General features: G+C 37.2%; 2 protein-coding genes across 3 annotated transcripts; both read left to right on the plus strand.

Annotated features, from left to right (window-relative positions):
* The first annotated feature begins 926 nt into the window (after positions 1–926).
* On the plus strand, positions 927–10073 carry LOC129244687 (phosphatidylinositol 4-phosphate 5-kinase type-1 alpha). Of its 2 annotated transcripts, none has more exons than XM_054882463.1 (2): positions 927–1427; positions 5601–10073. In XM_054882463.1, exon 2 carries the CDS (start codon positions 5687–5689, stop codon positions 8051–8053), a length of 2367 nt encoding a protein of 788 aa, XP_054738438.1. In that variant the 5' UTR covers positions 927–1427; positions 5601–5686; the 3' UTR covers positions 8054–10073. The 2 variants fall into 2 exon arrangements, with proteins under 2 accessions (XP_054738438.1, XP_054738439.1); XM_054882464.1 differs by having other exon boundaries at positions 5632–10073.
* A 9185-nt stretch (positions 10074–19258) lies between these two features.
* On the plus strand, positions 19259–59143 carry LOC129245990 (uncharacterized). The gene is made up of 4 exons (XM_054884465.1): positions 19259–19419; positions 51458–51889; positions 52030–54090; positions 58168–59143. Exons 2-4 carry the CDS (start codon positions 51533–51535, stop codon positions 58753–58755), a joined length of 3006 nt encoding a protein of 1001 aa, XP_054740440.1. The 5' UTR covers positions 19259–19419; positions 51458–51532; the 3' UTR covers positions 58756–59143.
* The last annotated feature ends 12946 nt before the right edge of the window (positions 59144–72089 follow it).

Genomic DNA, 72089 nt, shown 5'->3' on the forward strand with positions numbered 1-72089 from the left:
ATTTAATTCCGAATACAATCAATGTTGTCTCGTTTCGATAGGACGTTTAACTTTTCCCTATCTTTCACGCCAATTAGTAAAAATCGTAAAAATAAAAACCCGAGAAATCGCACTTTGAGCGATCCGGCCGCTCGTATACCTGCTCGACGCTTGCTCACAATTTCTTCTGTAACTCCGAAAATATTTTGAATTTGCTTCTGAAATTTTGAGGACACATTCTTGGATAGTTTGGGAAGACATTTATGAAAAAAAAAATCGATTTTTTGAAGCCTCTAAAGCAGGCTCCCCCCTAAAAGCGACTAGGAGCAAAGGTTGTTGGCCCTATATAATATAATATGGTATAATAAATAATACAATTTAAATAATTACTATCTTAAAATTAACGAACTAAATGTTTGACAAATTAAAAAAAATGCACAAAATTTAAAATAATAATTTAATTTTAACAATTAATAATGACAAATTTTTTAGTCCCTTGAGCCCAGATGCCATTGATTTACCACTGCATTCGATTTATTATGGACGTTCAGTTGATCCATGTAAGAAAATTTGCTATAAGAAAAAGAAAATAATTTTTCTTGCACTTTAACAAATACCCACTTTGCGTATCTATTTTCATATATAATTTAATACGCTTAACTAAACATAAAATAATTTACATAGAATAAGTCACTAATTGGTTTAAGGAATTACCAAGTATCAAAAAAAAAAGTCCCGCAACTAATTGGCAATACCAATTACAGCGCTCATATATTACTACCAGCAGAGGCCGCGCTGTGCAGTAGTGAGTTATGTGAGTCATTGCGCGTAGTGCGCTTGCTTTTGCTCTTTCATTAGCACAGCGCTTTGCCTGTATAGCTATACAATTTTTTGTTGTTTGATGGCGCATGCTATTTCACTTACACATCTATAGATAACCGTTCGCGTTGACATTTCAATGAAAATTCAGCAACTCAAACGACTTTTGAATAGAATAAGTAGTGTGATAAAGTGGTGTAGCGTTTTCACGGAGATATTTTGTACTCAAAGCGAGTGTGGAAACGATTTTCTGTTATTTTTTGGGTTTTATAAAAATTAATATGAAAATTGTTGCGTGCAAGCGAATTATCAAACAAGCTAAGAATGTGGTAAAATAGGCTTACTACTGGAGTTCACCATCAACCAAAAACGCTGCGTACGTGTCGGAACAGCTGGTTCTTAAACTACCATGCAGAGATTTTCATCGTTTGCCTCCATAGTTAACGCAAACGTAATTCTAATTAGCCGAAAATCTATTGAATATTAATCTACAGTTCGTGCGCTCAATATGGCTGATTTGTAGGCGTACAACTTTATTTGTGTGCTGCTATTTACTACAAAATATATATATATTGCTGCGTTAATATCACTAAAATTTGTCGTATATGCACTGAGTGCGCTCATCATTCGTAAGTATTCGACGCAAAGAAGATGCTAAAAGTTGCAATATTTACTCATCTTGGCAAATAATAATTTTTTCTCGTGTTATGATTAATCTAAATTCCAATTGGCTTTTATATTGAAGTGGAACAAAGTACAATTGCCAATTACTTGCGAGAGAACATATCAGCTGTTTGTTTCGTTATTTTGACAGCTACATGCATACATATCTATGCGCTATTCAAGGTGATCACTTGAGAATTCCATACAAAAATAAAACGGAATGACGGCATGCTTCCAATGCCAATGTACTCTAATTTTAAAATTTAAATGCTCAAAACGAGTTCTCCGAGAGCTTAGCCAATAATTACTGCACAAAAGCATAGATAGAAGCACGGCTACGAGGTTTTCTATGTAGTAGTATATGTGTGGGGGTTTTTTTTTGTAAGAAACTAATTATTTTAAATTTAACTTAAAAAGCATGCAAGTATAAGTGCTCATAAACACATTTCGCTATTATTGATATGATGCTTTGACGACGCATGCCATATGCCGAGATAAGCATCAGTTAATAGAGATAAGACGGCATTCAGCGTAGTAGTCGGCATAACACACTAACCAAGCCGGGAGCAAGATAAATTATAGTTGTGAGTTTGACGAATGTATGTATGTAGCCACATTACGCTGCGGTTTGAGTTGATAAGAATTTGCACTATAATTACAGTACTAGCACAAAAGTGTGTACTTTTTTTTTAGTTATGTAGGGAAGAAAATTTCCATGCGATATATTCAGAACTGTAGCGCTAATTGCCGGCAATGAATTTTCTACTTTAATTGATAATGACCTTAGCATGTGTATTAAATACATAAATATCTGCCAGCTAGCCAATTTACAATAATTGCTTTGCTTTATTAATTTATATAATATCATAAAATTCTCCATCTGAGATACACAGGAAATCTACGTAGATGCCAGTCGCTTTACTTTGCACATTGTTTTTTTTTTTGGCAACTTGCGTAAAAATAGCTACAGGCAAATATATAATATGTATGTAGCGACGAGTGTTTGTGATTGTATTGTCGGCGTTTTTGCTTTTGCCTACACATTTTAAATTCATATTTAAAATACTTTTGTACTCTCCAAAACCAAACATGTTTGGTGCTGATGAGCGCGCGCCTGCATAGAAAAAATGCCATTGGTGCGCTCATTTACATATTTGCATACACTTTTTTTTTGCTGTAGTATAGCCGAAAAATATGAATGTGTGTGCATACATATGTATATCATCGCTAGTAGAAAAACGCCTGCGATTACTTTATGCTTTCGCTTTTTTACGCTCTATTGTACATCTATGAGCGCGCTCAGTTTTATATACACACGTACATATCGACAAGTATGCATATTCGCAAGTAGATGTGGTTATAAAATGCGTGGAAGTGTTTGGTACGCCGCCTATGCTTGGTTCCACCGAGATCAATTTTAAATTTAACATACTTCAAATACCAAGTCGTACAAGTAGTCGTTTATTGAAGTACAAAAGTCCAATTCTATGAAGTTGTATAACTTTAAATTTTAACAGTCCGATAAATTTTCAAATTGATCCGTCAAACTGAGCTCTCAAGTTATAATTTTTGTTTTAACAAAATCGCCGCTGCATTATTTTCATTTTGCGTTCTCAAATGTTTGTTGTTGTTTTTCATCAAACATGAAGGCAAAGCGCCGCTCTGCTTTCCTTTAAATTTGCCGTTGTTACTCAATTTTTAGTTTGCGCTCTTTCATGGAATTTTTTCGTTGTATTTACCTAAGAACTTAGTACACTAATAAAATATGCGCAGCCATATGTAATTAAAAAGCTCGCAGCATTGTGCGAATAATTGTTTAGGAGAACAAAGTCTACACAAGATATAATAATTTTCTATTAAATAGCTGGATAGCTAAAAAATATGTGTAAATAAATATGTTGCTAATTGAGTGTGCTCTTTGCAAAGCTAAACTAGTTTGAGCTTCACTTTCTCCCGAGTTGCCTTGCTGCATACGTCCACAGTGAACCCTTGTCAAGCGATTTCACTTCAGTGTCATTATAATGGCGACTTCGTTGTTTTGTATGTAATTTGTTTTTGTAAACAGCTTTAGTTGAAGCTGCATCCATTTGCTTGCTTATAAATTAAATATAAATCTTTCATGCGATCTTATTCATTGTTAAAAAGGTGCATACATAGATATGTTTACCTCGCAGATTATGAGTAATGCCAAGTGCTGGCATGAGTACTCATCAACCTGCTGTCTGTGTACATACACACACACACATACATATATTGAGCTGCCTTATTTAATCTTTTTTATTATCTGTCATGACACATTCTCGATTTCCATTGCTAACTTATACAGCGGCTCATCCGTCAGCGGTATCGTCGCCAGTAGTGGGTGAATGTATTTACAGTGGCCGACATAACTATGAATACCCCTTGAAGAAATATTTTGTTATAGAAATAAGTCTGTAAGCTGCTCGTCGAATTTAAGATTGTACACATTATTTTTCTAAGTGAGCTAGCAAACCAGCGCCGTTAAAAATGTGCCGTTATCTTTTCACATGGCAGAACAATTTTCACTAGTTGCGTCTCAGTTGCTTTTCGGATTCGACAAAAGTGTGCATACCACTAAACTATCCGCGTGTGTTGTCCTTCGTTTTAAATATTTCGCAAATTCGTATTGAAAAGGTAATGGAGACAATCTTTTGGTGTTTTTTTTACCTTGTATTTTACAACAAATATACTTTTAGCATTTTGTAATGCCTAGGTCGAAGGAAATAAGCATTGATTTAAGAAAACTAATTGTTCAGGACCACAAAAATGGAATGGGGTATGGCAAAATTGCTGAAAAATATAATAGATGCAAGTCACAATCCAGAAAGTTATAAAAAGTTAAAAAAAATGGCGGCTTTGCAAGCGCTCGAAGAACAGGTCGGCCAAGGGTAACCAATTCTCGCGATGACTCGCAAATTCATCATTACATGATCAGGAAACCTTTCTTCAGCAATAAAAACATGAAAGCGCGACTAGCATTTGCCAAAAAGTACTTCAATATGCCATTTAGTTTCTGGGAGAGGGTTATATGGAGCAATGAGAGTAAGTTTGAGTTTAAAAATACAAAAAGAAGAGAAAAAGTGTGGCGAAAAAGTATTCAAAGTGCGTGCAAAGCACAATTAAGTTTGGCAGGGGAAGTGTGCTTATCTGTGGCTGTTTTTCCTATAGCGGTATATCAGATCTGGTACATATTGAAGGAAAATGGACCGGGAAGGTCCTACGTCAATATGCTAGGCACATTCCTAGAGCGCTCGGCACGAAGAATGGGTCTTGAACACAATTGCATCTATCAACAAGACAACGACCCCAAACATACCAGTCGCGTAGCAAAGGAATACTTTAGACAAAACTCTATAGAGCTTTTAGAATGGTCCGCTCAAAGCCACGACTTAAATCCTATCGAGCACTTATGGCAATTTATTTAGACGAAAAAATCGATCGATCAAGTCGCCGCTCAAAGAAAGCACAATTTTTTCTGAAACTGAATGAATTTTGAATTGAAGGAATTGAATTTTCGCTTAGGTAGGGTATGCATAGTTATGTCGGCCACTGTATGTATATGATGAGCTTGACAGCGCTGCGACCACACCTTGGCATACACCCATAGACGGTGCATTGACAATGCACTTGTACGCGTCTGGCATTTCAATTGGCTGTAGCAAGCAAGCTTGGTTTCGCAATTTTCGTTGATTCCTCCACACCATGCAATTCAATATAGAATTGAAGGAGGAATGCGCAACAAATGATTGCTTTCGCTGCAACAATACCCCATTCGCTAGCGGCAGCCGCTACAGCTGCTTGCACTTCCACTTGGCTGCGTACGTGACCTTTCCGTTAGCTATTGCTGCTGCTAAAGCTATGAGGCTTCTGGGCCAGTAGTTCCGCCATTGCAGTAAAAGTTGAAAAGGAGGCGGAATTAGTAGAACTTTCTGTGGAAATTCGAAATTTGCTACGTAAATATGCGCGCCGAATTGAACTACTGCACGACAGTCTACAACTGAAATTGAAAATGTTTAAAAGTATAATAATTTAATTTCAATATTGCAACTTTTAGCTTGTTTTAGTATTTATTGCAAAATAGGTTTGCCAATTTTGTATTTTCTTTTGCAAATTTCCAGACTTTTTATTGACACTCTGCTCCGCTTGCAGTTACTAGCTACAGGCACAGCTGACAGTGTGTTAACATAAACGCATCTGCCTCAACATGGCTACGGGTGAAGTAGCTGACTCCATAGAGCTGGAAGCGGTTAATCGGCAATCATCTTCGTCCACATCGGCGCCTGCAGCAGGTGATCTGACTAAAGTTACTACGTCAACGACATCGAAGCCAATAACACCGCCGCCGTCGCCGTCGCCGCAGACGCTCGTCAATACCGTTACCATAGCGCCACTTGTGACTACCGACAAAAATTTGTCCGCTGACGAAACTTTGACACAATTAAAAGATGTCCACCAGAGCACAAATGCGGTGAATAGTATTTTAACGGCTATGCCTTCGACATCGCGCAGCATTTACAGCGAAGCAGCAGCGGCGCATGGTGGTAGTGAGTCGGCGCGCCTGATGCAGGCTGAAATGGCAGTGAATGCAGCACAGCAGCAGCAGCGTCTGCGCAGCGCCAGTTCGACGCTGGATGCCAGTGTCTCGCGTACGGCGTCTTCGGTGGGCAAGCATGAGAAGAAAATTGGCCATCGGCGCGTTGACGAAGGTGGCGAAGTGACATACAAACGCATTCAATCCAAACAAATAATGGGCTCCATACAGCTGGGCATTCAGCATACGGTGGGCAGTTTGGCTAGCAAACCTAAGCGCGATTTGCTCATGAAAGATTTCTGGGAAATGGAAACGATTGCATTTCCACCGGATGGCTCATCGATTACACCGGCGCATCATTATAGTGAATTTCGTTTCAAAGTTTACGCTCCAATTGCATTTCGTTATTTTCGCGATTTGTTTGGCATTGCACCCGACGATTTCCTCATGTCGATGTGTGCATCACCATTGCGTCAACTTTCCAATCCCGGCGCATCTGGCTCGATTTTCTACTTGACCGACGATGATGAGTTCATAATAAAGACAGTGCAAAAGAAAGAATGCGAGTTCTTGCAGAAGCTGTTGCCGGGCTACTACATGAATTTATCCCAAAATCCTCGCACTTTACTGCCAAAATTCTTCGGACTGTATTGTTTTCATTACAATGCAAAAAATGTACGTCTGGTGGCGATGAACAATCTGCTGCCATCCGATATTAAGATGCACGCCAAGTACGATCTGAAAGGCTCCACCTTTCGCCGGAAAGCGTCCAAAGCTGAACGCCAAAAAGCCAGCCCCACCTACAAGGATTTAGACTTCATGGATCACCATCCGAATGGTATATTTCTTGAAACGGACAAATATAATGCGCTGATCAAGACAATCCAGCGAGACTGCATGGTGTTGGAAAGTTTTCAGATAATGGACTACTCTCTGCTAGTAGGCATACACAATCTGGACTTGGCGCAGAAGGAGAAACGTGAGGAACGTATACGGAATGCGCGCGCAAAGCTGCAACGTTCCGAAGAAGTACGCGAGTCTCAGGAACCACCCGAATTCGAGCAGTCGATGAACGCTGGCTCAACCACAGCACTGCAATCAGCAGGCGCCGCACTGAATCGCTCGCGCAGCATGAATCGTCAGCGACTGGTGGCGCATTCGACCGCACTGGAATCGATTACCGCCGACATGGATATACCCATGGAAGAGGACGAAGATGTGCCGGCCGGCGGCATACCGGCGCGTTCCGAAAACGATGAACGTCTAATATTGTACATTGGCATAATCGATATATTGCAATCGTATCGCTTGGAGAAGAAGCTCGAACACACATTCAAGAGCATCATCTACAATGGTGACACTGTATCGGTGTGTCGGCCATCTTTCTATGCGCAGCGCTTCCAAAATTTCATGGGAAAAACTGTGTTCAAAAAGACGCCAACCTTTCCGCTGAAACATTCCCCGTCGAAGCGAAAGAGCTCGACAACGTTGCGCACACCACAGCGCACGCCATCACAGAATTTAGCCTCGCACACACGTCCGCCCCTGTTGTCTGGCTACTCGACGCCACCACCTGCCTTCGATGACATCTCCGAAGAGGACATTACCGCCACACCATCCACCACGAGCGCCATGTATCGCAGCTCGGCCTTGAGTGGCGAACAACGAGCACATTTAGCGCCACAACGCTCCTATCTGAGTTCGAATCGCAGCGCAATTAGTAGCGCCACCGATGACTACAGCGACGATGATGAGATAACGTCCAGTAGTGGTGGTGCACGCTCGCCAACGCGTCGAGCACGCTCGCCACGACTCTCCAAGAGCGATGTGCAGTTGACAACCATCGGCGGTGTGGCAGATGCGCCCGCGAACGTATACGACAATGGCGACAAAAGTGGCAGCTTGGTCAATAGTAAGATGGGCGTATTGGTGAGTAGCAGCGAGGAGATCAATGCAAATGGCACGCGAAAAACGACTGTCGTTAAGGCGGTACAATCACAAACCTACACAACCACATTGGTGCTGAACGATGTGAGATGAAGTGGACGCACCCGGCCGAGCGCTATAGGCGGCGGAAGTGTGAAAAGCTGGCGCGCGGGATGTGGTTATAAAAATACGCATAAGTATGTGAAAAGTTGAACGAACAGGCAGTTAGTTGGCACAATTAGTTGTATTCGTATTAACAAAAAAAGTCAACGCATTAAAAGCAAAAGGGAAAGCCTATGCCATTTGTATACAAAGTGCGCTTATTACTACTTTATATATTCGCTTATTTATTAGAATTAATGATAGCTAATAAACAGAACGCGCTCACTAAGGAGTAGCTGCACATTGGACCACGCGCATTTTTTTTTGATGTTTTTCATTTTTTTTTTTTTTTGCCAATTCATGTAAAGCGTGCGGCTTTTGTTGGGGGGACTTAATGATATGCAGTTTGCCGAGACGTATTGGTTGGTGTGATGCAACGAAAGTATTGATGTGGCTTGGCCACTGCTTTAAAAATAAAGAATTTTAATTTAAAGGTTACATGGGTTTTGTGGCTTTAAAAAATCGATTTTTTTTTGGCTTATTAATTTCTACAACATCTCAAGAATATTATCCTAAATTTTCAAGTCGATGTGAATAATAGTTTCGGAGATACAGCCTTTGGAATGTGTGCGCTCCAAGCCACTTTTATTGTTACTCAAAACTTTAAACGCGTTTTTCTCGGAACCGCGTTTTCAAAGTCGGTTGTCAAATTTTCTCGAAAACTACTCAACCGATCTTGATGAAATTTTACACAGCTGTTCGAGATACGATTTACTCGTGCTTGAACGAAGGATTTTTTTTTCAATTACAACAATTTAAAAATAAACAAAATGTCAAGCAAATTTTACCGAAATTCTCATTTTTTTGGAAAAATGTCTGCCAAAATTCCAATCTTTACTTTTATTTTCTTTCCTTCGTTCAAGCACGAGTTCATGGTCTTAACTAAAGCACTTACACGTCACAATGGAGGAGTTTAAATTTTTTTTTTTTTTTGAAAATTTCAGAAATTATTCTTTAACACGTTCACGCCGGCGCGTACCACCGGTGGCTCGCACAAGTCTGCTTCATGGGGCGGCGCGTACCATCGGTGGCCCGCACAAGATTGCGTCTTTAGGCAGCGCGTACCACCAATGGTACTTTATTAAACGGTACCTATGAGATGAGATGCTATAAACGACTACCCTTATGAAAAAATTTCGTTTTATGACCTGCAATCGCTTCCGATAGAGCGAAAAGACTTAAACATTGCCGTCTGTGGGCGAAGACCATGAATAACAGCGCCGGCGGGAACGTGTTAAATATGTATCTATAAGACAGAAGAAAGTTTGAATTAAATAAAAAATTTTTTATACAGAAAAAAAATATTGAAAATAGGCCTTTTTTTACCCGACGAAACCCATGTAACCCCTTAACACTGTAAACTTTTTGTTTGCTTGAGTATTAATTTGCAATTCTGCTTTATTTAGTTTATAATTTTACTTAAAGCTATCATTTATAATTATTTAAAAGTTCCCTGTTTTGTTGAACCTCTTTATTTAATTGACCGAACCGATTGTGCGAACCGACTCTATTAATTATTGTTCTATTTTTGGGAGAAAGTCGAAAATTGCTGAAAAGTGTAGTTAAACTGTGAGTAAAAAACTGTGCAAAGTTTGCAGTGATATACAAAAAACAAAAAAAAAATTAAAAAAAAAAACAAGAGAAAAAAACAAAAAAAAAAAAAACAAGAGAAAAAAAACGATAGGGTAGTTTGTTAAAAATTAACTGCTGATATTATAAATAAATTAAAAATTAAATTTAACTTTTATCGGCATAATTATTTATAAATGCGTGTGAGTATGCTAGCTTTACAATACACACACACACACAGAAGCACACACACACACACGTATCCTACTGATTGTAAAAATATTAAGAGTCTACTATAAACATAGTATTAAATAGCAAATCAAAATAAGCAACAATCAACATTTATCGATATATTTTTATGTACCTACATATACAACAAATAAAACAAACTCTAATAAATGAATGTAATTTTTCCATACAAAAGCAAAAAAACGAAAAAAAAACAAGCAAATTAATCATCCTTTATGTGCTTATACTTCTTCTCTTTGCTGCTGTGTTTCCGTTACGTTTTCTCTTTGGCTGTTTGTGTGGCTGAGTTATCGACTCGATTGATTCCTCAATTGGGCTTTCAGCTGTTATTGTGCGCGGTAGTTTGTTTTCGCCAATTGTTTGTGTTAAAATTTTATTATCATTGCATTATTCCTTATGAAATTCACGCAGTAAATTTAAAAAATTATTAGCGCATGTCCGCAGGCCGGCATGTCGGAGTGTCCTGCAAAATCCCTATATTGGGAAGTGAAAGACTGCAGCTTTGCTGGCGTTTAATGGTTGTACGTTTTTTAATTATGCACTGCAATGAATGAAAGCTAGTAGTGCGGCGTGCGTTTTATAGTAGAAACCGCACGCCCAATAAACATTTCTGTGGCGGTTAAGGGGTATTCTGGTCTAGACGCCTTAATTTTAGGTATTTTTAAAACTAAGATTAAAAAAAAAATGAAAAACATTTTTACTATCTATTTTTTATGGTTTTTATGAATATTGTAAAAGTATAAAAAAAAAATTAATAAAAAAAAATAAATAATAAAAAAAAATAAATAATAAAAAATCGTGGAATCACAGGCCGGCGGAGTGGGGGCTACATAAAAAACGGTGCTCCATGGTTGACATGATTCCAACCCTTGTAGTGATCTAAAACAAAGAAATTAAAAAATTTCTTCATTAGTTAGGATGTCGCTATCGGATTACGCCAAATCAAAGGATAAAAAAAATTTCACAAATTTTTTTACCTTTACAAATTTTTTTAAAATACTTCAAACTTAATTTTTTTTTTCTTTTTGCTGTTCTTTTATTTTTTTTGTTGTTTTTTACTTTTTTGTTGTTTTTTTATTTTTTTGTTGTTTTTTATTTTTGTATTTTTCGGAAATTTTTTTATAAATGTTTTCTTGTTTTATTTGTTTTTTGTTGTTTTCTACTTTTTGTTGATTTTTTATTTAAACAATTTTTGGTTTTAATTTTCTTTTGCTGTTGTTTATTTATATTTTTGTTGTTTGTTTATTTTTTTTTGTTGATTTTTATTTTTTTGTTGTTTTTGAATTCTGTAATACATTTTTTGTTGTATTTTATTCCTTTTTTCTATTTTTTTGTTGTTTTTGAATTCTGTAATACATTTTTTGTTGTATTTTATTCCTTTTTTCTATTTTTTTGTTGCTTTTTTTGTTTAAAAATTTTTGTTTTTTTTATTTTCTTTTGTTGTACTTTATTTCTTTTTTTTTATTTTTATTTTTGTTGTTTTTTTATTGAACCGTTTTTATTTTTTCTACTTTAATTATTTATTTTTAAATTTTAATTTAATTTAATTTTTTTAATTTAATATTATTTTCTTTATTTTTTGTTTGTTTTTTGTGTGTACTACAGGCTTTGCTCATCCTATTTCGCATTTTCTCCATACAAAAAAGATAAAAAATATGCCTTCGTTTTGTGGAGTAACCCTAATTTAATGTTTTAAATTCTGATTTTTCGAATTTTTATACATTTTGTACAAAGCTTGAAATTATTATTTATAGGATATTTGTTGTAGAATCAACTATATTTTTATAAGAAATTTATCGCCAGATTTGGCTTCGATCGACTACTGACTGTTCGCAGACCTAAAAAAATGCTCGCCGGTAAGAAATTTCGCTCGAATGAAGAGGCTATCGTGGAAACTGAGGCCTATATTGAGGCAAAAGATAAATCGTTCTACAAAAGAGGTATTGAAATGTTAGAGCGGCGCTGGAATGATTGAGTTGTTCTTGATGGAAATTATGTTTTGAGTAAAGCTAATTTTGAACAAAAAAAAGTGTTTTCCTTCCGATTATCATTTGTTTGCATCGATGGGCCACGCACTTTCCGAGCAGCGCTTCAATTCTCACGAAGAAGCCAAAAAATGGCTCGATGATTGGTTTGCGGCCAAAGACGGCTAATTTTTTTGGCGTGGCATCCACAAATTGCCTGAGAGATGGGAAAAATGTGTCGCTAGCGATGGCTATTATTTTGAAGATTAAATTTGTAACCATTTTTTGTTAATAAACGTTTGAAATTGAAAAAAAGTTTCATTTCATAGGTATCTACCTGCTAGGCCGGGGCCTTTTCAAACCATGTGTTAGTATATATAAACTACGGAACTTGATATTAAATTAAATTATTGGGCACAAAAGACCTTAAGGTCGAAGTGCAGACCTCTTATAAAATCCAGTTTAAATTAAATTATTAATAAAATATTAAATTTCTCAATGGTTAAGAGGTAAATTTAATAAAGTTATCAGAAATCAACTAGAGAACTATCATTTTTCTGGGGTCTGAGTTCAAATAGAGAGTTAGAATTTTTTCAATAGCTCGAGGCAAAGTGGATAAAGATATTTGATAAATATCTCAAGGGCTTGAAATCAATTAATTGTGAGAGAGATTATGGAATAAAATGATTGGATGATATAGAATAAAATGAAAAGATTATAAAAAAAAGTGTGCGAATAAAATTAGATATGAAATTGAAAGTTGTTAATTTTTAAAAATATTGTGAAATACATTTTTCAAGTTTATTGGGTTGTATTATTGCAGAAATTACGCAAGTGAAGTTTATGTTGTTGTTGTAGAAGTTCACGCTGCAGCAGTGAGCGTACTTGCATATACATATGTGTGCGTGAATTGGGTCTCATTTATGCAACTACACTCATATTTAATTTTCCTTTTAACTCCTGCATTGAAATTTTTTTTGCATTTTTATTTACTTTGTATTAAATGAGAAAATTCAATAATATAAACTATTGTATTGGAATTCAAGGGAGAAGTGAAAAATGTTATGAAAATGTATGTACGAGTGTGGGCGCATGCTGTATGTGCATGCTTGCGTGTGTGTGTTGATGTAGGCCGGCGCATTACTTATTACATTACTCATACGCCCAGTTGAACGGCCCAATCGCGATACAATTTCAGCGAGTTGATACCGCGTGCTCGCACTGTTTATGCCACACATTTGCACACGCACCCATACATATGCACTCACTCACTCACATGTATGCGCATACCTACTCCATATCTTGCGGTGCATAATGTGTGCTGATTTCTGTAAGTAATCAACAAAATTAATGGGGTTTTCGACATTAACCGCCGCCACTGCTTGCACGTATGTGCGCATGTATGTGTGCACATATGTATTTATACATTAAGCTGGCGCGAGAGTCGATTGAAATTACTTTGGTATGACTGGTTGCTGCCGCGCCATAATCATTAAGCATAATAGAGCGGTAAATATTAATTGAAAAGCGCCAAAGTAGAAAGTAATGAAAGTGGCTGTGTTCTTGGCGATAAGAATTCGAGGTGGTATTGTTGCTTTTGGTTGTTATTGTTGTTGTTGTTACAGCGATAATATTAATGTTGGTGGTGCTGCTGCTGATGCTAGTCTTGCAACTGCACGAACGGCTACAACTACAGCAGCCATGCGCGCATAGTGGCTGTCTGTTGGCCTGGCTGACAGCTGGCCTTCTTTGGTAATACCTTTACTACTTTTCCGCTTCACTACTTTTCCGCTTCACTACTTTTCTCCTTCACTACTTTTATCCTTCCTTACTTTTCTTGTATAGGCGCAGCTTTTTTTCTCGCTTCAATTTTTCTCCGATAATAAAATCCGTAATAATTTGGTAGCGCAGCGTGTATCGACATGCTGATGTGGCTATTATGGCTATGCTTGCGCACTGTACAACAGTACGGGCTGGTGGGTGGAGGATGTTGATGGGTGGCTGTTGATGGGTGGCTTCGTGTATTGGCGTATTGAAAGTAGTGGTCAGAACTAATAGGCGCCATAGCCGCAACAAGCCCGATATCAATATCATTAACAACAACAACATCAATACCAATACCACTACCATTACCAATACCACTACTAGTAATAACAACTGCTGCTGTCAACCAATACAACCAGTTAACCAGCGCATAACAACAATATAACACACATTGATATCAATTTATGCCTTCCCACTCAAGTACATACCAATACATATACACACAGACACACACACACATGTACATGAATGCATATTTGTGGCTTGTGGTAGCAACAATGCGCTCACTGCCTTATTTATTGTACTTCAGCGCGAATAATAAGCGCGCCTACTGGCGCGTCCCTGCACTGCTGTACATCCATACATATTCATATTCACATACACACTTACGCCACATCCTTGTTCATACACACACACATATATGTATGCAGCTCTGTATTTTGGATACAATTTAACGTATGCCCATAAGGGTGTTGAAATCTTAATTAATCTTCCAACGTATGCCGCATTCTTGTTCAATAAAATGCTCCATTGACTACGCGCGCATTCAATATGCCTTCCCTTGGTTGTTGGTTGTTTTATTGCTTTTCGCTTTTTTCCATTTAGTTATTCTTCTTAGTACAACTAAAGGCTTTATGTTTGTGTTCCTTGGTAGGTTTAACAAAAAACAAAAAAAAAGACAAAAATTTAATTGATAAATTAAACAACTCCAAATCGATGCAATTCTTTCGATTTCCTTCAGTGCGAAAGGGATGGCACGAAAAGGGATGGAAAAAAATATGAAATGAGACTATGGAATAAACCTGAAAGAATTTGAATTCAATTAAAATTGTAGATAGCCAGAATTTTCCAAGTACTCAGGCTATATTGCGTATTGTCGATAAGGCCCAAAACCAACCGCGCTGTACTCGTATGCTCGGCATACTCCAGCTTAAGGGGGAAAACCGGTTTAGGAGGCCAAAATAGTGATGTTTTGCGAGAATTTTTTGAAAAAAGAAGGAATAATCAGAAATTTTTTAAGTTAAGTGGATAATTTATTTATATTTTTAGGTACACTTTTCAAGTTTTTTGAAGCTATTTCCGCAGGAGATAGTGGCAGAGCGTGCTGTCCATGGACGATCGCCATCCGAGTGTCTTGTTGGTGGCAATTCCTGAAGTTGCAATTTTTCTCTGAAATCAACAGCAATTTTTTTTATTAACAACATATTTCCTAAGAGTATGAACCTAATTGTGGTAAAAAAATATTGAAAACTGCATGCTTTTGAGGCGCTTGAACACAAAGTAGCCGTCGAGGCTCACCGTCACAATGTCTTCATTGTTAAGTTCCCTCCTGATGAGTATACAGGATCTTGGTTTACCTATCCTGCTATACGCCACCAGTTTGTAGTTTTTCGTGTTGAGCCCAGAAATGCCGTTGCTGCTCAGCCACGGCTCCTGGATCGGGACTATATCAACTCCACCTTACTCAAGGTGGATAAGTAGGTTGGCGGAGGCCGCCTTAGAGTGCTGAAGATTTATCTAAAGCATATTTATCCTCCAAGATCCTCTCCATCACCCCAAGGACCCAAGCGTCCTCACTCTCCGAGGCCAGGAGTCTCTCCGCCTCTGCCCTGTCGAAGAACGACCAGATGGTTATGACGGACCCCTCTAAAGAGCGGACGTCATCAGCATTGTTACCCTCCGACGTGACGGATTCTACTTCCATTCCCACAGGAGCTTCCTCTATTGTGGGCCTTACTTCTCCCAGCACTTCCGGATGTGCAGGGGCATCTCCTCTGGCATCGGGTTGGTAGACCTTAAGGACTACCATCTCGAAGCCATAGTTGATGACCCCCTTTGCTTCAGCGAGAGAACTGAGAGACTCTGCATTCAGCAGAATCAGCGCTTGACGGTAGGATTCCTCAGTCTTCTCCACCTTAACCACCCTCCAGTTGTGCGCGGGAAGTTTGGGATTGCATTAGCGAAGGATTTCCTCCATCTCCTTCGAAGCAGAGGGTTCGGAGGGGAGCCAGACACGTGCTCGCGGACATACAGGTAGATCCCTTCTGTCCACTGCCTTCAGCTTAGCTCCCTCCCATACCTCTCCCACCAAGGCCACTGCCGCCCTGTACATTGAGGCTGACCGTTCGTCAGCGCAGACGATTCTCTTGTAAGAACCGTAGTGCCATCCGGCACTTTCACAGCTTGGGGGTGGTCCAGGGTTTTCCCTCACTACCTTCATTGATACTGCGGAGCTGGCGGACGCTACCCTCTTGCACTCCTCCCTAAATCGTTAGTATAACTAACCTAAGGTTGGTCTTGTGGTGAAAGAGAGCAAAACAAAGTATCTGCTGGCAACACACAAGGAATCTTCTCATCTTGGACAATGTGTCAGTGTAAACAACCAGCAACTTGAAGTTGTGAAGGACTTTGTCGACCAGCACCAACTATAAAAACGTCACGTCAGCCTAGAGATCAAGCGGAGAATAGCTCTTGCCAACAGGTGTTACTTTGGCCTCAGCAGGCAATTGAGAAGTAGATCTTTTTCTCTCTCTCTCGATGGACCAAACTGACGCTCTGCAAAATGCCCGTCATTCTTGTCCTGCTATATGGCGCAGAAGCATGGACGATGTCAACAGCAGATGAGAAAGTTTTGGGAGCTTTCGAGCTTAAGCTGTAGCAGCTCTGCACACACCAAGTTTCAAAAAGATCGGCCAGACTTCTTTGTGTTTGGCCTTTGTTTGAATTGAGGAAGTCGAGTGATGTTTTTTTTCCATCATGACAATATACCAGCTCAGGTCTCAGTAGTTGTGGTCACAAAATTAATAGAGATAGTGTGCCAACTCATTTAACATCACCCCTATTCTTCAGGTTTTTCCAAGAAATGGCTGCCGAAAGGCTAAATATACCAACCTAAGTCGAACGAAGGTCGGACAGCGGTAAAGAAAATGTGCCATGCTATACTCATCTTCCCAAGAAGATATCCACAAGGGTCGTTGAGGAGAGCTATGGGGATCATAAGAGGTCCCCGTAGATTGTACCCCCTAAATAGTCATATCAGTGCTCGTAGTTCACTTTTTCTCGGTCTGAGATGGAATTTTGTTACGACCCAGTTAAGCCGTCTCAAGAAAAGCTTGGTTCTTTTGTAGGTGTGAGCACTGTATTATTAATGAAAACTTTGATGAACTCAACAGTTCCCACGATGCTTGGCTCTAGAATTGGCTCCTGTCTAATTGGACGCTTCAAAAAACGGCAGTTCGTCTATTCATCCGCCCACAGTGTCTCGGCACTCATATAAGCTCAATTTCATTCCACCTCGCAACAGAGTTGAGCCCCAGCATACATTCCTGAACCAGCGCTACGAGCCCAACTCTCATAGCAGCAATAGAAAGACTTCTCAACTGGCATACAATCAAATTAATAGTAAGAAACTCAGCCAAAGATCTGCACTAAGACTGAGGAAGACTGGGCAATTCTCACAAACACTTTTTGGTCACAGTAACATAAAGGACATGAACGGAAGGTCAGACTACGTTCTTCCACAAGTCAACTTTGGCAAGAGGCCTGGTTATGTAATAGAACAGTATGGCAGGCAGAGGGGTTTAGAATCCGATTACAGACGGACCCAAAATGACAGAAGGAGTCCGAGCGACTGTCTTCTGCCCGCAGTTCGATCTGTAAAAGTCTTTAAGGCTTCCTAATCACTGTAGCACATTTCCAGCTGAGATCTATGCTATAACCAAAGCAGCTGAATTAGCGATGAAAGGAACTCCACTCGAACCTCCACAAACATCTTCTTCGATAGTCAAGCTGCTATTAAAGCGAAAATGGCTGTAATGTCTAGCTGGGAATGCATGTAACACTGTAGGTCCAAAATGGACGAGCTCGGCGCGAATAAATAGGTCACAATTTACTAGGTATCAGAGCACAATCGAATAGTGGGAAATGAGAGAGAGAGATTGACGAGCTTGACACCACTAAGGTAGGCACCCGCTTGCGTCGAACTTATATCCCTCATTCTCAGTTTTGAAGACGGATCTAGACGAGGAACTAATTCTGGAATCACAGTATATATGGGAAGCCTCGACCACCTACAGGATTGCCAAAATAGTGCTACGAACTTGCAACACGGCAACAATCAACTTTATTTTATCACTCCCCAGGAGAGAATGTAAAATATTTGTTGGAGTACTGATGGGACATTGGCTCACTCCATATCACGTAGCTAAAATGGGATTGGTTCAGAGCGACGCGTGTAACTTATGCGAAGAAGTAAGGGGTACGTTAGAACACCTACTTTGCCACTGCTTTGATTTTAGCAGAACTAATTACAACAGCATGCGATCGGTATATCTTTTATCACTGAAGGATATTACTGACAAAAAATTAAACTGTTTAATAAGACTCATCAGGAAATGTATCACGGACTATGTTCAACACGACTGCAACAACACTAGTAACACTACGGACCCTTGTGGTCTATGTGAGATCTACTCAGATCAGCCAAATATACCTAAGCTAACCTTCCAGTGCTCTCCGATAGGGACAAAGGTACATACCAATTCAGCATATGGCTGGGTGCGGACCCTTGTGGTCTATGTGAGATCTACTCAGACCAGCCAATTATACCTAATCCAACCTTCCAGAGCTCTCCGATAGGGACAAAGGTACATACCAATTCCGCATACGGCTGGGTACGAGGTGGAGCTTAAGATATGAAGTCTTAGCTCAGCCGTTAACTTGAATTACTGATCTTTTTTGTATAAGACTGGTGACGATTAAAGCAAACTGAAACGTCAAGGAAATATATTTTGTTACATAACCTAATTTTTAACCTATATTTGAAGCTTTTCATTGAAAAGTAAATCACCAATTGCTGAAGAAAAGTATGATGCAAATTTATTTATTGTTAAAATACAGGAAATAGTGCCAGTCTAAACTATTACAAGACAAGAAAATCAAATAAAATTATACCATTTTTATGTTTAAATAAACGTTTGCGTAGTTTGGAGTGAAAACGTACTAAGTCCAATCACTCAAATTTAACGGCAGCCAAGACGAACTTAAGAAATAACTGGAAAAAATGTAGTAGAACAACTGAATATTGAGTGAATTCGCAATAAGAAAACATAAACGGTTAAGAGACACTTCTATTAAATGGTTATTTACATATATAATTGGCGCTTAAATCCTTTTTGGGTGTTTGGTCGAGCTTCAAGTGGTCTGATATCGATGACATTTGGAATACTTGCCCTAGCACCTAATAAATTAATGCATACCCCTAAACATTCTTCTCACATACACCCCGATACAAAATTCTAAAGTGTTTTTCTTTCACTTGCAGGACAAACTAAGGACTTCACGCTTTATCACGTATCTCGAATGCGAGTCACATTTTCGTGTGAGAGGAAATTTTCTCACAACTAATTATTGCGTACTTTTTGACGCTACATACATGCGTCTAATTCGAAGGCGTACAGAAAGACGGCTCGTGCTGGAATAAAACAAGCTAAGGTACTTACGCATTTAATCTTTTCCTAAAACATCGTATTTCTGCTGCTTCGTCGCACAGTGGCAGTAATGCGAGAATCCCCCTTTCTCTACTGCATAAATCCAGTTGAATTTGTGCAATGAACTGAGTTGTCTTTATTTTGAAGTCATCGGTTATTGTAGCCAAAAATTCCACAGAAAATGTCTAGCGAGGCAAATTCGCACGATTTGGGGGGCTAATTCACCATTGCCATTCAGCGCCTCTGACTTCCAGGCAATTTTATATCTGTATAATGCGCTGAAAACTCCGAGCGCTCGAGAAGATGCTATAGAGTTTTGGGCGATTACCATGCAGCGCTTTTGATTAAAAAAAAAAAACGAAAGTTGAATAAAACGTCGAGAAGAGAAAAGAATATGGAATTTTAGCTGTAGATTCAGTTCAGATTCTGAGTTATCCATTTAAAAAAAGTTCATGGCTGAATAAAGTGCTCAGAGGTGAAAATGTTGTCAAGTTTCAGTGCTAAATTCAGTGGTCATTCAGCCCCTGGGATTTGGGGATTTGTGATAGCTTTTACAAGGCGCGGAAAAGACAAAATGTTATGAAGTTATAGGTAAGGTTGAAGCGGTTTTCTACTGTGAGACATACTCAGGCTGTTGTGGAGTTATAGCTATTGACTTAATTCCCATGCAGCGCTTTTGATTGCATAAAAGTTTGTAAGCGGAATAAAGTGCTGAAAAAGAAAACGATTGTCGAGTTTTAGTCTTTGTTGTTTTGGGGTTTTTTTGTTTTGCGGATGAGGGGGCTTGAAATGCCTTATGCGGAATAAAGAGCTGAAAAGGATAAACATTGACGAGTTTTAGCCTTTGTTTTTTTGGTCTTTTTGTTTCGCGGATGAGGGAGTTTGAAATGCCTTATGCTTCATTAAAGCTGCCGTCGCAGCAATGGTATGTCCGGACACTAAAAAACTCCCCCTCGTTTGGAGTCGTCGCCCACCCTCGAACTACTTTCGCATTACATCAGGATGACTTTCGATTTTCTTCATTACAAGGTTTATGCTTGTGTGCCTGCGTCTAGGCCCCGCGTTTTTACCGTAGAAACCACTGATGATTTCCCACTTTTTTACGCTGTTTCGCATTTTGCGTTTACACTTTGAGTGGTAATGTGACCGATTGCATGGCCCAGCGTTCGACATTCTTGTTCTTAAGGTAAGCGTCGGAAGAAGATGTGTTCGGCGTTATCTTTGGCTGTATGTGGAGTGCTCGCACTTCTCTATTTTCTTATTTCTGGAAATACCCGTGACCCATCAGCATTTGAGTGGTATAAAAATTGACTTCACAGCTGGAACTGTAATGACGTGAAGTAAAGTTTTTTATTGGCCTGACCATCCACTTGCCATAGCCTTATCGTTTCGTCTTTTATTTCGCGCGCTGCAAGTTTGCTTACTCCTTTTTCCATACTTCTTCTTTTTCCCTCTCAAAAGCTAGTAAATCTATCGGTATTGAGCCCCGTTTATCACTAACAGCGGTAGGCAGCCACAACTGCACAGAACTGCCGTTCGTTGTACCGATGCTGATTCAAAACAAATTTGGTAGCTGAGTTAAGCGCGTAAAACGGAAACAGTTATGGCGCCGTAGCTATACAGGTACATATCTATGAAATACGAGTTTTTTTTTTTCAATTTCAAACGTTTATTAACAAAAAATGGTTACAAATTTAATCTTCAAAATAATAGCCATCGCTAGCGACACATTTTTCCCAACTCTCAGGCAATTTGTGGATGCCGCACCAAAAAAATTGGCCGTCTTTGGCCGCAAACCAATCATCGAACCATTTTTTGCCTTCTTCGTGAGAATTGAAGCGCCGCTCGGAAAGTGCGTGGCCCATCGATGGAAACAAATGATAATCGGAAGGCGTCAAATCTGGTGAGTAAGCCGCATGCACCAGCGGTTCCCAATCCTACGTGTCCACCAATTGCCTGGTCCTCTTGTTCGATTTGGCGGTGCATTGTCATCAAGAAAAATTACTTTGTGACGCCGATCGGCATATTCTGGGCGTTTTCGGTGTATAGCGCTGTTCAAATCGGCCAATTGTCGTTGGTACCGTACACCGTCAACAGTTTCACCTGGTTTTAAAGCTCGTACCAAGTCATACCACGCTGATCCCAGAAAACACACAGCATTGCCTTGCGGTCGAAGCGATTTGGTTTGGCCGTTGTTTTTGTCTTGTGGCCGGGCGGACCATACGATCGTTTCCGCTTGGGATTGGAGAAATACACCCATTTTTCATCACCCGTAACGATTCGATGCAAAAAAGACTTCCTTTTGAACCGGAAGAGCAGCATTTCACAAGTGGTTCTTCGGTTCTCTTGCTGCCTTTCAGTCAGTTCATGCGGCACCCATCTTCCGTCCTTTAAAATCATGCCCATGTCTTTCAAACGTTTGGAAATGGTTTTTTGGGTCACTCCCAACTACTCTGCCATCATTTCTTGCGTTTGACCATCATCTTCATCCAATAATGCTTGCAATTCGGCGTTCTCAAACTTTTTCGGTGGCCGGCCTCGGTTCTCGTTTTCCACGCTAAAATCACCACTTCTCAATTTTTCAAACCACCTGAAGCACTGTGCTCTACTTAGAGCATGCCCACCATAAGCTTCTATAAGCATTTGATGAGCTTGAGAAGCGTTTTTCTTCACTTGATAACAGAAAATCAACAATGTCCGCAAATCGTAGTTTGAAGGCACGAAATTCGGCATTTTTAAGAGCGACAAAAATGCATTGTTGTATGAAACGTAACAAACAATGAACTGAATATTGTTGATAGATGACAGACGAAAAAACAAGACATTTGTGAAGGTTTAAAAATAGCGACATCTATGAATTAATAGCTGAAAGTCTCATTTCATAGGTATATACCGTAGATTCAGCCTGCTTTCGAATTGATTGATTTCATACAATTGTTTTTAGCTGTATTCAGCGCTGAGTGCCAGAATGCGTTCTTTAGTTTGAGGTGCATCCCTTCCCTTTGCTTTACTTTACTTTGCGCTGCACTGTGAATTCCCTGATGTCGCATTTGATTTTTCTCAAAAGGTAAACAAGTCTAATTTTCCATAAAATATGGACTTAGCTCATTTTCAACAGAAACCAGCTCTTATGGCATATTTACCTATGGTTCATTGATTGCATTGTTATTGACTGCGGCTTGCCAAAAGAGAGTAAAAGCAACCAATACTTGAATAACTTGTATTTCTCTCCAACAATGCACATTGGAAAGCGCACTTTGTAGAAAATATTTATATTTTTGCAAAGTTGTAAACATTTATGAGTGCACGTGTTTGCTCACGCACACTGACATATGCACACAAAAAAAAATCGTATATGTGCAGAAATGAAAAATTCCGATATTCGTGCATACACTCAACTACATAACCTGCTATGCTATGCTATTTGCATTTATTTGTGCTGAAGTATGTCAGCAATTTTTGTTGAATGATGAAATAAAAAAGTAAACCAAGCGTTTCCTGCTCAAACTGGGTGAATAACACATATTCGTCATATTTATTTGATTGGCAAAAATAAGAATAAAAGCAAAAAAAATAAAAAAAAATAGGCACATAAATTTCAAATAAAAATTTTCACTGCTATAGTGATATTTTTTTATTTTTATTTTTATTTTGTTTTTTTTTTTTTTTATTAACTTATGCAATGTAAAAGAACAAATCTGAGTATTTCTTATTTCGTATTCAATATTGAAGTTTTGTGTTAAAAATATTTAGATTCCTATTTTGGAAACTCTTAAAGCATTTCGGAGAAATATTTATTTGCGAGACCTAAGTGAATAAAGCAAGCAAAGTAAATGCATTAAGTGGCCAATGCAATAGATTTACCAGTGCTTGGTGGTCTGTCTGTGCAAGAGATTTTTTGTCTTTTCCTTGTTCACTCCTCTCGGGTGCATAGGGCCTCGACAAGCCTCAGTCTTGCGTTGGTTTCGTTAATCTATTTGATTTCTGACAGAGTAGGTGATTAGCCTGCCGTTATCAAATAGTTATAATAATAGTTAGTTATAAATTACTTATAAAAAATTATTTAATTTTTAGTTTGTAAATATTTTTATTTTTATTTAAAAAAAGGACTAATTTTATTTCCTGTAAAGGATTTTTAGTAAATTAAAAAACCGAAAATTATGTTTTACTTACAAAATTTATTTACAAATTATTTATAAAAATAGTGTTATTATTATTTTGTTTTAATATTTTCCTTTTTTTGTAAGACTCCTGTCTCCCCTCCTAAAAAACAAAATGATTTTCATACTTTCAGACAAAATAAGGAATAATTTTATTTTACTCAAATTATGTTTTGTAAATAAGAAAGTTATCAAATTATTTCTATAAAAGAATATTGTTACTATTTTTTGGTTTTATTTATAGCTCTCTTCTCTTTAAAAAAGCATTTTACACACTTTTAGGAAGAATTTTATTTAATACAATAATATATATTTATAAGTATTATTTTCATAAATTACTTACAAACAATATTGCTATTATTAATTCGTTTAACATTTTTATTTATATTTTAAAGCCTGTTTCTGTTCTCTTAAAAAAAGTATTATACACGTTATTTAGTGCAAGAAAAAAAAAATACTTTTATCAATAAATTTTTTTTGATAAGCTACTTATAAAAACGTTTGAAGTATTTTTTTATTATTATTTTTATTTATTTTTTAAATTATTACATTTAAATTTTTTATATTACCATATTTGTATATGTATTTAATGCTGACTTCTCTCTCCATTAATAAAATGCTTTTAGGAAGAATTTTATCTCACAAAATAAATGTTTTTTTTTTTTTCAATTAAAAAAAAAAAACTTTTTGTAAAAACTATTTATAAGCCACCTAAAAAAAATATTTTAGTTATATTTTCTTAAAAAACGGAAGAAAGTTAAAAAAATTACTAAAAAAAATATTTCAGTTAAAAAAATATTTAAGTGTGTAAAACACTTTTTTTTAAAGAGATGAAAGCTATAAATAAAACCAAAAGTTAAACAACTACTAAAAAACTATAACTAAAATTTTTTTTAGTAATTTTTTAACTTTCTTAAGAAAAAATTTCATTTTTGAGGGAAGCATTTATTTCACACGATAACGGTGTTTTGTAAAACTAAAATACTAAAAAAAATATGATATAAAAACAAATTAAAAAAAAAATTATTTATAAACAATTTGTGAAAATATTATATATTCTTATTATTATTTTTAAGACTTGTATTTTTATATGAAGCTATATTCTATTCACTTAAAAACTATTATTATATACTAAATTTATTGATTATAAATTAGAAAAAATATACAAATTTACTGAAAAATAATAAATTTATTGTAATTACTAAATTTATTAATTATAAAAAAAATAGTTTTTTATATATTTTTTGTAACGTTCTTTTCTTAAAAAAAACATACTTGTTTATAGAAACTGTTGGTTTGATTTATTGAAATAGACTGAAAACATAAGCAAGCGCGTATATGAATTCAGGAATGTATACAGGAATGAATACAGGAAGAGAAAAAAGAGATGAGGATAAAGAAATAGTGATGGGAAGTGTTGCCACATTTATATATTTCCAACACTCCTTCTCAACACTTTACATAAACATAAATTATTTTTATATGTTATTTGTTTTAATTTTTAAAATTTTTTATAATTTTTATTAATTTTTAAATTTTTTTATTATATTTCTTTATCTTTTAAATTTTTCTGCATTTTTTTATATTTTCCTTATTTTTTTATTTTAAAATTTTTTTAAAATTGAATTTTTCCATTTTACAAAGCTCTGCATTCTCATTTTTTCAAAATTCTTTTTAAATTTCTTGTAATTCCTTTCAAACCCTTATCATTTCTGTGCCAGAAAATGTTTACGGAGAGGCATGCGCGGTGCCAATATTAACATTTTCTCTGATAGTCAAGCAGCTTTAAAATGCTGGATAACTTCTCATTCCAATCATGAGGGGCACGAAGGGAATGAAGTTGCGGACACTTTAGCAAAAAGGGGGCGGATACTCCCTTCATAGGTCATTTACCTTTCTGCGGGGTATTCAAAAGTGCTTTTCTGTCTAATCTATTACTGGAGCGCCGAATCGGGTATGCGGCAATCGAAAAGACTCATAGATCCTGAACGGATAAAGGCAGAAGCAATCATTAACATAAGCAGAAAGGACATAAAACTTTACACTGAACTACTAATGGGACACTGTAAACTTAATTATCACATGAAAAAGATAGGTGCGATAGAAAACGATTCTTGTAGACCCTGCAAAAAGGCACAAGAAGCAACAGAACATGTTCTTTGCGACAATCCAGCAGTGTGGCACGACGCTAACTAAATTACCTGGCAAATGGGGCTATAAATCCAAACCCGCTGGTAGAAATGAAGCCTACAGCAGTTTTACGATTTATTAACAGCCTAAAACTGTTCGAGTAGGCTACATCGCTGCACAATATAAAAAAATATATAATAATAATATCTTTTCTTAAAGAACATATTTTTCTAATTTTTTTTTAATATTTCTTTATTTTTTCTTTTTTTTCATATTTTTCTTAAATATATCTTTATTTCTTCTTCTTTATTTTTAAATTGTTTTTAATAGAATTTTTTAATTTTACAAAATTCTTTTTAAATTCCTTTCAAAAATAAAACGATTCTCTTTATGAAAACCATAAATTAAGAATAAGTTTTAATATCGATTACAAACACTTTAATTTTTGTTTAATTTTTTCTAATATTTCTTAATTTTTTTAAGCCTTTTTTATTTTAATTTATTTTTAATTTAGTTTTGCAATTTTGGAAAACTCTGTTTTCTCTTTTTTCCAAAATTTTTCTTTATTTTTTTAAATTAAAAAATGTTTTTTTTTTTGTAATTTCTATATTCTTTCACTTTTTTAATTCTATTTTTTATTACAATTAGAATTACTCGTAATTCCTTATTTGAATTGGTGGCCGTGACGACATGCGCTGCAACACCTCCAAATATTCGTACCTCTGTAGTTAACTTGATTATTCTCATAAAATAGCCCCGTTTTTCGCTACAATTTTGGCTACAAGATAAAGTTAAAAGAAAAGTAATGCTACATAAATGTCAAAAGCACGCAAAAAAAAAAAAATATACGAAAATCGATAGCTTACACACACACACTCACATGCAACTCAGAGTACGCAGTTACACACCAGCATTCACCTGTACGTGCGTATATCCTTACGAGCCGCTGATGCGACATCTGCCTATTTTCTCACAACAATTTACTTTATTGTCGTTATATGCGCCTCCATGGGTTAATAAATAACAAAAAATACCTGAATAAAAAAAAATATTCAAATACACGTCAAGCCTAAAAAAATTGATATCGCAGTGATTGGTCACAATTTTTTCCCCCACACACAATCGTTAGCTGGCTGGTTGTTGGCAATATTTTCAGCCTCAACTGTCAATTAAATGCGAATGTAGGCTGACATTTAGGCCGTAAAAAAATGTTTGCTGCGACTCTTGTGTGTGTGTGTGTATGTATGTATGAATATAATTGCGTATGTGTGTGCGCATGCACCTGCACAGCCGGTGAAGTCTCATAATATTGTAAATAAATATACAAACAAATGCATTTTTTACTTACTCTGTACTCAGCCGTAGCATAAATGTTTGCCTTTGTACAGGCGCAGCGTAATTTGATTGTTGTTTGTGTGTTGCTTTCTGATTTTTTCGGTGTGTCTCGCCAATTGCACGTAACGTTTAACTGTCTGCACACATGCAGATTTATTTATTGTACGAAGGTACATTTCGTTTTTCAATAATTCTTTTGCCCTCTTTGCTAGGCCGTATGAAACAATGTTACACAAATTTTTTTTCCAATAACGATTAACTGCTGCGGAATTCTGTATGCGAATTTTTTGTTTAAGTTGCCGAAAAAATTAATAAGTTTTTCGGCGTTGAAATCCCGAAAAAAAGATGCTATGTTAATTCTATATTGGCAGTGGCGCTGTTATCACATGTCAATGCTTTTCGCCGTTAATTGTGGCTCTCGCCATGGATACAATGTAATTTATTTAATTTTACTCCAAGAAAAAAAAAAACAAAAAATTGCTCACTCGACTCTTGAAATTTAAATTGCCACAAAAACCTTAAGGATATTTAAATGATTTTGCTCTGCAATTGAAATGTTGAATAATTTGGTAAGAGGTTAGGGGTAGTCAGAGGCCCGAAAAAACGATAATTTTCAATTTTTTTGGTAGTCAATTGCTTTCTTTTAAAAAAATAAAAACATATCATTAATGCATCTTCTTTCGACTTGACTTTAGCAAAATTTCAAACAAAAAAACTATTAATTGTAAAAGTTATCGCTGTTTGTGTGCAGCCTGTTTCGCCAGAAGTCCCTTGCGGTGATCATCACAAGACCTTGGAAATTCGCCTAAAATCAATCGGACAAGAGAAATAAGTTTTATTAATAGATAATCTGTGCCTGATAGAAGCTTTGTTTTTCAAAATTAAGAATATGGGGGCCTCAGGAAATATTTTTCCAATTTTCGAGAAAAACCCGACAATTAATTGTTAAAAAAAATTGAAATTTTGAAAAAAAATCCTTCTATCAGGCACGAGTGTTTTAGGTTTTCAAAAGCAGCATACATTTTATTGAAATCCACCAAGCGGTTTTCAAGTTACAGTGATCACCAGTTTAAAAAACATAGATCTGAGAAAAGCGCATTTAAAATTAGCTACTTTCTCTCGAACGCTCCGGAGCGCCCGAACGCCCTTTGTTAGTTGTTGAATAACTCGAAAGGTATTTGTCGGATTCACTTCACATTTTCTCATAATATTTTTAAGAAATTATATTTTAAGAAAATGTAAAAAAAATCAAGTTTTTTGAAAATTCTGACTACCCATAACCCCCTGAGGAGATAATAGCAAATACGCATATTTTGCCTTGCAATCTGTCGGCATTAGAAATCTGATATATCGATCTGCCAGCACATATTTCTTCTCATGGGAGGTAGATAATGGATAAATGGGATTCCTATGCATGAGTTTGCTTATCACATACTTTCCAACCAATCAGTGAGAGAATACGAGTACACCTCGGTTGACCTTTTATGACTGGGGCCGTTTTAAATTTTGTCCATGCGCACCCCTTTAAACACTGAGTGAAATATTATCGACTTTTCAGTTAATGGCTTCGATACCCGAAGGAGCTGTAACTGGTTGTGGTCAGTAGTCAACTTGGCTATAAAATTTATGATACTAATTTTCAGGTAATCCCTTGAAACCTCGCACGATATCTGAACTCTACGTTCTAACTTAAAGGGTTATTGAAAATACTTTATTATTTCAATCTCTGTCGTCAGTAGTTTCCACCTCTTCTCACAAAATATCCCACCAGTATCTATTCCTTTATATATTTTCTTCAATTATATACAGAAAAAGGAAAACTTTGCCAACATTTACGTAAGTAAATCTAAATAGCTATTTTAAAGGACCATTTTATTGAAGCGAATTCTTTTGTAAGGCAAAAAAAGTGAGAAAGAAGTTAGAAAAGAAATTTAAATATTGACTACTCCACTTATCTAAACCATTGAAATTGAAGTAAATATACACCAGTCGTGGAGGAGGGATTTCAGAAATCTTTTTAAACAACAAAAAACAAAAAAACAGCTCTATTGGCAGCTTTTAGCGATTAGAAAGTTAATGGAACTCATTAGAGCCGAATGCCACCTAATTTCTGCAGAGCCATCAGCTTTGATTGATTTTATACACTGACAAAAAGAAATTCAAACCTGGAAGACCCTGTACAGATAAGATGCTAAAGTGAAATTAACACTTGAAAGACCCTGTATAAATAAGATACTTTTATGTACAGAAAAGTTAAAAAAAAACAATTTTAGATGACTGAAAAAATAAAAATAAAACTATGCAGCTGCCAGAACAAAACAAAAAGAGAAATTCAAACTTGAAAGACCCTGTAAAGGAACGACCCTGTACAATTTTATGTACAGAGAAATTAAACAAAAATAAATTTCAGATGACTGAAAAAAAACAATGCTTAAGTAAGAATTTCGAACTTGACTGACCCTGTACAAATAAGATATTATTTTGCCAAGAGAAATTAAATCGATTTTGGATGACTGAAAAAATAAAAGATTTTTAACGATTAAAAAACAATGCAAAATTTGACACTTGACAGACCCTGTAAGAAAAAAAAATCAGATGATGCACGGTCTTTCAAGCTCTATTTTCTTTTCTGAGTTCAAACTGTTCAGGTGTTGGAACATAGACTTCAAAAAAAAAAATAACTTCAAACTTGAAAGACCCTGTACAAATAAGATACACTTATAGAAGTTAAAAAAAAACAATTTCAGATGACTGAAAAAAAATAAATAAAAATTATTAAAAAACAATGTTTAAGTATGAACTTCGAACTTGACAGACCCTGTAAGAAAAAAAATTAGATGACTAAAAAACACACTGCTTCTCAGCTCCAGTTTCTGAACTCAAACTGTTCAGCTATTAGAACAAAGCACTGCAAAAAAAAAGAAATTCAAACTCGAAAGACCTTGTACAAATAAGATACTTTTAAGGACAGAGAAATTAAAAAAAAAACAGTTTCAGATGACGGAAAGAATAAAAGATTTTAACTATCAGAAAAAAGCCTTAAGTAAATATTTCGAATTTGACACACCTTGTAAAAAAATATATTAATAATTCAGATGATACATGGTATTTCAAGCTCCAGTGTCTTTTCTGAGTTCAAACTGTGCAGCTGCCAGAACAAAGCACTGCCAAAAAGAGAAATCCAAGCTTGAAAGACCCTGTAAAAGAAATTTTAAATAAACGAAAAAAATACTTTACTTTTCAAATTCGAGTATATTTTTTAAATTAAATTTGTGACAGCTGTCCACACAAAATATTCCAAAAACAATATATTCGAACATGACAGACCCTGTACGAGCACAATATTTTCACTACTGCAAAGCTATTCCTTATAAATATTAACTTTTATGAGCTACGTAGGCATACTTTAAATGGAATAGTGACATCTAAACTGAAGAACAAAAACAAATTTTCGGACATTTGTTGTCTAGTGTGGTGTTGTAGTAATTATTAATATTTGCCTTTAGCTTGAAAAGACAACACCTTAAGTTGAATTGTGAAATATTAATACAAATCTAAATAAATAGTCGAATGAAAGCAAGAAACACAATTTTGCATGTAATTGTATGCATACACACACACGCACACACACACAAATGTACTAGTATTCCTTTTTCTGCATAATTAAAAGCCCTTACCGTAATTAAATTTTGTGCATGAGCTACAATTGTGTGCCTGTGGTAGAAATAATACACGTATGTACGTATGTGTGCGTATGTGTAGTTGTATGTTGATTGGTCACTGCTCACATTAATTATGAAGATTTCCCATTCGATTGGCCCAAATTACAAGTACACGACATAATTTATGTGTTAAGCCGCATTATGCCTAATCAAATATTAAAGAAACAATAAAACAACAACTAAATTTACATAGAAGCAAAGATCATCAGATTCCTATACATATATGTATGTATGTGTGTGTGTGTGTGTAAATGCTTATTCACTTAAATCACTTTCTTCGACCAATAAGTAGACTACAAATGGCCAGAAGTAAGCTTAAATTGAAAACGAAATTAAATTTGCTCACATTCCGACACACACACACACACACACACACACACCTACGCATAGACGCACACAAAATTTAACTACTTCATTCGTACAAAATTCAGATGTGTTTTCGAATATTGTAAGCAACTATTAAATGTTTTCGAATGGTTGGCGTTAATTTGATTTGCTCGAATCAAAATAAATCTGTTTGCATATTTTGCATTGTATGAAGTTGGCTACATTTGCCACATATAGCCGAGTATTTCATGCTACTTAATCGTACTAATCTGTGAACTCTCATATGAAATATAAAAACGAGGGTCAACTAATAAGTACTGCTGAACTGAGTAGATAAGGGATACCTTCAACAAATACAAATGAGCTTCTTCCAGCTGCTTCAAGATTATCGGTGGACGCAAATTATGATGAAGCAAGCAAGATTTCAAATGATATGGGGATGGTCTCATGCACAGAAAAGAGAAAATAAAATTAAAAAAGGTTTGGACTTTCATCTAAATATCTTTGGATCCCACTACCCATCACATAACCTCGTTCAAACCCAGTTCCCTCAATAAGCCGGGGATTGAGCTGGCCTGGACTGAGCGCATTTGCCTTTCCGCTGGCTGAATAATTTCATGCATAAAAATTACTTTGAGCTCCGAGTTGAAGAGGGAGAATTCAGCTCAATCTGTTGAGTTCAAGCGTTTGCTTAACCTTCGCTGTGTTCGCTAAAAATTGTTGATAATTAAAAAATAATAAAAAATTATCACAAGCCGAAAATTAGCTGCAGCGCAAATGAATGCAATTTAAGAAAGGAATTAGTAGTAATTTTTTGGCCGAGTTTTTAGTGGAATATGTAAAGAAAAAAAATTATTACTTATAATTGATTTTTCCTCCACTCATTTTCTTTGCTGAACCGCTAAAGATATGTAAGTTCCCACACCAAGCGTTCACGTCGAATTTCGTATAGCTTTAATTTCTTTACCTTCGTATATTCAACCGTTTTTACCTTTTTACCTGAAATTGGCTTAAGGGGGGAGCCTGCTTTAGAGGCTTCAAAAAATCGATTTTTTCGTGAATTATTTTGGGAAAAAAGGAAATATTCGATTAAAACGAGACTTTCAGGTTTTATTGTTATATATTTCAACAGTCTTTTCAAATTTTTTCATTAAAATATATGTCACATTATGCCTGATGCAAGCATTTTGCCGGGGCGCCTCGAGTGTGCATGTGTCGTGCGGCGGGCAAGGTGCAAATCGCAATTTTCATCTGAAACCAAAAACCCAAAAAAATGTTTATTTTAGTATAGTATAGCTTCTAGTTAAATCAAGAAAATCAAACAAAAAGTGAGAAATTCAACAATTTTTTGCTAATAAAACAAAAATTAATTTTTTTGGTAAAACAAATTCACTTCAGATTGTTTAAAAAGTGGGTTATTCATAACTTTCTTAAGGTCTTTTAGGTTCAACTAGAAGAGAATTTAGTTCCGAATACAATCATTGTTATCTCGTTTTGATAGGACGTTTAACTTTTTCCCTATCTTGCCCGCCGATTAGGAAAAATCGTAAAAATAAAAAACCGAGATATCGCATTTCGTGCGATCCGGCCGCTCGTATACCTGCTCGACACTTGCTCACAATTTCTTCTGTGACTCCGAAAATATATTTGAATTTGCTTCTTGAAGACACATTCTTGGATAGTTTGGGAAGACATTTATGCAAAAAAAAAAAAATCGATGTTTTGCAGCCTCTAAAGCAGGCTCCCCCCTTAAGAAATTAGAAAAAACATTTTCAGCAGCTTTACGTACACTTTGGTGATAACAGCTACGTAACTAAGTATCAACCCGACTTAAGTGCCTTACTTATGCCCTCATTTCCAGCACTTAGACTTATCGATCAGCCTTCGTGCTTTTATTTGCATATATTTAAATACGCAAATATTTGTTACACCTAAAATAGAGCACATTCTTATGCTAAAATTTCCCACTACTATGCCATATTGACTTTACCGACTATTGTTTTTTACACCGAGTTAGATTAAATTCATTGAGTGCCTCTCGAGTTTGTGGCTACTTTATACTTGTAATAAATAATAACATTGAATAAGATGTTTAGACAATATATCTTGCAGAATTCTACATGAAATTTTCTTCACAACAACATAAGTGTAGGCAAATACATAAATATTTAGGAAATTAAAACTTTATGTATTTTGTGCAAATGTTTTATTTAGAAATATGCCTACGTGTGTGTGTGTATAACGATGACTTATTTATGTAGATTTGCATAAGATGTGAAATAACATCGACTTGTCGATTTTTAATACAAACATCACAAATAATGCTAAATTGCATATTACCTAAATGTTACGTATACGCAGTGGCGCATCGTAGTTTCCTTGAGCTGGATAATATTTTACATTATTTTAGGCAGTGAAGGTATGCTGAATTCTTTGAATTTATGTGTTTGTTAAATTTGGTGTTAGAATGTTGAAGTGAAACCAAATTTTTGAAATATTTTGGGCAAGCGATTTTAGAATAGAATGAAAAGCTTTGGACACAACTGGTAAATATTAAAGTCGATTTTGTATAAAAAAACAACACCTTAAAAGTGATTGTAAAAAACAGAAATTTTTCCAAAAAAAAAATTTTTATACATAGTAAAAACAAAATCCTCTAAATTTTGCAGAAAAAAATTTTTTCAACTAAAAATTTAAATTTTTCCCAAAATTTTTTCTTAATAAATTTTTAAAAATAACCCAACGGCTGCTCACGTCAACTATTGGGCGTATGGATGCCAGGTTCAGAGCTTCACATAGCCATAGAGAGGTTGAAGAGGTAGGGTTCATTCAATGCTTCCTGTGCGAATGCCTCGCTTTTCAAGGGCAGTAGATCTTTGAAAATCTGCACAGTTTAGGCATAGTTTCGTGGAAGAGCTCATTGAATTTGCCATAGGAGTGAGATGGTGGAAAGACATATAGATCTTTCTATCTTTTTTGGACACCACAATAGGGATTGGTGGCCGCCGAATGACATTTTTAAGAGCAACTCACAAATCTTTACTTAATCTAATCTATAAGGGATCTAACTATCAGGAAGCATCTTATGATGAATACAAATTTTATATAATACAAGCATAAGCTTCGAATTTTGTTTGCCGACTTCAGTTTCGTCTTTACTTGTAGTGTTCATGACAAATTTGTTTTTTCTTCTTATAAAAGACCGTTACACGGAGAGTCATCGGGTTCCCGTTAAAGTGAGGCAGCGTATAAATAAAGGCAGTAATTTCAAGCTTTTAATTTCACCAACTGGGACACAATTAATCTAGTAGAAAACGCCTTCTATGCCTTCATCAAGTAGTGGCTTTCGCCCAGCTGTTTCAAATAGATGATATTTATTTATCAAACCGTATGCAGACTTGTTAGCTACTCCATATGTTGGCTCTACTGCCCATGCTCTGCTCACCTGTAGGCAGACGTTTGCTTAACGTAGAGGCTGTAAGATGATAGTTTCACACCCGCACTGTAAGAGGTACTATTGATAACGTACAGAATAGTTCTTTTTCTTATCAATTCACCCGCTATTTAATTTCCTGTGATATTTCTATGGCTCAATCCATAGTGGAGACAGCTGGATTGCTACTATCCATTATTCATTGATTTGGCTGAATAGGTTGAAGGGATCCCGCCAACCTATGATACCCATGGTGCAGAGTAGCAGGCTTCGAATCGAAGATGGTGATAAGACAAGAAGCAGTGAAAAATAATGCTCCTGGGAAATGCTAGCATTCGTACTCGCATATTACGTCGGTTTGCGAATCGATCGATATGCACATTTGTTGGCAGATTCACGGTATTTTTCGGTTGTTCGCTGCCCATATTTGTTGATAACTCGAAAAGTTATGGGAATACTACTATGAAACTTTCAGGGATTAATGAACATAGGATTTGCTGTTAATGCAAAGAGTAGGGGAAAATAAGAGAGGGATGCTCTTCAAAAATGAAAAATGAAAATATAACAAAAACACAATTTTTTTTTAACTACAAATGAAACAAAAAATTTGTTTTTGTTATAATTTTCAATTATCATTTTTGTATCATATATTGTATTTGAAATTACTTCACTTTAAAAAATGATCAAAAAGTATTTCTTAAAAAAAAATTTTGAACAAAAAAATAAATTTTTTCAAAAAAAAAATTTGAACAAAAAAATAAATTTGTTCCAAAAAAAAATTTTGAACAAAAAAATAAATTTTATTCCAAAAAAAAATTTTGAACAAAAAAATTATTTTTTTCCAAAAAAACATTTTGAACAAAAAATTAAATTAGAAAAAAATTATTTTGAACAAAAATATGAAATTTAAAAAAAAATTTTTTTTTTCATTTAAATTTTTTTCAAAGAAATTCAAAATTGCAATGAATACATTTTTTTCAAAAACAATTATTTTTTTTCAACATTTTTTTTAAATAAATATTATTATTATTAAAAGAAAATTTTAAAAATGTTAAAAAAATCCAAAGGTATTTCACGGTAAAAAATATCTTCAAAAAAATGAAAGTTTTAACAAAAAAAAAAAAAAAATAAATAAAAAAAAAGAATTTTTTTAGTATATTTTACAACAAATGAAAAAAAAGTATATATCTGAAGGTATTTCACTTTAAAAAGTGATAAGAAAGTATTTAAAAAAAAAAAAAATTCAATAAAAAAAATAAATTTTTTCCAAAACAAAATTTTAAACAAAAAAAATAAATAAAAAAAATAAAAATAATTTTTAACAAAAAAATTAAATATTTTCAAAAAAAATTAATTAAATTTTTTTTTTTTTAAGTAAAGTTTTTTCAAAAAGAATAAAATATTTAATAAATAAATTCTTTTTAATAACAACTAAATTTTTTCCAAAAAAAATTTTGAACATCAAAATTAAATTTTTTCCATGACTTTTTTTTTAAATAAATAGTATTATTATTTAAAGGAACTTTTAAAAATGAAAATTTTAACAAACAAAAAAAAAAGGAAATAAAAGACATTTTGTGTAAGTATACTTTACACTACAAATGAAAAAAAAAATACATATATCTGAAGGTATTTCACTTTAAAAAGTGATAAAAAAGTATTTTCTAAAAAAAAATTCAATAAAAAAATTAAATTTTTCCCAAAAAAAAAAACAAAATTCGAACAAAACAATTTGTTCAAATATATTTAAAATAGAATAAGCAAACATGTAAGCATCAAGCATACGTGTTTATGCAGCATTAAGAATATGAATTATATAAATAAAGCGAAGCTTGATCATTGCCAATGTAGACTTCAAGCAAGAAAGACGTATCAATTTATTTTCACTGCGAATACTTAGCACGCAATAGCTTTTTATTACAATTAAATAAAAAAAAAAATTTTTGTTTTAATTAAAGTTTTTTCAAAAAAATTAAAAATTTTAATAAACAAATATGTTTTCAAAAAAACTAAATTTTTTCCCAAAAAGTTTTTGAACAAAAAAATTTAATTTTTTTTTAATGTTTTTTGAATAAATAGTATTATTATTAAAAGAAAATTATAAAAACGTTAAATAATCCAAAGTTATTTCTCTTTAAAAAATTTTAAAAAATTTCCAAGAATTTTCCGCAGAAATATAATTTTTTCAAAAAGTATATTTTATACCACAAAATAGAAAAAACAATCAATATTTTCAAAAAAATTTAATCAAAAATTGATTTTTTCAAAAAAATTAAAAATTTCAATAAATAAATCTTTTTAAAAAAAAACTAAATTTTGCCCAAAAAAAAATTTGGAACAAAAAAATAAGTTTTTTCCAAAATGTGTTTTAAATAAGTAGTATTATTATTAACAGAAAATTCTAAAAACGTTAAAAAAATCCAAAGTTATTTCACTTTAAGAAATTAAAAAAAATTTCCAAAAATTTTCCGCAAAAATGTAATATTTTTTTTAAAAGCATATTTTATACCACAAAATAGAAGAAAAAATAATAAAAGAAAACACATTTTTCTTTTAAAAATGATAAGAAAATTTTTCCAAAAAAATTCAATTTTGTTAGTATAATTTATTATTAATTAAAATTACAAATAAAATAAATTTTAAATGTTAAAAAGTTTCGAAAGTACCAAAAAAAATTCCTAAAAATTTTCCACAGAAACTTAATTTATTTTAAAAAGGATATTTCATGGTATGGTATATAAGCGGTACTAGGACGTATCTGAAAATAGGTATAATTGGGATCCTACTAAACGAAACCAGAAGGTGTTAACCTTCTTAACAACGGGCGCTATACCGGTGTGAACTTGAGCAGCGCCCGAGTAATTTGACGTCTTAAATCGAGCGACGCTGTTTGGGCACTCTGGTCTTGGCCAAAAAAGTCCAAAAAGGGACTGCAAGGTTTGGTCTGGAGGTAATCGGGAAATTTTGAAATACTCTGTAATATGTATCTTGATAAGCCTAGGATGCATCTTGGCTGTTGTTTCGATAAATATCACACCAAATACAATTATTACAAACTTTTAATATTTATCAAAGTTCCTCGTTGTCGACATATAAATTAGATTTCCTTATTCGTATACGCTTGTTAGTTTATAAATGTTTTTAAAGTACCTGTTAAATGCTTACAAAATCAAAAGAATGGAAAATTGTAAAGCATTTCCTTTCTGGATGTTCTGCGTTATTCAAAACACGCGTAAAATATCTGTGGGCATCACAGTTTGATGGATTGGAAGATATCTCAGCAGTGGGTTGGAAATGTCCCCTTAAATTCGCAATAGAAACAGGCACCATGCGGATGGACTATTTCAAAACTCATAATAAATGAACTCCATTTGGTATCGCTATGGTCCGAATTGGTCTATGCGTGATTGCAAGTCAACCAGTTCAACTTAAACTAACCCTTCATTTCACTTCTTATTATCCTCGATTCTACAAATAAACAAATTTTCAGAAAAATTCACGACCATTTATTCATTCTATTCATAGCTATTCAGGATCCCTTGACATGGAAACGCTTCAGTATTTCTTAAGCACTGTTGATTATTTTTCCAAATTTCCACTTTTGTTTCCTTTGCGCTCGGCGACAGCGAAGAGCATCAGGCTTTCCATAAGTTTCCCCATAGAATCTGCAGATCATCAATGTAGAAAAAGTGTAGTAAGCTTTTTTCGTGACGTATGATAATTAAATATTTGTGATTGTATTGTATTTGCATGAAACATTTTCCTTAAATACAAATAAGCAAATCCTTGAAAAATATGTGCATATGCTGACTGAAAAAAAAGAAGCCTTAATGTAATAGTTGCCACACTAACGGCTAACTGCTGCGGCCGCGAGCTCTTAAATGCATGAGTGTATGTGTGTATGCTATTGTGACTGTAAATAAATAAATAACTACAAAAACCAAAAAAAAAAAAAACTGAACACGTGCAACCTTTTTAAAAAATATGAAATTATTATTCTCATTCACATAAAAGGGGCACGACGACGTCAACAAAAAAAAAAATAAATAATGCCCCAGCGCATTGTTCAATGCTTTCTCTCTATAACGCACACAATGCACTACTTTTCACATTTATTGCAATCACTTTAATTTTTTATTATTTATTCGCTTAATATCATATGTGTAGAAGGCACAAAAATGGCACCGACTATGCGGAAATTTAATTTTTTGTTGCGGAAATTAAAATTGTATCATATTTCAATATGGCAACGATCAGCGAGTTGTACAATACAACATAAATATTTGTGTTTTCACTTTATATTCAATTGCATGCTTGCCTATATGTATGTGGGTATGTATGTGTGCATGTATGTATGTGTATTTATGTATGTATGTGTGCATGTATGCTTGTGTGCTCTTTTGTGTTACGTTTGTGGGCTTTGTAGCCTATTAAAAGCGTGTAGACTATGAGATGCATGCGCATTGTATTTACAATTTGTATGTCATTGTGGAATAGGGTTTTCCAATAGCAAATACTAGCAGACCATAAAACCGAATTCGTTCTCAAGAAGTTCTCAGCGAAAAGTTGAAAACCTTTATATAAAGATTGATGGTGACACTAAAACGATAGCGGATGCCATAAAATACCTAGGCGTGATAAACGACAGGAGACTCAGTTTTAAAAAACCTCGGGTGTACAGATTATGCAACATTAGAACCACTAGCGGCTACAGGATCATTTCTGATAAAGCAGCTGGCGTAATAGCAGGCAGAGTCCCTCTCGATATAAAGCCAAAATGTATGAAACAAAAATACCAAAAATAAAAAATCCGCCGATATCTGATAGCAATGCCTTATTGAAGGACATCCTACAGCGGATCGACGCTATCTCTCTGCAATAATACAAGGTGAAGTTCCAAAAGAAACAATACTGAGCTAAAATATAAACGACAGGAGATTTGTTCTGATAACTTAGAGCTCCTCTGGCCTCAGTACACTGGTTTGCGCGATCTAAAAGGGAAAGAGTGTTTCAGGTCATTGACCGGAATGTCCTTCAGGATGTCGGTACAAACCTTTTGGATGGCCTCTATGGACGCAAAATATTTTCCTTTCATAATCAAATGAAATTTTCCGAATAAGTAAAGCCACAGGGAGCCATATTAGGTGAATACGGTGAGTGATTGATGGTTAACATGTAATTTCTAGTCAAAAAAACGGTCACAAAAATGGATCGATGGGATGGTGCATTCTCATGCAATAAGCGCCAGTTTCCTCCTTCGCGGTATTCAGAGAGAATTCGACGAATGCGATGCAACAAATGCTTCAAAACGCCAAGATAAAAAATTGCATGAACGGTTTGGCCCATTGGCACAAACTCCTCGTAAAATCAAATGAGAATCGACTTGATTTTTTACTTCTCCAAACGCGATTTTTTGGTTGCTGGCTAGTCTGGGGCCTTCCATTTGGCACTTTGACGCTCAGTATCAGATTCACAGTTACCATGTTGCAAAGGAAGTTCTCGTCTTTTCTCGCTTTTTAATGAGGTCTTTCGAATGTTAAATTCTGAGCAATTTTTGGTCCTCAGTTAACTTGTGCGGATGGGAATCCCCCGCCATTCAATTTCCAAACTCATTGCGGTGATTACTGGTCTTTGGGTGACCGGCACTCATGCGAAGAAGCTTGGAATTCCGTACAACCCCTATTGCAGAAGCTGTGGGGATCCTGCAGAGAAAGAGACTGTGGAACACTTTCTCTGCAAATGTCCGGCTCTAGCGGCTAGGCGCTTGAGATTCCTCAGCGTGCCCTTTGGGGATGACTTGATGAAATTCTCCAGCCTAGATCCCTTTTCTCTCCTCCGCTACATCACAGCACTGGATGGTTGTAGACGGTTTTTTCTCCTCCCTAAATCCTTTCACAGGTAGTGGTCCACATTATTGTATCAAAACGGCACGTAAGCGCTACTTCTAGTGTACCTGGGGTACTCTTGCCATCCTACCTACCTACCTAACTTGTGCGGAATGAAATGTGCACAGACCTTTCGTAAGCCCAAATAATCAGTTAAAATGTGACAAGTCGTAGTTTTTCAACAACGATTTCGGATCATTTTTGGTAAATTTACGAACGAATTCGATGAAGTTTTCGGTGATTACTGATTTTGGGTTGCCCGTATTTTCATTGTCATTTATGTCCTCACAATCATCTTTGAAGCGTGTCAACGACTCATGAACTCTGCACGAGATAGACAATCATCGCCATAAACTTTTTCCATCAATTCAAATGTTTCGATAAACGTTTTACCGATTTTAAAACAAAATTTGATATTAGCTCCTTGTTCGAAACTCATTTCTGTACCGATGACACAAGCATACACACATTTTAATCTAATTTTTTTGGTAAAGATTCAGTTGGTAGCAAACTAGTTCGCATTTCACCAAAATATTCACTTTTTCAGTCTACTACATCCCTTACGTACCCTACGTAGTTGAGTTATGCCGAGTAGCGTAGCGTATTTGTGTGCGCCTGTCTGTAGGCCAGTGTTTGTTTATGTGGTTGAGCATTTTTACATTGCTGCCTTCAATGTTGTTTAAACTACTACAAATTAAAAAGAATATTGATGGCACATGTAATGGAAGAGTTGTGAAAAAATGCGCTAAGCCCTTTGCCTAGATCCTTGGAAAATATGTAAATATTTATGTGCTTGGGTAAAAAAAACAAAATTTGATATTGTAATTGCTTGGTGTGAAGCATTATTATTTATTATTTTTAAATTTTTTTTTGCACTTTGCTTGAAACCTTAAATTGAATACACAAAAGTGTGCGGGCTTGCGGAAATTGAAACGTTTGCTAGAGTACAAAAATCATTCGGTGAATGGGGGAAATTTTGTGGACATGTTTATTATTTTATTTTTAACTTAAGCCAAAAGATTTCAAGCGGGATTATCGTTAATACTTGCATGAAACTTTTAAAACGTATTGGGGGGAAAAAATTTAACATTAGGGGACTTCTTGTTAAAATTTGTTAACAAAAAAGAGTATAATATTTAAAAACAAAAAAAAAAAAAAAAAAAAAAAAATATTAGAAAAAAATATATTATTATAAATTAAAGCAAACCAAGTTTCATTGAATCTGTGAAGGATTCTGCCAGGCTAAGCAAGATCCTTTCGAAAGCCCACTCCTGCAGAACTCTTCTAAAAAGAGAGGACGGGGAGTGGGCTGAATCTGCAGAAGAATCTTTGACTATCCTGGTGAATAATCACTTTCCGGAGAATTCTATTACCTCACGTGACATTGTCGACAAGGGTCGTAAATAGTTTTTCTCCTTTTAAATCTCCTGGTTCTGACGATATCTTGCCTGTGATGCTTCAGGAAACAAGTACCTCGGTGGTTTCTGTCCTACAAGAAATCTACTTGGCGTGTATCGCTCTTAATCACGTTCCCGTCAACTGGAAGAAAACGAGGGTTGTTTTCATACCCAAGACAGGGTGGAGGGGTCACGACTCGTCCAAGGACTTGTGAAGGCTGTGTTCATACTCAGGGCTGGTAAGGCTCCTTGACAGTAAACTAACGTGAAGGCCCAACATTGAGGAGGGAGTAAGAACAGCAACAATCGCCAAGGGCGCGATTGGCAAAAGATGGGGCCTTTCGCCTAGAGTTGTGTTTTGGCTCTATAATACCATAATAAAGCCAATCTTATTATATGGAGTCGTTGTCTGGTAGAACTCAGTGGAGAGGATGACATCGGTTAAAAAGCTAGAGAGAGTTCAAAGGTCTGCACTCATTGGAATCAGTGGGGCGCTTCTCACTACTCCTACTCTGGCGCTGAATGTAATGTTAAATGTGGTACCCGTAGACATCGCAGGCAGAATTGCTGCTGCAAGTAACGCAATCAGACTGAGGGGTTTGAGCTATAGGCTCAATCTCACATATGGGCACTCAAGCATACTCAGAAACTTAGAGTTCATCCCCCCGTCGACAGATCAGTGTGTACTCTCGCTTAGTCCAAGCGGAACTTTCTCCACCCATATTTCATCAAGGGAGGAGTGAACCGGGGGTAACATTTGCGGACAGGGCCTAGTTAACCTGTTCAAGGATGGCTCGAAGTTGGACGGTAGGGTTGGAGGAGGAGTATTCTGCAAAGAGCACCCCATCAAATTTAAAAGCAGGTTACCCGATCACTGCAGTGTGTTCCAAGTAGAGGTGGCCCCAATCAAAGACAGCTGACTGGCTAGTTACTTGCGTAATAACTGTTAAGAAGGTAAATATTTACGCCGATAGCCAAGCGGCAATTAGAGCCCCAGGCTCCTATGTGGTGCACTCGAAACTAGTCAGGGATTGCATGGTCTCGCTTTCGATTGTTGGTCACAGTGACATTGCTGGAAACTGCGGAGCCGACGAGCTCGCCAGACAAGGAACCTGTGCGCCCGCTAAAGGAAAGGATCGGGATCCCCTTAACAACCTGCGTTCTACTCCTGGACGGATGGGCTTTGCACCAATTCAGCGAGCGTTGGGCAAGTACACAAACGTGTAAGGTCGCAAAATCCTTCTGGCCACATTTGGATCAGAGGCGTTTGAGGGATATTCTGAAGATGACAAAATCTTAGCTCTCAAATTTTGTGGGCATCCCCACGAGGTACTATCCGCGGGGTATGCATGCCATGAGACTCGGAATTACTTCGAGTCCTTTTTCTCCTCCTCCTCTCGCGGGACGAAGATTTAAGCATCTTGGATCTCACTCCCTTTTCTGCGCATGCTGACATAGCAGGTCTTGATATCAAAAATCTGATGAACTTCATCATCAGCATAAAACGGCTAACACAACCGCAAATTAGTCACCGTTCATTGCCCACAAATACTCAACCATCCGCACCCCTCTCCTTTTCCTTCACTTCTTTTCCCCCCTTGCAATGGTATCACAAAGGATAAACCAAGCTTCTTTCGTCGAAGTGGGCCCACTCTCTGGGCAACCATTACAACCCAACCTAACTTATGTTGTTGGTACACTCTTCATCCGAACGTATGTGAAGTTTCACTTCAATCTGTCTATTCATTCTTTGTTGACACGCAATTTAGTATCGACGTGTCAGGGTATTTTCTACAATGGAAAAAATCAAGTATCGTACACTGACTGAATTGTTATTTTTGGAAGGTACAAAAGCAAAGAAAATTTATGGACGAATTTTGAAGTACTTTTCGCCATCAAATAGGACAGTAGAAAGATGGGTTGCTGAATATAAACGTGGTCGTACAAGTCTTGAAGACAAACCACGTCAAGGACGTTCAAAAAAGAGCAACAGCAACAGTACCAGAAATCGTAGAAAAAATACAGGATATCTTATTGAAAAATCATTGAGTGACTGAAATAGATTTAGTAGAAGCCGTAGACATCTCATTAGGCAGTGTGAGAAATATTTTGACTGAAGTATCAGAAAGCAGGGTACCTTCACTACCTATGGTACAAAAACGCATTCGAATGTGACTTTCTCAGCAGCATTTAGAGCATTAAGTGAAATTATAAGGTGGATTTTGTGCGTCGATTCATGACTATGGATAAGACTTGGATCCATCTCCGTGAACCTAAATCCAAACAAGAGGCGCAAGAGTGGTCTGAACCTGGTTTTTCGGCATCGAAACGAGTTCGTGTCCAGCAATCGGAAAAGAAGGGTTTAGCATCAGTTTTTGGGCTTGCGAAAGGAGTTTTGGTTGTGAATTGAACCTGCAAGCTGGTAAAATAATAAATTCGAAACCTTTTTTCCTGGAGCTGAAGGAAAAAATTCGTGGAAAAGGACCCAGTTTGCAAAAGAAAAAAAACACAATTTTCCATTGGCACAGGAGCATTTTGACAATGATTAAATTCCATGACTTTAAGGACGAATTTTTGGTGCACCCACCGTATTCATCAAATTTTGCCCCTGTTGTGTTTTTCTTATCGAACCGCAAAACTCGCTGAACAACCTAGTACATCACTTCCGCACTCCGCATGCCAGCTAACTTATATACATACTTGTAAAACGAAATATAAAACAAAATATAATTGCGAAGAAAAATGTACTTATATTTGTATTGGTCAATAAGAGCCCTCACGCCACTAGCATTCTACTGGAGAGTGCTCCAACTCTTTCAACTCCTGCATGCACTTGCAGGCATTCCTTCCATCATTAGAAGTCAAACACCTCATTTGACCCATTTTAGCTGCTCGTAAATGCCAGCAATCAATGTCGCTCGTCCGATTCGAAATAGCTCTTACGAACATACACACACACACATGCATACGCACACATACATAAACTCCAACACACTTATGTAGACGCTTGCCGCAGCCATTAGTGGTTATATTGGCGTTGCGCGATTGAAGGAGATCAACTTTTACTCACCCCATTTTCCGATTTTCCTATAGCCTCATCGCTCATACTCATACTGTGTATAGGGGGGAAACCAATAAAATACCAATATTTGCAGTAATACTCGACCAATAACTTTAATTGGCTTTGCTGCTGCAGCTGCTGCTGCTGCAGTTCGAGTAGAACTGAAGTTGAGTGCAGTGTGGAGTGCTTGTAAAACTGTTGCAACATCAAAAGTGGAAGTGGAAGCGGATGCGGACGTGGAAGTGGAGGCTCCACTTGTGGCTGGGGCATATACTCGTGCATACATACGTACATACTTGCATATATACCCATCGGCAGAGTTCAGCTCGTCATTCAGGTGGAATGACAGTATTTGTAAATACACTCAACGCACTCGCAATCACATATCTGCTTGTATGAGTAATTGTAAGTGTATGTGCATTTGGGTGTATATTTTTAAATACACTCTCATTGAGGGTAGTAAATTTTACACTTTACGTTTTACCTATTTCACATGCTTCAATTGAATTGCATTTGCTGCGAAGCACATTTGTAATCATTAATGAAGATTTTTTTTTTTAAATAAATATTCTGGAGTACTTCGTGAGCAATAGTAATAAAATAATAATTTCACAAACGACTTAAAAATTGATGCGATTTTTATTTGACTAGAATTTGTACTTACTCGTACATTCATCTTCTTTGCTTGTTGAAATCTCAATGGTGCACCACTGTACTATTTTTTTACAGCCAATCATTGAAAAGTAAATATAATAGTGGAAAGTGAATTTTCTTGATATTGGAACACACAACTGTGCGCTTTTGATAAATCAACAAATTTGGACTTTAGCAGGCTTTATGTTGCTTTATACCAATAAATTCTGATGTTTTATAAACAAATTTAAATTTTTCAATTTCACTTTTATTGAGATTGCTGCTTAGCTATGGATATTTAATAGCTTGAATATTATATTATAAAGGGTGGTTAAATTTCAAGGGCCGATGTTGAATGTGAACCACACCTAAGCGTCAACGACACCGTTGGACTTCTTTCTTTGGGGTTATTTGAAAGAAAAGGTGTACGTCGAGAAGCCAGCAACAATTTAAGAGCTAAAGGATGAGATAATTCGGCAGACTAACGGCATAGAACCTCAATTATGCCTCAGCGTCATCGAAAATTGGGACCATCGGATGGAGGTGTGCCGGCGGCTATTCGGCCAATATTTTATTTTATACGTAATTGAGCCATACCATTATTACCATAATACAGAAAAATGATAATAAAGTCCTAAAAAAAATTTATTTGATTCAAAATCAACACCGGCCCTTAAAACTTAACCACCATTTAGATAAGGAACTATTTGCATTTGGTGGTCTTTGGAGGTGTGACGCTGAGGCCGCGGCGGTCATTTGGCCAATATTTTGTTTTATACGTAATTGAGCTATACCAATATTATCATAATAAAGAGAAATGATAATAATTTCCTAAAAAAATGGTATGTTATTCAAAATCAACACCGGCCCTTAAACTTAACCACGCTTTATTAGAATCGTCAAATTTAGCGTTTAACAGGTAGAAGTGCTACTATAGTATCTAACATACACGCACACATTACAGCGCTGCCCACCTTCGAATCGCGTATGAGAGCGCACATCTGCTGTTAAGGGGTTATATACCTTGTGGTCCGGTGAAATTAGCGAAAGTTGGGTTTTTTTTAAAGATATGTAGCAATAATTTTATTGTATAAAAGTTTTTATTATTGGATATTACAATGTTTAAAGAAAAAAAAAAGGCTTTGTTTGTGTAAAAATATTTAAAAATGGCGGAGTTATGGCGTTTTCCCCCAAGACCCTTTTTTTGGAAGAGGCTTGCGGTGGATGCGATTCAAGTCCACCAAGTCAACTGAAATCAAAAAATCGAAAAGATTTCATTAGTATAGGGTTATATCTTCTTAGTGAACGATCAATATATTAAATATTTTGATTTTTGTGAAAATAGGAACATGTTTTTAAAAAACTCCACTTCTACAGTCCTAAAATTGGCATTAAAAAATTCATATCTGCAAAATAAAAATTTATACATAAAAAGTTGATCGTTTACTAAGAGGCGACATCAATTACGAACAATTTAAAAAAAAAATTATAAAAATCGGTTGAATACTTTTTTTGCAATCGCGTCCACCGCAAAAGCATTTTTGGAAAAACACGTTTTTGAGATAATCGCGTTTAAAGTTTCAAGCGCCGCATGAGGCCGTACGCTCAGGACGTGACGACGCACAATTTAAAACGCTGTAACTTTCGATCTATTGCTCAGATCTCTATGAAATTTTTGGAAAATGTTCTCAAGGGATTGTACTTTACGATAAAGAAATAAAATTTATTTTGATTTTTTTGAAAAACACAAGGTATATAACCCCTTAATGCATGCGGAATACAATACAAAGTTAACGTTAATGTTAGTGTTGCTTCTCATATTAAATAACTAATAAGTTGTTATTATAAATTATGTTGCGTTGTGGTTTTATGTTAATACAGGCGAATATTTACATACAACAACTCACATTGCTCTCAAAAATGTATTGTTGTTGAGTGTTAGGTTACTATAGATGAACGTGCACATACAACAACTCAAAATGCTGTTAGCACTTAGAGAATTTTTTTAGATAGATTTCTTGCATATTCAGCCTTTAATTTTTTTATCTATTACATTTTTTAAGGACTTTAAAGTTTCAAACGATAGCTTTATCAAAAAATTATTTTAAATATTTACACCCAGCCTATGATATTAATGCGAAAATCGATCGAGCTGGCCTATCCAGCTAACAAAAAACTCGTTGCTTTCTTTTCGCCTGAACAAATGTAGATTCTAGCCTTAGTAGCCCTAGTAGCCTTACTTTATGGGAAGTAAGTTCAACATTTTTTTTAAATTTTATTTTTCATAAAATATCAAGAAGAACGAACCTGCTATTCACTTGCGACTCTGAAAAGAAATCGTTTCGAAGCCCTAAAAATTACTCCATATTAACCAATATTTGTGCATATGTACATATGTAAGACATATGAATGTGTATGTGAGACATATGTATGTGTATGTGAGACATATGTATGTGTATGTGAGGCATATATTTATATCTACGTACTTACTTTGCTACCGCTGTCTGCTTTGCCTAGCGCTCTTCGAACATTCTCCTCACTTTCCTTTGATTCCTTTCTTCTGTCGTGCTCCTACTGATTCCGCCACTTCATGACTTGAAGGGGGCAACCATACAAAGAATTACTGCAAACTCTTCGCCTATTTAATGGGCTCAGACAGTCGGTAGCCATTCACAAAATTAGTTGCAGCAGAAAGGAAATTGCTTTGCGACAATTCGTGTAGCACATTTACATTAGGGTGCGCCTATAATTCAAATTTAATTGGATTACTAAAATCAGATACCGAATAGAGTTAATTTTCAGATTCACAAAGGTATATAGGATATGTATATATGTATGTGCATAAGTAGATGCCCCTATAATTATAATAAATGCTAGTATATAGTATAAAAAAAAATCTGTTAAAGACGCTGTTTAATTATTTTATTATTAATATTGGTATTTGTTTAGCGCTCATCTACTATTAGGTTAAAGGTCTGTAATTATCAGTGCTAACCATCGATAGTTCCCAGTTAGCCTATCGATAAACTACCGTAATTTATTCTAATGTATTTATTGAGTGGTGAGACTCCAAAAATAATCGGTTTTGATAATTCAGGATTCAAGTCTGGACAATCAGTATAACCGGTTCGGCTCGCCATGATTAATGTTGTACCCATCATCGAACTAACTATCGATAGTTAACCAGTGCAAAAAATATTCACTCCAACATCGAAAAAAATTCGCATTTATTTAGTAAGTCGCTATACTCCAAACAATATTCATTCCACCATCGAAAAAAATTCGAATTTATTTAGAAAGTCCTTACACAAATTATATAGAAACCTTATACAGCAAAACATATTCATTCCAACATCGAAAAAAATAGAGTTTATATAGAAAGTCCTTACACTGCAAAAAATATTCACTCCAACATCGAAAAAAATCGAATTTATTTATACCAACTTCGAAAAAAGTTCGAATTTACTTAGTAAGTCCTTATACTGCAAAAACTATTCACTCCAACTTCGAAAAAAATTCAAATTTATTTAAAAAGTCCTTACACTGCAAAAAATATTAACTTCAACTTCTAAAAAAAAAATCGAAAATATATAGATAGTCCTTATACTGCAAAAATTATTCACTCGAATACAAAAAAAAATCGAATTTATTTATACTATTTAACTTCGAAAAAAGTTCGAATTTACTTAGTAAATCCTTACACTGCAAAAAATATTCATTCCACCATCGAAAAAAATTCGAATTTATTTTGAAAGTCCTTATACTGCAAAAAATATTCACTCCAACTTCGAAAAAAATTCGAATTTATTTAAAAAGTTCTGAAAAAAATATTCACTTCAACTTCGAAAAACATTATAATTTATTTAGAAAGCCTTTATAATGAAAATATATTCACTCCAGCTTCGAAAAAAATTCGAATTCATTTATACCAACTTCGAAAAAATTCTAATTTACTTAGTAAGTCTTTACACTGCAAAAAATATTCACTCCAACTTCGAAAAAAAATCGAAATTATATAGAAACCTTATACAGCAAAACATATTCACTCCAACATCGAAAAAAAAAATCGAGTTTATTTATACCAACTTCGAAAAAAGTTCGAATTTACTTAGTAAATCCTTACACTGCAAAAAATTTTGACTCCACCATCGAAAAAAAATCGACTGCATTTGGAAAATCTTTATACTGCAAAAAATATTCACTCCAACTTCGAAAAACATTCGAATTTATTTAAAAAGTAAAAAAAATCGAGTTTATATAGAAAGTCATTATAGCGCAAAAAATATTCACTCCAACATCGAAAAAAAATCGAATCTATTTATATCAACTTCGAAAAAAATTTGAATTCGAGTTTATTTAGAAAGTCCTTACACTGCAAAAAATATTCACTTCAACTTCGAAAAAAATTCGAAATTATTTAAAAAGCCCTTATACTGCAAAAAATATTCATTTCAACTTGATGGGAATACAGGTTCGAAATATCTGTGTTTAAGGAGTCCCGGTGGTCTAGAGCCCGTAAATTTAGGGTATTTTCAGACATTTTTTTACAGCAAAAAAAATGGAAAACGATATTTTTTTAGGCTTTTTATTTAACTTATTTTTCATGCAAACAAAAAAATTATGTTTTTAATTTAAAAAATGGCGCAGAAGTTGACTCTCCCGAAAAATTGGACCTGGATGGTGTTGTCCAGTTTGGCTCTTCTATTTATCTGAAACACAAAAATCAAAAAAAAAAATATTAATCAGTATAACTGTAGCTACATATGTTCCGTTACTAGAACAAAAAAAAAAAAAACAAAAAAAATGAAAAAATGGCGCGGCTTTGAATTTGACACTCTAAAAATCGTGGTTTTTGTCAGTTTTTTTAATAAAAAAATACGAAATAATTGAAATAATAATATGATTCTTGAACGAGCGGTAGCCATTGCTGTTGTGAACAAAATATTAAAATTTCAAATAATTCGATTGAACATTTTTTTTTTGTTTTTTTTTTTGACAACACCAGACCGAAAAAAGTCGTTTCGAGATAAATGAGTTTAAAATTTGAGGTACACGAGCGCGCGGACCGCTCTCTACCTAGTTAATGGGCTGTAGAAGCTATAATAGTGGGAATTTCCGCATGAAGATTTCACAGTATATTCTTAAGATACTATACTTTCCAAATATCAAAAAAACAAAAAATCGATTTTTTTGAAATTTCTCGACCATCTAAGGGGACCCTTAATATCGATGCAGACTACCAGTTGTGAATCACCATTAATCAACTAGAATGAGTTATTTGAATGTATTTATTGATCAATGAGACTCCACGCAATATTTATTTGCGCTTGATAGCTTCGGTTAGAGGTCTAAAAATATCATTGATAATGGCCATTGTTAGTGGTCGACAGTCGACGACTCTCATCGTTAAACTATCGAAAAATATTAGAATTTTTTTATAATTTTTTTTTTTTTCTACTTGGCAGTCAGGAATGGGGGCCTGTATTGTCAATACCTACTATCGACACTGGCCGTCCATAAATTACCAGCCTACTGCGAGCTTACTGCTTTGTAGTTCACTCACATATTAACTCTTGAGGCTTAACTCAGAAGCTCAACACTTGAAATTAACTCTTTCCATCACTTTTGCATTTATGCTCTACATCTTCTAGTTTGTAGAAATAAAGAGCTTTGAAATCCTCACACCATAAAAAATATGCAGCTACCCTTTATATGATACTTGCACCTTCTTACTCGCTTGGTTCTGCGTGCACTCAGGTGTAAGAGCCTGATAGCAATTTATTCGACCTGTTTGCCTGTTCGAATAAAAGCAACGATTACTTCGTTTTACCTGTGTATTATTCGTTGAATCTGCATATGTATGTTAAGTATGCACGTAACTAATAAATTATATTGTAAGTGCATCTATTTTTCATGTTTACTAATCCTAAATTTCTCTCCTTTACTCGCTTACTTACAGGTTTCTCCCAGTCGCTACATGACGATTCACTAATTATCCAGCATTCATCTCGACTCAAACAATACCAAAGTAAAAATGGCTTTTCAACGCAGCTACAGCAAAGTGTGGTGGGGCTCCGATAATCAACAAATACCCTCATCACTGGCATTGTCCTCAGCGGCTGGTGGTGCATCCTCTATCGGCAACGGCACCAGTTTTACTAGCGGCGGATTCTATTACGGTTCTCACTTTTCACAGCAGACACAGCAGCAACTTAACGCGCAACGTTTTCACTACAAGAATCACAGTGGCGGCGGCTATCATTCACTCGATTCGGGCAGCTTTCGATCGCATGTCGGAAATTTGTCGCGCATTCAGGAAGTCGATGATGAGCACAACAATTCCAAATCGTTGTGGGGCAAACGTGATAGTCCTGGTAGTCTGCGTAGTCAGGTGAGTGTGGCGACAATGCAATGTGGCGACTGATAATAATTCTTTTGTTGTCTTGCGCTTCAGAGTGCTTATTCTTTCCGCAAAAGCTGTGAATATTGTTGCTAACTTTTGTGTGTGTACACCTTTTAATCAATTTGCAGGACTCCGGCTTCTCTGACAATGATGAGTCGCACAGTTGCCGCTCTTCGAAACCCAGCTCGCCCAGCGCAAAGTCGACAGGCAGTGCAGTTGGTTCACCGAATTCGGCGCGTTCGGTGACGGTGGCGACGCCACCCACAGTTATTCGACGCGTTGGAAAATCGGAATTCTATTCACCATTGGTGAGCGTATCGCGTCGCATATCATTTTCCGGTTCACCTGCCACAACGGTCGCACTAGATGCCGCGACAGCCGGCAGTCATTTAAAAAGTGACTCACCAACACAAATGCAGCAATGCTTGACTGCTGCTGACGAGCTGCTCATGAGTGAGGCAGTGAGCGCTGCGAAGAAATTGAATTTCGATGATTTGAATGCGGGTGGTGGGCAGGCAATTGCCGCACCGCAACAAGCGCAAAAGCAACAACCGAAACGTCGCCGTCGCATTATTCGTCAGCCAACCAAGCCATTGTCGCCCACAAAGCGGCGCACATTGCTGGAAGAGACTGACGACAATAGCGACCAAGAAGGCGACGCCGGTAGTGATGTGACAAGTAATTCATTTGTTGAGCTCGAGCGTTCAGCGGAGCGTAATCGCTCACGTACGCGTTTGCACATTGTGCCAGCCTACAATAACGAAACGGTCTATCTAGGCGTTACAACAACTCCCACCGCTGCCAGTGAGCCGTACAACAATGAAACAGTGATTTTGGGCGCCGGTGGTGAAATTACAAATGGTGTCATTGAGGACGACAACAATAACACGCTTAAGTTAGACGAATTGAATGAGACAATGTCGCCGTTGAAGACGGATGAGCAACGTTACTTGGCTAGTACGAGCACACCGAAAACTTCCACACGTGATGCGCGTCCCTGGACGCAAATATCCTTTCGCCACATCCACAGCACGCATGAGTACGATAATCCGCTATTGAACGGTCACGCGCCTGACTTGCAACGTTGGCTACACGACTTGCGTTCATCATACGAACATGAAGTCATGTCAACGCTGCAGACAAAGTCCATTGCACAGGAAGCCTTCAAGAATCTGACCATCACCACAAATACGGTGGCGAAATTGATACGCCAGCTGCAGCAGCGCGCGCTCTGTGCGCAATCGGATTTCGAACGCGTCGAGCGCATACTCTCGGGCACACAAGAAGCCACACTACACGAAGCGCTTTCTAGCGCCGAACAGTTGGTTGAGAATGTGATAGAATTTACGCAGGTGCTTGAGCGCCGCGCTGTTTTCTTCAACGACTCAAGGCTTGATCGTAAGCGCTTTCAAGAGAATATCGAGCAGATACGCATAATTACAAAGGATACGCGCTACTCGTTGGAACGCCAGCATTACATGAATTTGGAGTCACTATTGGATGATGTGCATGTGCTGAAGCGCTACCTACTGATTAGCGTGCGGCATGTATTTGAAAAAATGGTGCGCATTATTGTACAGAGCGTGGAGCAGGGTCAATGTGATTTGATGCTGCGCGCCAATATTAATATGATTGCCACGCTGATGAATATCGATTACGAAGGCTTCGCCTCACTCACTGACGCATTCGTGCAGAACGAAGCAGTGCGCGCCTTACTCGTCGTTTGTCTCGAGAATAAGTTATCATCTGTGCGCGCGCTGGCATTGCGTGCACTTGCGACCATTTGCTGCTCACCGGCAGCGATTGCGCAGTTGGCCGCTTGTGGTGGCATTGAGATTGTACGCGATATTGTGCAGGTTCCTGGCAAAGAGCGCACAGGCGAGCTGAAGCGAGGTGATATCGAGCGACGTGAGGCGGTCTCGTTGTTAACACAAATCACTGCCGCCTGGCACGGACCGGAGCATCGAGTGGACGGACTCAAGGCTTGCGCAGAGATCATAGTGGAGGGACTAACACAGCTGATCACGGGCACTTCTTGTGCGCAGACGTTGCTGTTATGTGCGGCAGCACTGAACAACCTCAGCCGGATCGAGGTGACATCACACTACTCGATAATGTCGAACGAAGCGATATTCAAGTTGATCGAAGTGGTGCAGGGCCGCGAAGCAGAGACATCAATTTTTCTATATGTGAGTATATTAAGATATAGATAGATTTTTATTTAGAAGTACGAGTGTAGGGTCTACAAAGAGGGTAGAATAGGTAGGTCGGTTGGTGAAGCATTCCTGAAGTAAGCAATAGAATAAAGAACGGACTTAGAATTATCCTTGATGATAACTCATGCTTCTCACAAAAAAAAAAAAAAAAAATCAGTGACTCGTTTATGCCAAATTAAATATTTAAGGTTATTCCAAGGCTGAGAATTCTCGCGGGGAAATAAGATTTCATAAAAGATTCAGTATAGTCGTATTTTATTTTTTTTCCTTGCTCTCTCCACTCGGGAGCCTCGACAGGACTCAGTCTTGCGTTGGTTTCGTTAATACGTTTTGCTTTCTGGCAGGGTAGGTGATTAGTCTGTCGTTGTTTTCTTTAGCTCGAAGTAAAATTTAGAAAGCAGTTCCTAGAGACTTTGGACGCATCTTACTTAAAATCATTCTGCAGCGCTCCGATGCTCGAGGAAACTTCTAAGGCTAACATGCCGCATGCTGCATACCGATAAATTCACTATCTGCGGATCATCGGTTACCCCACAGCAACCAGAGCCAATTATCGGAATCCACTGTAAAAGAATCATGAATGGGATCAGCAATTATGTGTGCAATTTACATAATTAGAACTACAAAGTGCTTTGTGGCAAACCCGAACAGAAAACTCTCCAACTTTCTTTGAAAACTTGGAAGAGACATGGAGACAGAGACATAGACAGGGAGAATAGGATAGAGACAGAGACATAGATAGAGAGCGAAAGACAGAGACAGAGAGAGATACAGAGACAGAGACAGCGACAGAGACAGAGATAGCTAGTCCTGTGAGAATTTTCCACATTCATTGGCAAATTTGAAAATATCGTCCAGTTCGACAGAACAAATATTACTCATTCTCATAACATCCGAACCCAAAATTTATAGCCTTGCTCTATCAAAGTCAGAACACTCACAGAGAAAATTATCAGTGCTAACCGCCTCCTCTAAGCAAGACAGGCAAACCGAGTCCTCAATGATTCCAATAGTAGTCCTATGCTGATCCCATGGGTTTTTTCCTGTGATAATACCGACCATCAACCGACGCTCTGTCTCTGTCTCTGTATCTCTCTCTGTCTCTGTCTCTGTCTCTGTCTTTCTATCTCTGTCTATGTCTCTGTCTCTATCCTATTCTCCCTGTCTATGTCTCTGTCTCTATCCTATTCTTTCTCTCTCTTTCTCTGCCTCTGTCTCTGTCTCTATCCTATCCTTTCTCTCTGTCATTTCTCTCCTTTCCTCTTTGACTAACTACGCTATCTACCGCTATCGGTGCTTCTTGGCTCGCTGTTTACAAATTTAAAACTTCAACAAAGCCGCAGCTCTCGAATTTTATGGATACCCTTATCGGGCATTGTCCGCTAGGTATCCATGCGGTGAGACTTGCGAATATTTGAAGTCCTTTCTCAACGCCTTCTTCTCAGTTGCCCTGCTCTTGTTGTACTAAGGTTCACACTTATCTCTCACTTTTTTGGTACACCTGCGGGTTTATATATCACACACCAGGTGCAATTCATCAGTTGCTTGAAACGGTTAATGCAAATGTCATTATTTGGTCGTCATCTTCTAATCCGATTCTTCTTCCTGCTTCTTCCTTTCTCCTCTTTGGCTCGATTCCCTCTGGTTTTCCCTCTGTATGGCATCACAATGGACGATTTTTGATTCTTTGTTCAAGTGAGCCCCTCACATGGGCTGCAATTTATTCTAAACATAATCGATCCTAGGTCTGCTATCAATAACGGGCTGGAGCAGAAAATTTGTTATGTCTGCCTAAGACCTTCACGTATACTTCGGCGGAAACGCCAGCAAACGGAAATAAGCGCCAAAGGTAGGCACAAAAAAGGGCCAAAAAATTTGGAAGAAAAAAACGCGCCAAATAGTAGGCCCCAAGGAAATATAACGCCAAGAAGTAGGCGCCAGGAATATATTTCCTATAAGTTTGCCTAATACGCAGTGTTATTTTTCACTTGGAATTAGCAACCACAAGAAAAAACTCAGGAAAAATAGCCTAAAGTGTATCTAAGATATATATATAAGGTATAGCTCTCTCTCTCCTTTTCCTCTACGTTATATCTTTTTTCTCTCTCGCGAAACGAAAATGCCTAAAGCGTTGCATGCCCTTGGAATTTTACTCTCCATTCACGCTCGTCCATCGACGCCTAAGAAGTTTAACTTCTTAGGACTTAGAGAAGTTTTAAAAAGAACCAAAAGCATTCGATTTCAAAAAAAGTCGATCTCAAAATGTTCAACATTGAATGAATTTCAAAATTATAATTTGTTTTTTAATTTTACATTTTTTCCCAAAATTTTTCAAGTTTACTTCTTATCAAGCCTATAAATATTTAAACCAATTTTCACAAAAATTTGCGACTATGTCCAAAATACCTGGACCGTTTGCTAGTCGTTCTCGAAAGTGTATGAGTGTATGTTCCAATGCCTCCCGTATGTTTCACCCACCTTACCAGAATGGATGCTCTTGTGACACTGCAAGTTGGATCGCCTGCTCTTATGACAGATTCCAGCCGATGGCGAGCTGAGTTTCCTCTCTATTTCGGGAAAGTTTTGCAAAGAATTCTCTATCACTTGCGTGCTTCTTGCGCAGCCACATGAGTCTTGTTATTCAATCGCCACACCCCGTATTTGTGTACTCATTTACAAAGAATGTTCAGCGAGCGAACAAATTTGTTGCAAAGCACTGAAGTTGTATGCTTCGCATTTACTTATATGCTTCCTTATCTAGTCTCGCAGTGTAGTCACCTCTTCCTCTTTGTACCACTACCGAGATTAGAAAAAAGTGCTTAAAAAGTTCGTCATTCATCAAGTTCTGAAGAGGTCTGCCAATTAAGCTCATTCCTCTTCTTTCTCATAAAACAATTTTTTGTTGTCCTTGGAAAAAAATCCTCTGTCCTTGCTCCATTCATCACTACGTGACCACTGTCCCCCAGTGGCTGTGTGAGGCCAGTGACGCAATACAACGTCCAATTCAACAGGAAATGTCGTCATACATACATAACTCAACACAACAACTCTAAGCAAGAAAATAAATAAAATTGCAGAAGGATGTCCATGAAATCAATTTCCTATTAGAGTGCATGTATTTTATAAGCCACTTAATAAGCGTAGGCTGAGCTAAGAGGCCCAAAATACGAATGACAACAAAATGTATGCAGAGGAAAGAAAATAACAGCTATGGCAATAAGGAACGACATGAGAGCAAAATTGAAAATCGTAGACCGACCAACCGTCGGAGCCAACTGAGTTGGGGGACATCCAACTGATGAATGAACTATTGAGCTGATTGTGAGCCCACATACATTCATGTGAAAATATGTAGTATATTGTGCGAGTATAGGAGTTGGTCGGCTTTCAATAGTTGGGAGCAGGCGACTCGAGCACATAAATCACTTGTCAGGCGCTACTAAAAATGCAATTTCTAATTTTATTGAAAGCTTTTCAAATAATATGAACTCAAACGGTATATCAAAGCAAAGCGGTTGGGCAAAGAAAATAACCGCAATTTTTATTTAGAGACAAGGACAGCGCTGACAGACAGACACCACGTGCGGGGCCGTAGGCAAACGAAACCATGAGCTACGCTGCGCGCGTGTGAAGATGCAAAACGACAAAATGCTTAAAAGCGTTGCGAAGGCGACGAATAACGGATGCGAGGGTGGCGGTAAGAAGCCTTGTTGACGGCTCTTTTCTTCCGGTTGCCAAGTCTGGAGTGAGCGTACAAAATTTATTTCTGCATTTGTAAGGCAATTTTTCTTCAATCTTCGGTGCGCTTTTAGCAGAACATAGAATTGTTCATCTTGTTTTGCGGCGCAGCTTATTTCGGCATGCTTTTAGCCGGCAGAGGCTTTAGGTTTTTTGCACTTACTTGCGCTTGTGTGTGCTTACTTATTCGCAACACTGTTATTATATACTATGCCCATTCTAATTTCACTTTATCTTTTCTTTGTTTTTATTCTATTCCATTCCATTTTATTTTTATAATATAATTTTTTTCCCCTCTCATCTTCTTTATAGGAACAAATCGTTGCGATGTTACACAATATGTCAGTGAACAAGAAGTGTCACAGTCACTTGGCCAACGGCAGCATCATAAATTTCATCACGTCCGCATACCAAACGGAATTCTATAAAAGTTACAATTCGCGCGCGGAGTGCGATGCCCAACGGCGTACCATCAAAGCGATTCTGCATACGTTGACACATTTGGTGCACGAGTCCAGCCTGGGCATTGAACTATTGGATCAGCATCGTGTGCCCGCCTTCTTCCGGCAGGCCATGCTTATTGGCGGCGGCGGCGGTGGGGGCGCAGGGGGCGAACAATGGTCTTTGGATGGTAGCCATAGCAGAGACATTTCGGCCTTGGCACGCCAATTGCTACAGGCGCAAAGGCAGGTACAACAAGCTAACGGAACGGGAATGACCCAGACAAACGAGCATGAGCAGGCGGCCGTTGGTGGAGGTGGTGAGGCGACAATGTTTACGGCCAATACTGCCGCTGGCAATGGTGGTGGTGGTGGTGGCGCTGCTGCTGCTGGGCGAGGTTTTGTCGGTAGCGGTGGTAATTTTAAATTCAATTTGACGCGTCACGAGAGTTTCGTCTGAGTGGCTGAATGCAACCGAATTGCAGCTGTGTGCCGTTTGCTAAGCGTCGAGCGCTGAAGCGCCTAAGGCTGCTTCTTGTTTTTTTTTTGCTTTTCGTTTTCTAAGGACTAACTAAGTTGTTGGCGCTTCGGTCGTTGGACGGCGGCGGTTAATATAATCACCCGTGGAGAGTTATTCACTCAGACATATTGTCGAGGCAATCGTGCGTGCCGCATCGATTTGCAGATGTAAGCGTACGCTTTGTAGTTGTAGTGTAAATGACGTGTCGCACGTGTTTGCGTCAATAGCAACGACCTAAACAGAAATTGTAAATAATCATTGAATTGGCGGTGGAGGGAAGTGATTTTGTTTTTGTACGCAGCCCGCGACAAATGATGGCATATCAAAATTTTGTGTAGTTTTCACTTTAGTGTTGTGTTTTTTTAATGTCCATAATTTTTTTTTTAGTTAGAGCTCATTGTATAAAAAAACCCATACAAATTTAAATTTCAAATTTAATACAAAAATTAGAAAAAATCCGGAAATTTTGCAACCCGTTCTCACGGTTTTTAGTAAGAATTTGTGAAAAAATGTGTGGTATGCACTTTTGTAGCTTGTTAAAATCAATTACAAGGTGGCGTAAAATTAATCACCCCAACGGAAGTTTTATAATTTTTGCAAATGGCGTCGTTTTTTTGTTTTTTTTCCTTGTTCACTCCTCGCCGGAGCATGGGGTCCCGACAAGACTCTTTCACCGTACACGGTTCTGTGCTTGTTGTTTTTGCACCGTCGCATGAGATATCGGCATCTGCTAGTTCGCGCAGCATCGACCATCTCCAAATGTTTTTTGGTCGACCGCGACCTCTGCTCACTTGTGGATTCCAGTCCCGTGCCATTCTCGTGATGCTACCTGGTGGTTTTCTCAACGTGTGAATGGCGTCATACGTCGTCCACATTCGACACTTGCGAAGTAGACAGTTGTGAGCAGACAAGCAGTCATTATCATCATCATGTAGCGATTACGGCTCAGGCTGAGCTTCAGCTTCGTTCACAATTCTCTTGCAATCTGCACGGTTCATAGCAATAGACTTGCAGCTTCTAGCTTGTAGCATTTGCCAGGTCAGCTATGTCTTGGTCAAGCCAGGTTAACCTTGGACGTCTTCGGGCGCGGGTCATTAGAGAGTCTGTTGTTATAAAGGGCCTTTTGAGGGCGTCTGTCCTTCATGCATACAGTGTGTCTGAACCATTGCAGACTTTGAGATTTTATATCTACAGCCAGCCAGAGCTGTCGATATAATGGAGAAGATTGATGGGATTTAGGTTGGCGCACAGCCTCACGTTGTCAAAGAAAGGGGCACCCAGTGATCTTAATCGTATAGCTGCCAAACCCGAACATTTACAGAGAAAGTGCTCAACAGTCTCCTTCTCTGAAAGGTCCCCACAGCTTCTGCAAAGGGGGTTAAATGGTAACCCTAGCTTTTCCGTGCGTGCGCCGATCGTTCAGTGATCGCTAAATACAGCTACGAGTTTGGAAATTGAATGACGAGGAGCCCAAGTCGGTATATTGTACTGAGGCCAAAGGGTTTTCGAAATAGCACATGAAGAAATGGAGCTCCATCTTTTCTGCGCTTTCCTTAGTAATAATTTGTGCAGTTCGCCTTTAACAAATGTCAGGGGGACGCCGATGCACGGGTAGGAGGTTTCTGAGGCCAATTCAGTCCTCTTTCTGGAAAGCTCATCAGCAATTTCATTTCCCTCTATGTTCCTATGTCCTGGCACCCAGATCAGAGGAATATTACCTGCATACCCAAGAGTTTTGATCTCCTCTTTACAGGAGTTTACTAATTTCGTCCAGATGGCGTCGTCAGAGCCTTAATCGCGGCTACCGGAGAAAATGTTAATATCCCCCACTCGTCCGCGTTCCCTAAGCATTTTGCATGCCTGCAGGATCGCAAAGAGTTCAGCTTGAAAAACACTAGCAGTGTTCGGCAGTTTAAAGAAGATAGATAAATTGGCTGATTTAGAGAAATTCCCTGCTCCGACTACCGATTTCAATTTGGAACCGTCAGTGAAGACAGAGGTGCAAGCTTCGGTGCAGATTTTCCTCTCGATCCAATCCTGTCAATTTGGAAAGATTGCCCTAGCATGACTCTCAAACTCTAGTTTGCGGATAGAGAGATCTGTTCAAAGTTCGGAGAAATACGGTGTTAATTGCCCGAAAATACTACCATGTCCCTTGAGAGATTATCTTCAGAGGCCAACCTCCTTGAACCAGATTTCACTTTGAGTTGCGATGGAAATGACGGAAAAGTCGATGGTAAGTAAGTGCAAAAGACATTCAGGGCAGCACTGGAGCAAGTTTTATATGATACGGTGATGCCAATGCATGCAGTCCTGTGCACTTTCCTCAGCTTAGTGATATCATAGACCTTCTGAAGAGTTTCCCCCCAAACCAGGCGTCCATACGTTAAAATTGGCAAAACCACTTCGTTGCACATCCACTGGACGACCTTTGCCTTGAGTCCCCATTTTTTAGCAAACATGGATTTGCAGGAGTAGAAGGCTATAGTGGCCTTCTTTACCCGATTTTCAATGTGTAGCTTCCAATGGAGTTTGGAGTCAAGTCACGCTCCAAAATACCTAACTTCCGATGAAAGTGGGAGAACGTGATTGTTGAATTTGGAAAGTCGAAAGTGTGGAGGTTTATGTTTTCTGGTAAATAACACCAGCTCCGTTTTGTCAGAGTTGACTCGGAGGCCGCAAGTGGTAGCGCAGCGACTGAGTACAGTGACCCTTCCAAAATCTCAGCTATGATCATTTATTCTAAAGCCTTCAGTTTAGGCGCGACTTTCGATGTTGCATCAGGTTTCAAAGAGATATATTTTGTGTCTTGCCACTATTGCGATATCGTCCGCATAGGCGATTATTATTTCTAAGCGGTTGCTTAAGATGGTTGCCAAACTTCTCTTCATTTCTTATCGCATAGGGAAGAAGGAGATTAAAAGCAGTTGTAGAAAGCGAGTTGCCTTGCTTTACGATACAGGAAATTTCAGAGGGCTTTCACACTGTTTACTGTACAATTACTTTTCCAGTAGTGTTAGTCAGAGTTGCCATTACCAACTGAATGAGTTTTCCGTTGACACCCAAGTCGGCAAGCGTTTCTGCGAATAGATAAGGAGTGAAGTGCGTAAATTTCAACATAAAGATTTCCATTACTCAAAATCATTTTTTTTATTTAGTTTTTATTTTTTATTTAGTAAAAAAAAAAAATTTAGTAAATAAAAAAGTTATTAAAAAAAAAAAAGGATGATTAATTTTGCGCCACCTTTTATAATAAAGTGTAAATTCAATTTTCATAATTTTTTAATTGAAAAAAATGTCATGCATTTGTGGTATGCAGAAAATGCGCAACACCAAATTAGAATTGCCAATCACTGCATACCAAAAATCTCTGCTATCCATTAGTCGCGTGGTGGTTTTGTGCATTTTGCGTGTCTTTGCCATTTTTACTATGTAAAAAATTTAGGCAAAGGCTAAAATACTTGAATTTAAAACAAACAGCGAAAGTTGTTGTATTTGTGCTCAAGAATTCTGCGTAATTTTAAAAATTATGCCACGAGTTTGTGAATTGCAATTTGTAAACATTTGTGAAATAAATTCTTTTGTAAAAATCATTGACGAAATTTCAACAAAATATCAATCATAGTCATAGTTATGTGCCAAAAATTTGTTTAAATAAATAATATTTGCATGTATTTGTATAGCCGATAGGATCATTCGTATATGTGTGCGTGCATAACCCGCAGGTAATGCAAATTTTATTTAATTTTATTGTTTATTAATTATAAATGAGACATGCAATGATTTTTGCTACTTCAAAAGAAACAAAACTATTGTTTGTGTGTATTTTGCGTAAATTAATTCGTTTTATTGCATAATTTAATATTAAATAATTCATGATTTTATTGATACAATTAAGAGTGCGTTTTATATTTTTTTGTATTTTTCACACAACATAAATAAAATATAATTATTTGAAAGAAGAAATTAAAAAATAAATAAAAAGTTCAAACACAAACTATTAATCACCCTTTTGGTTTTACTGATGCTGGGGGGCGTATAAATCATTAAAGTGGCATACCTTTGAATTTATGGCTTAATTTTTATAATGAATTGCTTCTGTAATTGAATGTTCAAGAGAAAGTGAATGAGTTCAATTTTGTGACGGGTGTTCTTTTTTTTCGCATTATCCGAAAGAAGAAACGAGAGGCAGAAATATGTGAGTGCGGAGAGCTTGAGATGCTGGCCAATAGGAACAATGCCCGAAAATTCTATCAGAAAGTTCGGCGGCTTACAGAAGGTTTTAAGACCGGGGCGTTTTCCTGTAAGAACAAAGACGGCCATCTGGTGACTGACAACCAAATCAATCTTAAATTATGGAGGGAACACTTCTCGAACCTCTTGGGGGGAGTCTGTTTTATGAGGTCTAAAAATTGCATCTCTTTGCGATTTTTTTTTTAAGGAAAAAATTAATTTAGCACTGCAAAATTTTTTCTATTTTTTAATGAATATTTAAAAAGTATAAAAAATTTTTGTACTGCTTAAAATAAGTTGAAAAAAATGTTTAACATAGAAATTAGTAGAGCGCTGCAACGCTGGAGTTTCCAACTGGCGTACAAGGTACAGCTCGTAATTATTATCTAAAGCAAAAAATTCAAATGGATTTCTAATTATCATGATTTTTTATTCTAGGTGAACTAAGAAAACTGAGAGAAATTCCAAAATTTCAACTTTTTGGAGGTTTTAAAGAAAAAAATGCCTTTCTATAAAAAAAAGTCACTTCAACTTGGTATAAAAATCTTTAAAATTTTTTTTTAATCTATTTTGTTAGTTCAAATAGAAGAGAATTTAATACTAAAGGGAACAAGCTATGATTAATTTCAAAAGGTTCATTCGTTTTTTTTTAATTCATGTACGCCAATTCAAAGAAATCATAAAAATGAAAAGTCGAGAAAAGAAGATAAAGTTTGTACTATAGCTGTCCGGTCACAGCGTAACTACCTAACGCTCGCCTACCTTTGGCTTCGTATCTACGGAAATATTGAGAATTAAGCTCTGTAACTTTGCGTGAATATTCTGAAATAGGTATGTTAGGCATCGCTTAAAACGAAAAAAAAAAATTGATTTTTTTGACCTTATAAACCAGGCTCCCCCCCTTAAACAGTGGCAGCTGCGCATGTCACAGAGAATGTGAAGATCCCGACACCCCAATCGTTGACGACGACGGAATTGTCGTTCCGCTACCCGATCATGACGACGTGAGAATAGCGATAGCGCGGCTAAAGAACAAGAAAGCCGCGGGCGCCGATGGACTGCCGGCTGAGCTATTCAAACATGGCGGCTAGGAGTTGGTAAGGTGCATGCATCAGCTTCTATGCAAAATATGGTCGGATGAAAGCATGCCTGCCGATTGGAATTTAAGTGTGCTCCGCCCAATCCATAAGAAGGGCGATCCTGCAATCTGTGCCAATTACCGCGGGATTAGTCTACTAAATATCACCTATAAGGTTCTAGCGAGTGTATTGCGTGAAAGGCTGAAGCCCACCATTAAACAACTGATTGGACCTTATCGGAGTGGCTTTAGACCTGGAAAATCCACAATCGACCAGATATTCACAATACGTCCAGTCTTAAAACAGTCCCATGAAAGGAGAATCGAGACACACCACCTTTCGTCGACTTCAAAGCTGCATTCGACAGCACGAAAAGCAGTTGCCTATATGCCGCGATGTCTGAATTTGGTATCTCCGCAAAACTAATATGACTTTACAAAATTACGTTGCTCAATATTTATACCTAAAGTGAGTGTAAACATTGTTGAATTGTCAGTTCTTTCCATTTTTTTTTTTGAGTTTTTTACTTAATGAAAATTTTTATTGAAAACATAACAAATAGCTTTACAGTACTGTAATACGAGGGGTGCCTTTTATATGTCGGGATTAGAGAACAAAAACAAATTTTAATCATCGAAAATCACTTTATTGTTTTTCAAAATATTCTCCATGAAGATCTATGCACTTTTGCATGCGTTTGAACCAATTGTCGAAGCACTTTTGCCACTCTGAATGAGGTACCTCCAAAACATGCATTCTTCAGGTGTCGAAAAACGTTGACCTCTCAGTTTGTTTTTTACGTATGGGAATAAAAAGCAGTCAGTCGGTGCCAAGTCAGGACTATACGGCGGATGACCCATTAATTCGATGTTTTGGGTGCTCAAAAATGCAGTTGTTTGAGCCGTTGTGTGAGAGCTCGCATTGTCCTGGTGAAGAGTGATCCGTCTTTGGCGATTGGTTTTCCTAATTTCTTGGAAGACAACTGACAAACAAATGGTTGTGTACCACTCAGAATTTATAGTTCTGCGTTGTTCTAGTGGTACGGTTGCGACATGTCCAGTTTTTCCGAGAAAACAGGCGACCATTTGCTTGGAAGTGCTTCGTGCGCGAACAACTTTTGTTGGATTTGGCTCATCTTGAAACACCCATACAGTCGACTGCTGTTTACTTTCGGGCTCATACGCGTAAAACCATGATTCATCACCTGTCACGATGTCATAGACGTGTTTCGAAGCGATCGTAGGATCGTATTTTTTGAGCATTTCCTTCGACTAATCGACACGAGCCTTTTTTTGAGCTATTGACAAATTGTGTGGGAACCAACGCGAACAAATTTTTTTGACAGTCGAATGTTTATGCAATATTGAAGGTATGCTGGTCCCACTAATGCGTAAGATTGTCTCAATCTCACGATAGGTCACATGACGATCTTACAATATCAGTTCGCGCACAGCATCAATGGTTTTCGGAACAACAACTGATTTTGGACGACCTTCACGAAATTCGTCTTGGAGTGAACTACGACCACGATTGAATTCACCATACCATCGATAAACACTGGTCCTTGATGGAGCTTCATCGCCAAAAAATGAATTAAGTTCATCTATGCAATCTTGCTGAGTTAATCCACGTCGAAAGTTGTAAAAAATGAGATGAATCTTTTAAGTTACTGTAAACAACACAAATAGCGCTGGTATTTCAAAACGTTCTGAGTACGTAAAAGCCAAAAAATGTCAAATTCTGCGATACAGCTGTTAGTTGCCAGATTGCAATACCAGGGTTGCCAAATCCCGACATATACAAGGCACCCCTCGTAATACAGAGTTATGGATGAAAAAACGCTTGTACAAAATTTTAATGTACCGAATATTAATTTTACATTATTTTGTGTTTGCAGAGTTATAAAAATAAAGAATAATAGTCCATCAGAATTTAGGCTGTTTAGAACTTGTTTCCCATTTTTTCCAAAATTTTCAGTGAAAAGAATATGGGAGTGCAGAGCTTAAGAACACTCAGTTTGGCTCCATAATGCGTTGCTTTTATTGCATGTACCGCTATTAATCCGGGAACCAGGGGTCATTTTGACCTCATCATTTCATGCCGACTGATTTTAATACTGAAGGCAGACGCCGTCCAATTGATGACGAAACCAACCGTCACCTGGTCCAGTAGCAGTGGCTACGTGCGTGGGATGCTGCAAAACGTGTCGAGAAAAAATTTTGAACAACTCATTTAATACCGGGTGAAATTTTTTTCATGTGTTGTTGACATTTAGTAGAATAAAAAAAATACTCAGCTGCTCCGTAGAGGGGGAAAATACGTCAGCTGAACAGGCGAACTTGTAAAACAAATTAAAAAGTAAAACGACTTTATGTCGATGGAATTTTTTTTACATAATTTTGGACACATATGAAAATTAAATAATGATGGTCAGCTGCATTTATGGCGATGGGAAGACCATCAGCCAAAGCGAGAATGTATCATTGGAGCATTCCATGAAAAAGTGGAACTCTGAACTGTTTTACAAATATGCATTTTTTATACGAGTATATTATTGCACGTACATAGTGAGATTATGTTCTCATCTAAAATAATTTACAAAAGTTGTAGTGAGTATGTCTAATTTTTTGTAAATACCGTTATTTATTGAGAGTAACAACAAGTCGGATTTTTTTATTAGTCTTTACACAACTTTTTACGAGATTGTTTATCAGATAGAAACTAGATTCCTGTTCTTAGTTATAGTGTATGATCCGCTGTATTTAACTGCATACTCATTTTTTTGGTTAAGTGTTTTTTTGATAAGAAATTAATCATAAGGGAAAGGTAAGTTTCGATGTCCCATACGTGACGCTTAATTCCTTTTTCTATTAATAATTGTAAAACAAGTCGACTATACGAATTGAATTTTTCTGTTAACAGCTAACTTTTAGCGGTCTAAAAACTGGTGAAACAATTTTGTTTGAAATCGCTTTGCTTACAATATATTCTTCGTGATAATAAAGTGTCTGTACGTGACGCCGAAGAATAAGTTATCTGACATCTTCAACTTTTGCTGGCGTTTGTAATAAACAAAGCCCTTTTTTGTACTGCAAATCTCAATAACGCAAAAATGAGCGACCAGCAACCATCAACCAGTGCTAGCTGCATGCGAAAATTTCGAGAAAAGCAAAAAAGAAAGATCCAAACTTTACCGCTAATGAGACTAAAAGATTGCGTGCGCTTCGTAAACGAAAAGCAGAAAATCTTTCTGAAGGTGAGTTAAAAGCAATTTCACTTAAGGAAAGGGATAAGAAGAGAATGCAAAGGGCAAAAAAGCGGGTTGAACTGAAAAATCCTACTGATTCTCCTGTAAGTACTGAATCTCCGTACAAGTCGAAACAGACTTTATCTAAAGCTGTTCAAAAGTCTCTAAAAGCACTGCCTCAATCACCAAGAAAGAAAAAAGCGGTTGCTACAGAACTAGCGCGTAAAACGAGCATTGCTCTAGCAGAAAGCCCAAACATTAGCACATCAGGTGACGATACACGTTATGACGATGTGAAAGCATTTTACTATCGTCCGGATATTGTATATACCTGCCCAGGCGAAAATGATTTCATCGTTGTTTGGGAAAACGGCATTAAGAAGAAGTGTCAAAAGCATTATTTGAGAAGCCTTTTTCATTTTTAAAGAATTTTTTCCTCATATCGAAATTGGATTTTCAAAATTTTGTAGTCTAAGACAGAAAGACCCAAGTACTGTCGTTCACTCCGGTGGACGAGCGTCTCGCAATAATCCGCATCAAAGCACGTTTTTTTAACATATCGCTAATTTGCGCCCACGCCCCGACGGAAGAGAAGGACGATGCGACCAAAGATTCCTTCTATGAGCGCTTGGAGCGTTCGTATGAGCACTGCCCCCGCCACGACATAAAAATCGTGATTGGCGACTTCAACGCCAGGGTGGGCAAGGAAGGAATTTTTGGTCCCACAGCCGGAAAATTCAGCCTGCACAACGAAACATCCGGTAACGGACAGAGGCTGATCGACTTCGTCGGGGCCCGAAACATGGTAGTCTGCAGCACCAGATTCCAGCATAAAAAGATACACCAAGCTACCTGGCTGTCTCCTGATCGAAAAACGCGAAACCAGATCGATCATGTTGTGATAGATGGAAGACACGCTTCTAGTGTATTAGATGTACGTACGATCCGAGGACCCAACATCGACTCGGATCATTACCTTGTTGCAGCCAAACTGCGCACACGCCTCTGTGCAGCAAAAAACGTACATCTACCTACGCAAAGAATGTTCGACATCGAAAAGCTGCAATCACAACAAACAGCCAGAAGATTCGCCACTCGACTCTCACTCCTGCTCTCAGAGAGTACTGCCCAACAAACCGGCATGCACGAACAATGGAGCAACATTTCTCGTTCCCTACGTACCGCCGCCGAAGAAGAAATCGGATTCAGGCAAGCCCGAAAAAACAATTGGTACGACGAGGAATGTCATGCTGCCGCAGAAAGAAAGGATGCCGCCTGTAGAGCTACGCTGCGATCGGGCGCAACGCGAGCCATGTGGGATCGCTACAGAGAGCTGAAAAAGGAAGAGAGACGTATTATCCGACAGAAGAAACGAGAGGCCGAAATACGTGAGTGCGAAGAGCTTGAGATGCTGGCCAACAGGAACAACGCCCGAAAATTCTACCAGAAAGTTCGGCGGCTTACAGAAGGTTTTAAGACCGGGGCGTTTTCCTGTAAGAACAAAGACGGCGATCTGGTGACTGACGTACAGAGCAATGTTAAATTATGGAGGGAACACTTCTCGAACCTGTTAAACAGTGACAGCTGCGCATGTCGTAGAGAATGTGAAGATCCCGATACCCCAATCGATGACGACGGAATTGTAGTTCCGTTACCCGACCATGACGAGGTGAGAATAGCAATATCACGGCTAAAGAACAACAAAGCCGCGGGCGCCGACGGACTGCCGGCTGAGCTATTCAAACATGACGGCTAGGAGCTGGTAAGGTGCATGCATCAGCTCCTATGCAAAATATGGTCGGATGAAAGCATGCCTGCCGATTGGAATTTAAGTGTGCTCTGCCCAATCCATAAGAAGGGCGATCCTGCAATTTGTGCCAATTACCGCGGGATAAGTCTCCTAAATATCGCCTATAAGGTTCTAGCGAGCGTATTGTGTGAAAGGCTGAAGCCCACCGTCAACCAACTGATTGGACCTTATCAGTGTGGCTTCAGACCTGGAAAGTCTACCATCGACCAAATATTCTCAATACGCCAAATCTTGGAAAAGACCCATGAAAGGAGAATCGACACACACCATCTTTTCGTCGACTTCAAAGCTGCATTCGACAGTACGGAAAGGAGTTACCTGTATGCCGCGATGTCTGAATTTGGTATCCCCGCAAAACTAATACGGCTATGTAAGATGACGTTGCTCAACACCAGCAGCGCCGTCAGAATTGGGAAGGACCTCTCCGAGCCGTTTGATACCAAACGAGGTTTCAGACAGGGTGACTCGCTGTCGTGTGACTTCTTTAACCTGATGTTGGAGAGCATCGTACGAGCCGCAGAACTTAATCGCTCAGGCACAATTTTTTATAAGAGCGTACAATTGTTGGCGTATGCCGATGATATTGACATCATCGGCCTTAACAACCGCGCTGTTAGTTCTGCCTTCTCCAAACTGGATAAAGAGGCAAAGCGAATGGGTTTGGTGGTGAACGAGGACAAAACGAAGTACCTCCTGTCTTCAAACAAATAGTCGGCGCACTCGCGTATCGGAACCCACGTCACTGTAGACAGTTATAATTTCGAGGTTGTAAAAGACTTCGTTTATTTAGGAATCAGCATTAACACCGATAACAATGTCAGCCTTGAAATCCAACGTAGAATCTCTCTTGCCAACAAGTGCTACTTTGGACTAAGTAGGCAACTGAGCAGTAAAGTCCTCTCTCGACGAACAAAACTAACACTCTACAAGACTCTCATCATGCCCGTCCTAACGTATGGCGCAGAAGCTTGGACGATGACAACATCCGATGAAGCGACGCTTGGAGTGTTCGAGAGAAAGATTCTGCGTAAGATTTTTGGACCTTAGCACGTTGGCAACGGCGAATATCGCAGACGATGGAACGATGAGCTGTATGAGCTTTACGACGACATAGACATAGCGCAGCGAATAAAGATCCAGCGGCTACGTTGGCTGGGTCATGTCGTCCGAATGGATACAAACACTCCGGCTTTGAAAGTATTCGATGCGGTACCAGCTGGTGGTAGTAGAGAAGAGGAAGGAAGGCCTCCTCTGCGTTGGAAAGATCAGGTGGAGAAGGACTTGGCTTCACTTGGTGTGTCCAATTGGCGCCGGTTAGCACGAGAAAAAAACGACTGGCGCGCTTTGTTAAACTCGGCCAAAATCGCGGAAGCGGTTATCGCGCCAATTAAGAAGAAGAAGACAGAAAGACGTTTTGCTAATGAAAGACACACCTTCAGACCAGTGCAAATGTTTAACTCATGAAAATTTTATATTATATTCAAATTGAAAGGTTTGAAACAAAATTATTGTAACGACTGGTGGACTATGATTTTATGTGATCCTTCTTTGGATTCGAAGTGCTGGAAAAATGAATGTGATACTTGTTCTGATGGCAAAAAAATATTAATTCCTATGGATTTAAGTACAATCTGTGTATGGAAGGAATGGGAAAAAACTAAGAAAATAAACTACGTTTAGTAAACCACGAAACAAGTTCAGGTGAACTTAAAGAAAAATTGATTGATTCTATCCATATTATGATGAAGCATGTTAATTTAAAACGACTTTAAGCCGGTGAATTTCAAAAAGACCAACGCAATGGGAGAGAAAATGATGAGCCAAAATCAACATGTTGTTGTCCAATCAGCCAAGGACTTTTCTGATTTAGCTTCTCAATTAAACACAAAAACCCGTGTGATTTATGTGCCATCCTCTGAAATTTATGAAAGGATTAAAAGTGCATCGCCGGGGACAATGCCAAAGCGATAACTGGAGTTTCCAACTTCCATTTTATTAAAACTGAGGAGAAAGTTGGGGAGTGCAGAAAACATTGCCTTTCCCGAGACAAAACTGTATTTACCTATTGACTTTTACATATATTATATTATAGATCTAAGTTGAACTATGTCCCGTACGTGACGTGACTTGTCTGTACGTGACAACTATAAAAAAATGATTTTGAATTATAAATATGTGTTTTAATTAATTTTTTTTTCGCTAGTAGCAAGCTTGATTCTTTGTTATAATTTCCTTCGAAGACACTTTTTATGCACCTGTAATATATTTGCTGAAATCTGAATAAAACTATAACGATTTCGAATGTTGGTTGACTTGATGTGTCCCGTACGTGACGTGGGTTGTTTGCATTTTTCTTCAATATTTCATAACTTTTTTTAAATGTTTCTTCGCACTATTAAAGACTAGTATATAATCTATATTATTAAATTAGAGAAAAAAAAGTATATATCTGATAAAACTATTAAGTGCTATATGTAATATAAACCGTAAAATTAGTTGAACTTGTCTGTACGTAACAGTGGAATGCACCCACTGCGTTCAGCTGACGTATTTTCCCACTCTACGGCGCAGCAGACTATTTTTTTAATTCTACTAAATGTTAACAATACATGAAAAAAATTTCAGCCCGTATAAAATGAGTTAGTAGAATTTTTTTCGACACGTTCCGTAACCTCCCAAAATCACACCCACCGCGTGTGCGCCAGCTGACGTTTACTTTCGTTATTCATGAAAGCTAAATCACAAGTATAGTCAAGAATTTAACGGTATAAAAACGCAGTTCAAAATCGACCCCTGGCTCCCGGACTATATATTGTGCTATAGCACCTCCAGGAGCATTGAATTTCACTTTGCATTACCTTTACTTCAAACATAAAATTTTTTTTTCTAAAATTATAGTTTGTAA

This window comes from Anastrepha obliqua, chromosome 4 (genome assembly GCF_027943255.1).
Source record: "Anastrepha obliqua isolate idAnaObli1 chromosome 4, idAnaObli1_1.0, whole genome shotgun sequence".
Lineage (NCBI taxonomy): Eukaryota > Metazoa > Arthropoda > Insecta > Diptera > Tephritidae > Anastrepha > Anastrepha obliqua.

Excerpts from the sequence above, each read along its gene's own strand:
- LOC129245990 (XM_054884465.1), top strand. The coding sequence starts at position 51,533 with ATGGCTTTTCAACGCAGCTACAGCAAAGTGTGGTGGGGCTCCGATAAT. Across the intron at positions 51,890-52,029 it reads CTGGTAGTCTGCGTAGTCAG|GACTCCGGCTTCTCTGACAA; the intron begins GTGAGTGTGGCG and ends ATCAATTTGCAG. Across the intron at positions 54,091-58,167 it reads AGACATCAATTTTTCTATAT|GAACAAATCGTTGCGATGTT; the intron begins GTGAGTATATTA and ends TCTTCTTTATAG.
- LOC129244687 (XM_054882463.1), top strand. The coding sequence starts at position 5,687 with ATGGCTACGGGTGAAGTAGCTGACTCCATAGAGCTGGAAGCGGTTAAT.